The sequence below is a fragment of the Chelonoidis abingdonii genome, chromosome 11 (assembly GCF_003597395.2).
Source record: "Chelonoidis abingdonii isolate Lonesome George chromosome 11, CheloAbing_2.0, whole genome shotgun sequence".
NCBI classification, from domain to species: Eukaryota; Metazoa; Chordata; order Testudines; family Testudinidae; genus Chelonoidis; species Chelonoidis abingdonii.
Window position 1 is genome coordinate 18,307,410 of NC_133779.1, and position 70,623 is coordinate 18,378,032.

The 70,623-nt window shown below is 52.0% G+C and overlaps 4 protein-coding genes and 1 pseudogene across 4 annotated transcripts; 3 read left to right on the forward strand and 2 right to left on the reverse strand.

The window, feature by feature from the left end:
* Positions 1–7,540: 7,540 nt before the first annotated feature.
* Positions 7,541–9,293, forward strand: LOC116818921 (syntaxin-binding protein 2 pseudogene; annotated as a pseudogene).
* An 8,153-nt stretch (positions 9,294–17,446) lies between these two features.
* On the forward strand, positions 17,447–18,379 carry LOC116818884 (olfactory receptor 5C1-like). Its single transcript, XM_032770159.1, has one exon. It carries the CDS (start codon positions 17,447–17,449, stop codon positions 18,377–18,379), a length of 933 nt encoding a protein of 310 aa, XP_032626050.1.
* Positions 18,380–31,076: 12,697 nt separating this feature from the next.
* On the reverse strand, positions 31,077–32,009 carry LOC116818920 (olfactory receptor 5C1-like). The gene has a single exon (XM_032770201.1). The coding sequence runs from the start codon at positions 32,007–32,009 to the stop codon at positions 31,077–31,079; it is 933 nt and encodes a 310-aa protein (XP_032626092.1).
* Positions 32,010–40,822: 8,813 nt separating this feature from the next.
* LOC116818883 (olfactory receptor 1f45-like) lies at positions 40,823–41,761 on the reverse strand. Its single transcript, XM_032770158.1, has one exon. It carries the CDS (start codon positions 41,759–41,761, stop codon positions 40,823–40,825), a length of 939 nt encoding a protein of 312 aa, XP_032626049.1.
* Positions 41,762–56,352: 14,591 nt separating this feature from the next.
* On the forward strand, positions 56,353–58,664 carry LOC116818895 (lysozyme C-like). Its single transcript, XM_032770176.1, has 4 exons — positions 56,353–56,509; positions 57,010–57,171; positions 57,447–57,525; positions 58,604–58,664. Exons 1-4 carry the CDS (start codon positions 56,353–56,355, stop codon positions 58,662–58,664), a joined length of 459 nt encoding a protein of 152 aa, XP_032626067.1.
* Positions 58,665–70,623: the final 11,959 nt, after the last annotated feature.

The following is a 70,623-nucleotide window of genomic DNA, read 5'->3' on the forward strand; positions in this document are numbered from 1 at the left end:
AGTGTAGACATTCCCTAAGGAACTGGTTGAAACCAACCTGGCCCAATAAGGCACCTTCACTGGTGGTTCTCAACTTGTGGTCTGCAGACCCCATTGGTTCACAGGCCACGTCTAAGATTCGCAAAGGGGTCTCCATCTCCATTTGACATATTTCAAGTGTCCGCATATTAAAAAAGGTTGAAGAATCCCTGGGTTAGACAGACGCCTGCTCCGACTCATGGATCAACGCTTGCTGTGGCGGAGCTAAGACAAGACCCCCCAGCCTGAGGACATGGGGCTGGAAGGTGCGTGGCCGTGAGGCCGTGGGGAAGAGTGAGATCTCATCCTTTGCGGTCTGGGACATGGACGGGCTCCCCCCAAGAGACTGTCTCAAAGCTGGTCCCGATCCTGGTGGGAAGCTCACACACTGGTTCAGACGCATAAGCACGGTGAGACATATTACAGGTTATACCTACAGCATCATGGATTAATATTGACAGTTGCATCCCTGACCATCTTGGCTAATAACCATCACTGGACCTATCCTCCATGAACGTCTCTCATTCTGTTTTGAGCCCGGTTCTAGGCTCGGTTTCCACAACATCCCCCAGCGGTGAGTTCCACAGGTTAACTGTGCCTCCACAGAGTCAAAACCACAGGGACAAGGGACATCACTGTGGGCAGGAGCTAGTCCTGGCTGTGAATAACAACAAAAGTTTGCGGTCAGTGTCACAGAATGTCGGGAAAGGCTCCAGTCCCTGAGGAAAACCCCTTGGCGAGGGAGCTTTTGTGAATGGGCCGGCTGAGTCCACAAGAACCAGGATCCAACCGCTTGAGGTTCGGGGGAAGGGGGAAGCAGACTGTATTAGCTAGGGCAGTGTGGAAGTGGAGAAAGGGAGAAAGGGAATTTGGATGCAGACACCTTATTTTTCAATAGAATAGAGCAAGGGTCAAGCTACTTCTAATTCTAGTAACGTGATACTTTAAGGCAGGGCCTGGGCGCGTGAGAAAACTGTAAGAGATGTTGGTTGACCATGTGTTAGATAAGAATGGGACGCAGATGGTAGCAGGAACTATTGAGAAAAGTAAGACATCAGGAAGGAACATGTATAAACAAGATGTGGTTGTTGATCATTATTGTAGCCAACAAAAGGTATAAATGTTTGCCCTAATCGTTTATCTGGCGGAGACCTGCCTGGGACAGGGGAATCCCTGTCCGTGCGCAGTCTCCCCCTTGCAGTTGCTTGAGAATAAACTGTCTCTGACACGTTGCAAACAACCTAACAGCGAAGACTGCGTTTTCTTCCACAATTTGGTGCCGTGACTCGGATGGCAACGTCCAGCTGAGACAGCGATGATGGCTATGGACCGTTCCTCTTTGAACCCCAAGGCACCAATCAAGAGGTATGAGACCTTTGAAATCTCTACTGGGGTGTCAGAGGAGGACTTTCAGTGGGGCCGTCTGTCCCTTTGGGGCTTACGCCATCCGAACTTACTGATTTTGCAACAAGATCAGAAGAGAGTGGTGCTGAGGAATTTGTTGCTTCCCTCAATTAAGGTTAGTTAATGCAGTTCTGAGGAATAGTTTTGCCACCCTCAGTGAGGTTAATGCACTGGTGCTGAGTGGTTTTTTGCCGCCTCAAATAACGGAACAGTTATATTAAGTCTGGACATAAAGAATTGAGATTATTGTTAAAAGGAAATGCCTCTAGATATGGAGAATGAATGTGTGTGTAGGAATGAATGCAGGGTGGGTATGAGCCACTGACCAGGTCTAAGACTTAAGCTGACTCCAGCTGCCCCAGGGCTACCCCATGTGGGAGCTCTGAAAGCAAGGGGAGGTCAGCCGAACCCCATGACTCAGCAGAGAATTTTCCCTTGCTCATGAGCCGCTGACCAGGTCCAGGCTTAAGCTGCGAGGCGGTGAAACCCGTGACCCAGTGGACCCTTTCCCCAGGGTGTGTGTGGAAATCTTCCCTTATGAGCTGCTGAGTGGACATGAGATGATCCGCTGAGAGGAGAGGATACTCCCCTGTGTGGTTGGAATATAGGTGGGGGACAGTCTAAAATCCCCCCACACACACCTCCGAAGGGATCCCCTGCGTACTACGTGTACGGGCATTATGGTTCTAGGACCTGCAGGTATTTAGAAAATTGGAATTTTTACCTATGTGATAATCCATCTAAACAATTCCCACTAGACAGTACCTTCGATCTGGATAAAATCATATACCTCAGAGGAACCTTTACGTCACCAAAAGTCTGTGACAAACAGCGGGAGCAATTTGTCTATTGGTGGGAGGAAGCTACAAAGAGACTCCATGAGTCCCGAGTGCGGAGTTTGAAGGACTCCCAGGAAAAATTAAAGACTCAAGTGCAGGATTAAAACACAAAATGTAAAGCATCCGGCTGCCTCCCTACCCAAACCACTTCATCAACCCCCTCGGCTCCTTTATATCCCCAGTTAGTTAAGGCTGGAGGGAGGAGGGAAAGGAATGGGTTAATTTGAAAAGTCAGCTTGGCCTAGAGATAAAGAGGAAGCTGCTCTGCCTACTAGGTCAAGAATTAGCACAGTCTGTCTTGCTCTCCATACCAAGCACCAAAAAACCCAGCCGGCTGTGGAAAAATATAGACAGAGGCAAACCAAAGGCAACACAAGTGGCAGGACTGAGATTACATTTGCAGAGGTGGGCCGCCCAGTGAGACCCAACAGTCGGCCTTTGCGACCCTGGAGCTGGTGTGCGTTGGGCACGCTGAAGAAGCCACAGGCAGCCGGCCTGGACTGGGATACTGAGCAAAGGTCTCTGAAAGGGAAGCCCCAAGAGACCCCAGGGCGGAAAAACCCAAGAGCGGAAGCAAGTTGGAGATTTTTTTGCAGCATGCGTCTGGACAACCTGTGCACAGGATAACCTCCTGTCCATCCCCTTCTCTCTCTCTCTCCCTCTGTCTCTCCTACCCCCAGGCCTGGCCAGCCCAGGCAGCATGTTTGTGAGTATGAAAAAAAAAAAGGTTGCAGGTGAGTCCACCTCAGGTCACAGCAGGACCAGGCAATGAGAGGAGTTGGAGAAAAGGGACGAGATGTGTACCTGCCAGCTAGAGAAAACGGAACAGTTAAAACGCCAGTGGGCCGTGCGTTCTGTGCAGGTGGTAAGCCTCATGGGGGAGGACTGAGAATGTTTAAGAACAGGACCAGGAGAGGTGGGGGTTAGTTGAGAAGACCACCCTCCTTGCTAAATTGGTAGTGGAACAAAGCCTGTGCCCATGGAAAGGGACGGTGCAGCAAGGCCCAGATAGGCAGGCAGAGAAGGAAAAAACGGAAACCCGATTGGAAGCCCTGAGGGGCCTGGTGGCAGGACTAAGGGAAAGCAGTAAGTGTAGGCATAGGGAATTTAAACCCCTGGAACAATAATTGGAATGGTAAAATCTGAGTTGATTGGGGTGCTGGTTTGGGAAAACAAGCAAGTGATTTAAGGATAATAAAAGTAAGACATTAACTCTGTCATTGCTGGAGGGAATTATCAGTTGGAGTTTGTAAAAACGCTAAAAAGAAAAAGAATTCTTGGTTTCTTTGCAGCCATTCTGAAGGAAGAATGGGCTCTTTTCCAAAGAAATGTCTGTACATAAATCCAGGCAAATAGACTATTTAATTAAAATCATTTGGCTATGAACATTTTTGTTGGATTAGAAAAAACATACGGGGTGTCTATGGGAATTTAACCACCCGAAATGTATGAAAGGAATGTCAAGGAAAAGAACGTGTGTGGTGTATATTGTAAAAGGGGTGAGGAAAACACAAATATGCAATGCTACTTAAGAAAAATCCTATTGGGCTCCAAGGGGCTACAATAGGTGGTGTTTTCCTTTTCAGATTACTGTGTTTTTGAAAACAGGAGTTAAAGGTAACAGGTGATCAGAACGCTGGTAAAAGTTAATTGTGTCCCTTTTAAGTAAAAGTTTTTAACCTGCGAATGGCTCTGGATCTAAAAACAAGCAGGAAAGCATCTGTGTGCTAATACAAATGACCTGATTGATAAGGTAGAAGCCACTGAAACCTGGCCTGCTTATGAAACAAACACAGAAAAATATGGGGGTAATTCCTCCATTTTGCCTGCAATCAGCAAAGGTATTTGTATAAGAAAGAAATATTTTAAACAATGACTGATGGCCCCAGAAAATCTTTTAGAAAATTAGAGAAAGCTAATGCCAGCTAAAAAGCAATTCAACATACCATGCATTTACTGGCACAATAGAAATTGTGTTCTGTGTCCTATGTCCTTGTGGTGTTTCGTCTTGTGGCTGGAATTGTTGTGTTTAATTTTCTACAGGACACCCTAGTTCAAAACCAAATGGAAGGGTTAGAGCTAAATGCAGATACTTGTTTTATCCAACTGGGAATACAAAGTGCTTTGGATACTATCAGGAAATGCTAAGGTTTTAATATATGTGACAGAGGCTGCGCCAAAAGCTGAGAAATGTTCTTGGGGTGCTGCTGGGTGCACTTTCCATCCTGATCACCTTTGGCGCTCCCCGGACGGCCGCCTGGTTGCGCCTCAGGTGCTCTTGACCTATTTTGAGCAAAGGGGGGATGATTGCTGCAGTTAACAAGATTGGTATGCAGTTAATTTCAATGTGTGTAGTAGCTGGTGTTTTCCATCTCTGTAGTCTTAGATCTGCTGTTTTCCTTCCTGCTCGCCTTGCTATTTTGAAGGTCTGTGCAGCTGGATTTCTTTCAGACACGTTCAAGCCCCCATCTTTCTCAGCTGTCAGCCAAGTCTTGGCTACGAGCAGTGTCCTTGGGTGGGAGCCAGCGTCTTATCTTCAGGCTGTTTGCTAGCTGAGGGTGGTGAATTCATTTGTTCTCTGCTCCTTTCTTCTTCTTCTCTTCCCCCCCTTGGTCTCTCGTACTTGCAAAGGAAACTTCCACTTTCCACTCACATACCTTTGAGCCTCCCCAAAATGCTTTGCGATGCTTGCAACATGAGGGAGGAGGGTCAGCAATATAATATTGGAATAATACTGCCAGCAACATAATATTGGAAAAGCAGTTAAATCTAGAAAAGCAGCACACCCCTTGGGGACCTTTTGTAAATATTCAGATTGATTTTATTCAAATGTCTAAATGTTGTAACTATGAGTATCTGTTAGTATTAGCTGATGTTTTTCAAGCTGGTTTGAAGCCTTCCTCTACAGAAGGGCAGACGCCAAGCCTGTTGTGAAAATGTTGCTTAAGAATTTCATTTCAAGGTTTGGCATACCTGTGAGTATCGACAGTGATCGTAGTAATCATTTTACTGGACAGATTGTAAAGGCGTTATGTTCAGCCTTGCAGATCCAACACAACCTCCACTGTCCCCACCACCCGCAGTCTGCTGGGACAGTGAAATGTCAGAATCATAGAATCATAGGCTTTAAGGTCAGAAGGGACCATTATGATCATCTAGTTTGACCTCCTGCACAGCGCAGGCCACAGAATCTCACCCACCCACTCCTGTTTCAAACCTGTGTCTGAGCCATTCAAGTCCTCAAATCATGGTTTAAAAATGTCGATGTGCAGAGAATCTTCCAGCAAGTGACCTGTGCCCCACGCTGCAGAGGAAGGCGAAACCCCCCAGCACCTCTGCCAATTTGCCCTGGAGGAAAATTCCTTCCCAACTGCAAATCTGGTGATCAGCTAAACCCTGAGCATGTGGGCAAGACTCACCAGCCAGACACTCAGGAAAGAATTCTCTGTAGGAACTCAGATCCCAACCCATCTAACATCCCATCACAAGTCATTGGGCATCTTTACCGCTAATAGTCAAAGACCAATCTCATCATACCGTCCCCTCCATAAGCTTATCAAGCTTAGTCTTAAAGCCAGATATGTCTTTTGCCCCCACTGCTCCCCTTGAAAGGCTGTTCCAGAACTTCACTCCTCTGATGGTTAGAAACCTTCATCTAATTTCAAGTCTAAACTTCCTGATGGCCAGTTTATATCCATTTGTTCTTGAGTCCACACTGGTACTGAGTTTAAATAATTCCTCTCCCTCCCTGGTATTTATCCCTCTGATATATTTATAGAGAGCAGTCATGCCCCCCTCAGCCTTTTGGTTAGGCTAAAGAAGCCAAGCTCTTTGAGTCTCCTTTCATAAGACAGGTTTTCCATTCCTCGGATCATCCTAGTAGCCCTTCTCTGCACCTGTTCCAGTTTGAATTCATCCTTCTTAAACTTGAGGAGACCAGTATTACACACAATATTCCAGATGCAGATCTCACCAGTGCCTTGTATAATGGTACTAACTCCTCCTTATCTATACTGGAAATACCTCACCTGATGCATCCCAAGACCGCTTTAGCTTTTTTCACGGCCATATGACATTGGGATTCTGAAAAACAAACTGGCCGAGATTTGTGCAGAAACAAACTTATAATGACCAAATGCCCTGCCATGAGCATTGATGAGCATGAGGGCCACTCCCAACCGAAAGACTGGATTTAGCCCACATGAGATCCTGAGAGGGCACCCGACGCAGCTACCGGCTTCGCCCCCACTGGCCCTTACCCATATGGACATTTATTTGATGGATGATACAATGCTTAATTACTGCCAGGCACTAATGAAATGTTAGGTCTCTTTATTCGCAGGTAAAAGAAGCACTACCCAAAGATCCTAAGTAACCCTGTCATTCGTTAGAACCAGGAGACTGGATCTACATAAAGGTCCATCAGCGAAAGACCGCTCTGGCTCCACGCTGGAAAGGCCCTTACCAAGTTCTGCTAACTACCAACATTGCTGTGAAGTACCAAGGACTAACTGCCTGGACCCATGCGTCTCACTGCAAGAAGGCCCCTCCACCTCAAGATGACTGTGACTGCTGATCAGCCTGTCCCTCCTTCTGGTACTTCTTTTCCTCCTTCTGGACAGCAGGAGAAAAGGACAAGGTGAAGGGCTGGTAACCTCGCCCTTGTTCACTAACAGAACCACCATACATTCATCATCTGCTGGAGGAGCCCAGTTATTACAGGGTGATGTGCTGGTAACTTCTCCCCTGTATGATGCTGAACCACGGCTGTTCCAGGAAAGAAGAAGAAGGCATGTTTGTTCCGCTGAAACTGCCAAAGTCCAGGGATTCTTGACTACAAAAGACATTAAGAATTGGCCCTGGTGGAAGAGACGGAGTATCTTAACCTGGCAGAGAGGAACTTGTGGGAACTGCGCTTGGGACTGTGGTATTGAGCAGTGGTTTGGGTCTATTCCGGGGACTGGGCTCTGTGCTTTTGGACATGTATAGCCGTCCCTAATTGGCTTTCAGATGATGAATACCAAAAGCGCCTTGCTGCCACGACCACTGCCCCCGCCATTATCCTCACTGCCACTCACCACTCCTCTAACACATCCTAATACAGACAATACCATAGACTCTGATGAAACCCAATGGCCAAGGCCTTTACCCCTTAGTGATCCCTATGGGATGGTGCCAATAGTGCAGCAGCAATTTGGAACATTTACAAAGGCCAACAACATGATGAGAAATTAGAGCAACTGGAAAAGGCCACTGGTTTTATTGCTGGAGCACAGTGAACCCAGTGATCCTCAGCAGTGTCATTCGCAGCATGAAGAAGGAAGGAGAATGGAAGGTGCTGATCATGGACCACCCTAGCATGCGCATCCGCTCATCATGCTGCACGATGTCTGACATTGTGGACAAAGGGATCACGCTCTTGGAAGATAATAATAAGCACCGGGAGACAATTCCCAGCCTGCAGGCCATCTACCTGCTCAGCCCTGTGGAGAAGTCGGTGCAGGCTCTGATCAGTGACTTCCAGGGCACCCCCACCTTCACCTACAAGGCGGCTCACATCTCCTTCATCAACACCTGTCCTGAGCCTCTGTTCAATGACCTGAGGAAGTCATGAATCACCAAGGCCATCAAAATCCTCAGGGAGATCAACGTGGCCTTCCTGCCCTACGAGAGCCTGGTGTACTCCCTGGACGGGCCATGGACCTTCCACAACTTGTTCAGCTCCTGCCGCTTCTTGGAAAAGAACAAACAGATGGAGATGCTGGCACAGCAGATTGCCACATTGTGTGTAACCCTGAAGGAGTATCCAGCCATCCGCTACAGGAAGGACCGTGAAGATAACTTCCAGCTGGCGCACGCTGTGCTGGCCAAACTCAAGGCATTCAAGGCATACGAGCCCAGCATGGGAATAATCCCCAGCAAAGCTCACTCCCAGCTGCTGATCGTGGACTGGAGCTTTGACCTGGTGTCCCACCTGCTGCATGAGCTCACCTACGAGGCCATGGCCTACGACCTGCTCAGCATTGAGAATGGCACCTACAAGTACGAGACGACGGGCATCAGCGACTCGCAGGAGAAAGAGGCACTGCTGGACGAAGATGACGAACGATCTGGGTGCAGCTACGCCACATGCACATCGCTGACATCTCCAAGAAGGTGACCGAGCTGCTGCGCACCTTCTGTGAGAGTAAGAGGCTGACCATGGACAAGGCCAACATCAAGGACCTGTCCCAGATCCTGAAGATGCCCCAGTACCAGAAAGAGTTGAACAAGTACTCCATGCACCTGAACCTGGCCGAGCACTGCATGTGGCACTTCAAACGGACAGTGGAGAAGCTGTGCAGCGTGGAGCAGGACCTGGTCATGGGGATGGACATGGGGATGGCGAGATGATCAAGGACCCCCTGAAGATCATTGTGCCTGTCCTGCTGTACCCCAGCATGCAGGCCTACAACAAGATCTGCATCACCCTGCTCCACATCTTCCTGAAGAATGGTATAGGCATGGGGAACCTCATCAGGCTGATCCAGTATGCCAACATCCAGCAGCCGGGCAGCATCATCCACAGCATGCAGTTCCTGGGCATCTCTCTCGTGCCTCGGAGCGGGCAGCTACGACCCGAGAGGAAGGTGCAGCTGGAGTCCACCTACCAGCTCTCCCGCTGGACCCCCATGCTCTAGGATGCCATGGAGGACATCGCTGAGGACAAACTGGACAAGAAGCTGTGGCCCTTTGTGTCGGATCCAGTCCCTACCACCAGCTCCCAGGCTGCTGTCAGTGCCCGCTTCAGGCATTGGCACAACAACAAGCCAGTGGCCAAGTACCAGATGGGGCCCATACCTCATCATCTATGTGCTGGGTGGAGTGTCAATGTCTGAGAAGTCTGCGTCCAAGTTCCCTTTATTCCTTTTCCCCTTCCACACTCCCCCCTTTTGTGCTTCCAGTGCAACTGCCAATCTTAAACCTCTATGTTCATCAAACCTTCTATTTCGATTCCAGATCAAATGGTTCAGCCTCATGGGTTTTGGTTAGATGCAACGACAATGCATGGTTAGGATGAACATAGAAGGTGTTGTTATTACATCCTTTACAACGATAACCTAACCCTAAACTGAACAGCAACACTAAAAGCATTAACATTTCCATTGTAATCATATGATGGAGTTGTTCGGTCACAAAACACAATACATAATAGTTACCAAGAGCGTTTTCTACCCATGCTGCTGAGAAATAGCTGTGAAAAAGGGAGCGTTATTTCCCATCGTTATTTACATCGACAGAGAGGGCTATTTCCTGCTATATCCTCGGGCGACTGTATGGAATTAAGTCAAATTCCTTTGGGGTCCTTTGCCTTCATTGCAAAGGTTCTGCATTACCGGGATCCAAGATGACAAGAGACCTTTCTAAGGGGGCAGGCAGGATATGACGCATTCTGGCCGGAAGCTGAAGCTAGACGAAATCAGCCTGGAAACAAAGGTGTCAATTTATAACCGAGAGCATAATTAATAACAGGCACAATCTACTGACGGGCATGGTGGATTCACCACCATGACAATTTTTCAACTGAGACAAGATGTTCTTCTAAAAGGTCTGCGCTAGACGACTGTCCCCCTTTCAGCAGTCTGATTTGTCTTGCCTAACCCCATGTTTTACCTCGCTTAAAAACGACTTGCTTCCGAAATCAGATGTAAACATGCAAAAGTGTCCCAGCCTGCAGTTACTGGGAAATGGCTGATTTACTCATTTGTACCATGGGATTATAAAATAAATTGATCGGAACAGAAAGATTGTACTTACATTTCAGTGGATAGTAGATAGAGCCGTATAAACAAGTCATTGCCCGATGAAATTTTAGTTTGTGCTGACTTTGATCGCTCTTTCTATGTAGCCTGTTGTAAATTGGGCGACTATCTAGATGAGTTGATGGACCCCCTGGAAGCCCTCAGCGTAGACCGGGGTACGTGAGAACTACTGCCCTAGAGGGTCACCATGAACCCTTCTTGTCTTTGCATCTATGAATTTATGAGAAAACACTTCAAAGGACCAGATGGACAATGCACCAGACAAGACTGGCCTCATGGCCAAGCAGCGTCGTGGGGACTCCCTAAGGGGACATGAATGCAAATTCCGGTTATGCAAAATAAAACCAACCCCGGCCTTTTGAAGCTCTTCCCCGCTGATTGATTCGTAGTTGTGCTAGTTTTGCTCCGCTTCTGTTGTGAGCTTGAAACATTTGAAGGACAGACCCCAGCCAGGGCCCTGGAGCCATCTCTGGAGCTTCTTAGCATGTGTTTTGTGGTTTTAAGACGTTTTCTCTGTCATGCGTTCACCTTACGACTAGAATCACAGAAATGTAGGACTAGAAGGGCCCTCGATCTATCCAGTCTCTTGAGACAGTAGTAAATATTATCTAGACAGGGGTTTGTCTAACCTGTTCTACCATCTCCTTTGGTCATTTCTTCCCATGCTTCGCTACCCTGACTGTTCAAAAGTGTTTAACCTAAATCGTCCTTGCTGCAATTCAGTAAAGGAGTTGTTAATAGTCCCTGCAAAGAAAGAACAAACCCCTGAGAATTCAAAGATGTTGTTTCATGATTTTGGCCTAAAATTTTAGGGTTTTGCCAACCCCACACTGGAAATGTGTTGGGCTTTTTCAAGGGGAAGCCAGGGATTTTCCGTAAATATGGAACAGTTCCCATTCTATTGTAAAAATAAATACTTTTCCACCTGCGAAGGGTGGTGGGTATCCCATCTGGTGGGAAGTTTCTGACTTGTGCTGGAGGAAATTTTTTGAGGACAGGTTGGTTTGGAGGAGGCAAATCAGGGCCCTTTGTTGGCCATTGGAAATTTATCATGAACAATGGTGCTTCTCTGTGAGTTGAAAGATGGGATTTGGTATAGAAATGGGTCAGAACAAAGTCCATCTGGTTAAGAATCCATTCCTGACCTGGGCCAGTGCCACATGCTGCGGAGGCAGGTATAAGAACCTGCGGGAGCAGGTGAGGATCTGCCCCCATGAAAATTCCCTCCTGACCACTCATAACAAGAGGTTCCATACAGCCCTGAAGCATGAGGTTTAATATCCCTTCCACAACCTTTAGTTAGTCTGAGTGAATCTACCTCTGGATGCTCCTTTTCCCTATGGAAATGTCCAGTCCCTTTCTGAATCTTGTTAGGAGTTAGCCTCAGCATCATCCTGTGACAATGAGTTCCACAGTCACTGAGGGCATCAGTATGTCTTTTGAATTTCCCACTGTAATTTCCGGGGCTGTCCCCTTGTTCCTGTGCCATGTGACAGGGAAGAAAGAATCCCCCAGGATCTTTTCTCTGTCCTATTTTCGTTGTGTCATGCTCCCTCTTATGCTTTATGCAACCCTGATCTTTCTAGTCTCTCTTCACAGGAGAGTTTTTCTAGAGCCTGAACTGTCCCCGAGCCCCTGCTCATTCTGCCTTTCCTGTGTGGTGCTGATGGGGCTCAGGACTGCATGCAGGATCCAGATACGGGCAAGGGGCTGCGAGCGTGTTTCCAAACTGGTACCTAGTCCTTTCTTCACCGGCTCTTCAATGAACTAAGCAGACCAGACCCCACTAGCCTCTAAGAGAGGTTTTCCAGATGTCCTGTGTAGCTTTATCACCAATCCTGTAGTCTCTAGTGCTTTTCTTTCGGCCCTCCTGAGTCACAGACTCCAGTCCCTGCTATCACGGCCACTATGTCTAGCTTCAACTCCCAGCCACTGGATCGGGTTAGACCGTTCTCTGCTGGAGCCCGTTATTAAATATTTGTTCCCCACGGTGATACTTCAATATTGGGATCAAGTCACTCTTTAACTTTCTCTTTGTTCAACTAAATAGCTTGTGATCCTTGAATCTCTCACTATCAGGCAGGTTTTCCAAATGGAAGGTTATTTCAGAACCTCCCTTCCATCTGGCCTTGGACTCTATGAATCCCCTTTTCATCCCTTCATGGGCCTTTTGGAGAACAGAATGACCTGCATTTCCCTTGGCATGCCTGTAACACTTGGAGCTCAGTATTATAACAATGACTAGAATCAAATCTCATGCTTCAAGGCTTCAGTCGGTCATCTGCTGCGGTCAGGAAGGAATGCTTTCCCCTAGTGAGGTCTAGATGAAATTACTAGAAGATGGATGTACAACTGGTCACAAGACTGTAATCAAAGAGTAGTTATCACAGTTCAGGGTAAAACCTGGAGGTCATATCTAGTGGGGTCCTTCAGGGATCAGCCCTGGGTCTGGGACTAGTCAATATTGTGTCCTGTTCTGGGCACTGCACTTCAGGACAGATGTGGTCAAACTGGAGAGAATCCAGAGGCGAGCGAGAGGAAGGAGGAAAGGTTTCGAAAACCTGACCTAGGAGGAATGGTTAAAAACACAGGACATGTTTAGTCCTGAGAAAAGAAGAACAATCTCCACATTTGTTCCGGGCTGTTATACGAGGCCGGGGAATCAGTTGTTCTCCGTGTTTGCTGAAGGCAGGACAAGAAGTAAAGGGTTTGATCTGCAGCCAGGGAGGTTTATGTTAGAGGTTAGGAAAAACTTTCTAACTCTGAGGATAGTTAAACTCCAGAACCGGCTTCCAAGGGCAGTTGTAGGATCTCTGGTCATTGGCGGTTTCTAAGAAGAGGTTGGAGAAACACCTGCTCTAGGTTTATTTGGTCCTACCACGGCACCGGGGGCTGGACTTGATGAGGTCTCGAGGTCCTTTCCAGCCCGACGTTTCTATGATTATATATTTTTAGTCTCTTTTTTCCCCTGCCTTCCGCTGAAGCACTGGAGATCAGCCACTGCCGGTTGGGGCTTGGAGTTGGTCCAGAGAATCCTCTGTCTAGATGCCTGGCTCTTGGGACAGGGGGCACCAGCTCCCATCCAGTCCAAAATCCAACAGCCATTTCTGGAGATAATGAGGGGTGTTCTCAGTCTGTCAGCGACAATATGAGACCCTAATGGCCAGTGGCCCCATCCTATCTCTGCACTTCACAGCCCCTTAAACACTTGGCCCCTTGGAGGGGGGCTCTGGATGGGACATGGCCCGTCCCCACCTTCTCCTAACCCTTTGGGATGGGATGGGCTCCTCCCCACATCGCTGGGGGGGAGTCCCCCTGGAATTGGACCCAGTGATCTGAGGTTGCACCCCAACCTCCGTGCAGCATAATCGGGAGGCGCTTAATGGCTCCAAGCATCTCGCAGAGTTCTGGACTCTCACCCGGGGGCGAATCTCCAAACTCTGTCCCCTGGACAATGCCTGGCTTGGAGAGATCGTGGGACAAACGTCCTGTTAATTATCACAAACTCCCACCACAGCTCGTGGGGGCTTCAGGGGGCAGAATTGGTGGGGGGCTTGAAACAGTAGAATTCTTGGAGGGAACAATTGATGGGGTGCTGGAGGGGGCAGAATTAATGGGGGCCAGGCTTCATTTTGGGGCTGGGAGACAGAACAAACTGCTGGGCAGGGGAATGAGCCTCTGTGGGGGCAATGCCCCCCCCCCTTCCGTTCCGAGCACTTCCAGCACCGGGATGTTCTCGTCAGGGTGCCCAGGGTCACAAGCCACTTCCTTGCCCCTCTGTCTCTGCAAGAGCGAGCGTGGCTGGAAATCAGTTCCCTGCCACGCTGGCCTGTCTGCCTCACTGGCAACCCCCCAGAGACACCACCAGCCTTGCGGGTGACCCTCCGCCCCCGGCATCCCCAGAGTCTTCCTCAGTCTGTGTCCTGTCCTGCTCCAGCCTGTTTGCTCAGCTGAGCCTTGCGCCCAACTCCAACACCCCAGTGCACAGCCGAGTTCTAGCAAATCCAGCGCTGAGCACGGCAACGAAGAGCCGAGATTTAAGTGATGCTGAGCTAGAGAAAAAGGCACCAAACTGCGCTTTTCTAGTGATGGACATGGCATTGTCGCACTGGGCTACTTTGTCGAGTGTTTAAGTGGTGGTGTCAGAGATGTCTCCATCCCACCTTGTCTATCTTTGCCGATTGTTGTAGGTAGCGTTGTTGGAGCCACATCAGTCTCACCTTCTTTATCTTTGCTGATTGTATACAGCAGAATTGGAGCCATGTCAGCCTCACTTTGTCTACGTTTTCCAGTTGTTGTATGAAGTGTTGTTGGAGTCGCATCAGTCCCCCATTGTCTATCTTTGCCGATTGTTGTACATAGTGTAATTGGAGCCATGTCAGTCCCACCTTGTCTCTCTATCTTACTCCAATCAATTTTCTGCCTTACATCGAGTTCCCGGCAAGCCCAGCCCTCCAGGTTGGGGGGCTGGACAGGCCCGGAGAGTGCTGGCCCCTACATCCATCAAGGAGGGGACACTTAAAGGGTCATTTTGCTCCTTGTGTATCCCCCCAAAGTCCATTGTCTCTGCCTCAAGAGCCAGGAAGGATTCCTGCAGGCTAGATAATGTCTCCGCGGCCTGCTCCCCATTTCACTTGAGGGCTGTGAATGTACGTTTCTTTCTCTCTGCTGGGCGTCCAGCCGATCGGCCGGGTAAATCCACACTCCATGTCTAGGGCAGGCTGGGTTTCCACTACCTCCTCACACGTGCACAAGGCAATGGGGCTCAATGCAGCTGTTATTGGGGCCCCTCTGAGACTGGAGAAATAATCCCCTAAATGACAGCCCAGCTTGGGGAGGGTGGTGGGGTGTAGGGGTCAGAGCTGAGGGGGCTGGGAGCCAGGACTCCTGGGTTCTCGACAGTTCTTAGTAGGGTGACCAGATGTCCTGATTTTATAGGGACAGTCCAGATTTTTGGGTCTTTTTCTTATATAGGCTCCTATTACCCCCCACCCCCCGTCCCGATTTTTCACATTTACTGTCTGGTCACCCTAGTTCTCAGGGAGGGGAGGGGGGCTAATGGTTAGAGCGGAGGGGGCTGGGAGCCAGGACTCCTGAGTTCTCTCCCAGCTCTGGGAGGGAAGAGGGGGCTAATGGTTAGAGCAGGGGGGGCTGGGAGCCAGGACTCCTGAGTCCTCTCCCTGGCTCTTGGAGGAGAGAGGCGTGGATGAGAATGAGGAGTTGGGAGCTGGGGGAGCTGGAGCCAGGACTCCTGGATTCTTTCCTCAGTCCTCTGAAGGGATTGGGGTCTAACAAAACCCAGGCGCCCAGGCATGGAAGTGCCAGGGATGGCCTGTCCCTCACATCACACTGGGTGCAAAGGGCCCAGCACTCGGTGCCACGCAGGGACTGGCAGCAGGGCAGAAGATCTGAGGCTGGCCCTACTCTGAAGCGGGTTACTGGGAGCACTCTATGTTGTGTGTGTGTGTATGTGTGTGGAGCTGTGGCCCAGCAGCCCCCCCGCCCCACACACCAATTTCCTGTGCAATTAGCCACCTGCGTCTGAATCCGTGCGGGCAGGAGGCGGGGGGTGATGAGCTCCCAGCCCCTCTGTCTGTGGGGCCCGGCTGGCATGGTGGGGATTGACTCAGGCAGGCGCCCTGGGAATCGGTGCCAGGGGAGGACTTGTGGATGCCAGGGAAAGGGGTCATAAAAGCCCCGGCGCCGCCTGGGTGGAAAGCAGAGGGCACCGACACTGACAGAGACGCAGACCCTGCCGCTGCCCAGGTAGGGCAGATGCCATGGGGCAGGGACTGGACATGGGGCCTTTCCTGGGTAGGGACACCCCCCTCTGCACTGACCTGCATCACCTCCTCCCTGACTGACACCATCTCTGGTCAGGGGGCTGTCCAGCCACAGTCAGTGGGAACCAGGACACCTGGGTTTTGTCCCTGGCTCCGGGAGGGGAGTGGGATCTTGTGGGTTAGAGCAGGAGGCTGGGAGCCAGGAATCCTGGGTTCTCAGGGGCGAATCCTTCCATGCTTTGCCCATAAAGGGCTCCCATCCCATCCCATCCCATTCCCTCTATCTCTCAGCGGGAGGCAATTTCCTTCCTTCTCTTCAGCTGTCCCCCTTTCTAATATCTGCCCTTCTCAGAGGATCCCCCCATCTGGTTACCCCATCCCCCTTGGTACATCTCAGCCAGAGCCTCTCCTGCTAGTTCTTCCCTCCTTTCCCAGACCTGGGGCCCCTCCCCAAACTCCTGTCCCCCGGCCATGTGCCCAGTTCCATCTGGGATGGAGGGTCCAGTGTTAAGGGCCAGAAGGGGGGATCCCCAAAGCTGTCTGGACCATACCCCCTCTTTGCTCCGAATATGCAACCCCGATCATTACACCCAGCCCTTAGGCTCTCAGCCATCAACCCTGACCAGGTGTCCCCATCCCATCTTTATGAGGATGTTTGTTATGGTCCCGGTAGGAGGCTGCAGATGAAATTGCAGTGGGGACAATGACATTGAGCACTGCCAAGATCAGGGTGCCCCTTGTGCCAGGCACTGCCCAGACCCCAGCCAAGATCAGGGTGCCCCTTGTGCCAGGCACTGCCCAGACCCCAGCCAAGATCAGGGTGCCCCTTGTGCCAGGCACTGCCCAGACCCCAGCCAAGATCAGGGTGCCCCTTGTGCCAGGCACTGCCCAGACCCCAGCCAAGATCAGGGTGCCCCTTGTGCCAGGCACTGCCCAGACCCCAGCCAAGATCAGGGTGCCCCTTGTGCCAGGCACTGCCCAGACCCCAGCCAAGATCAGGGCCCCGTCTTGCCAGGTGCTGCCAGACACATAAAGAGAGACTGGCTCTGCCCTCAAGAGCTCCCAGTCTGAATACACCAGGGGAAGCAGAGCCCTAGAGCTGGGCATAACCCAGCTGGTCAGTAGCTGAGCTGCGAAGAGAACCCAGGAGTCCTGAGTGCCCATCCTGCTGTCTGCCCACATCACAATGCCACGCTGCCTCCGGGTCCCTCTAGCTCATCTCCCTGCCCCAGGCATCGCTCCCCCACCAGCTTAGTAGCTCCTGCAGATTTAGATCACTGCCTCCTCTTTCCAAAAGGAACTCCGCGAACCCTACTTTCCTCACCAACGCCTTTCACCTGATAACGTCTCTGAAGATGTGTTTGGATGTTGGCTTATTCTTTGCTTCATAGCCTAAATTGTTATGTGATGTTATGTGCGGCCGTTCCCCAGCTGCCCCAACCCAGAGGTGGCTGCATCTCTCTGCCAGACCAGCCCTCCCCAAACACCAAATCCTTGACACTAGAAGAGGGCAGTGCCAGCCCCAGCCTGGGCCGAGGGCACTGGCAGAGGGGCAGGCTCTCACCCACGCTCTCTCCCCACAGATCTGTGCCCCCACCCCATGGAGAGGCCAAACCAGACAGGAGTGACCAACTTCCTCCTTGTGGGCTTCCCCTCCTGCCAAGACCTAAGTCTGCTCCTCTTCTCACTCGCGCTGCCCGTCTTCCTGCTGGGCCTGGTGGGGAACCTGGGCCTGGCGGTTCTGATCCGGGCCAAGCGCTCCCTCCACACCCCCATGTACTACTTCCTCAGCCACTTGGCACTGCTGGACCTCTGCTCCTGCTGTGCTGTGGGCCCTGTCATGCTGTGGGGCCTGCTGGCGGGCCGGGCTGCCCTCCCCGGCCCAGCCTGCGCCCTCCAGATGTTCCTCTTCGCCGCTGCCACGGACGCCGAGTGTTGCCTGCTGGCTGTCATGGCCTACGACCGCTACGCCGCCATCTGCCGCCCCCTGCACTACCAGGCCGCTGTGCCACCCCGCCTCTGCCGTGCGCTGGTGCTGGGCTCCTACGCGGCAGGGGCAGCCAGTGCGGCCGTGCACTCCAGCCTGGCCTTCTGCCTCCCCTTCTGCTGCAGCCGCGCCATCAACAGCTTCTTCTGTGACATCCCGTCCGTGCTGGAGCTGACCTGCGCCGACACCAGCCTCAGCCAGGCCCTGCTGCTGGCCATCTGTGGAGCCATCCAGAGCTTTACCCTGCTGGCCATCCTGGCCTCCTACAGGCTCATCCTCGGGGCCGTGGGGCAGGCGGGCTTGCGCCAGGCTGCTTCCACCTGCGGCTCCCACCTGGCAGCTGTAACTGTGCTCTACGGGACCCTCATCTTCATGTACCTGCGGCCCGAAGGCAGCTACGCTCCCCAAGCTGACAAGATGGCCGCTGTCTTGTATACCGTGGTCATCCCCACCCTCAACCCTGCCATCTACAGCCTGCGCAACGCCGATGTCAAGGGGACCCTGGCCAGGTGGCTCCTCGGCGGGCGCCGCATCTGGGGGGGCTGAGGAACAGGGGTGGCTCCAGGAACCAGCACGCCAAGCCCGTGTTTGGGGTGGCAAGCCACGGGGGGCGCTCTGCCGGTCGCCATAAGGTGCTGCGGCTTCGGCGGACCTCCCGCAGGCTGTTGCCAAATTCGTGGGACCGGGGACCTCTCACAGGCAAGTTGCTGAAGGCAGCCTGTTTGCCGTGCTTGGGGCGGCAAAATGCCTAGAGCCGCCTCTGCTGAGGAAGGGGCTGGAGGAGGGGTGGCAAAGGGAAGGGGAGATGGGGCAAGATGGCTGCTTAAGGTCTGCAACGGCATTGGTGTAGTGTTTCAGGGCAGACGCAACCTTCTCCGATGGGTGAACGAGGGTATGCACCTCCCAAGGAGGCGGTCACTAGGTCTTAAGGAGCAATTCTTCCACCGATCCAGTGCTGTGCACACATCTCTCCTGGGTATGGCTTTTTCACACCCTGGAGCGACATTGCTGGGTCAACCAACTTCTTAGTGTAGCCCAGGTCTAAGTTAGGGTGATCAGATGTCCCAATTTTATAGGAACTGTCCCAATTTTTGGGTCTTTTTCTTATATAGGCGCCTATTACCCCCCACTCTGTCCCGATTTTTCACATTTGCTGTCTGGTTACCCTAGTGTAAGCAGAGTCAGGATGAGCTCTACCCTGACGTCTGGGGGAAAGAATTTCAGAGAGTGTATTTGCATAGGCACACCTACCCCATCCCAGGCTGCTGAGCTGTGGGACTGCTTTGTGACAGAAATTGACTCAACCTCAGTTGGGTGTGTACTTGCTAGACAAGGGACATGGGTTCCAAACCCAGTGAATTGAGAGAGGGTGGGGACAGGTATCTGTGCCTGGTGTGCAGTCTCCTTGTGGAGCCAGAAGCACCATTTCCACTACTCCTCTCTCCACTGTGGAATGTCAGAGTTGATTTTTTATTCCCTTAAGAATCTAGATACAGGTTACTGTGCGAACTCACTTTGGGTAATGGTCACTAGCACTGGGCTCCCTACTATGAGTGAGATCACTAGAGTTGAAATCACTAAAGAGCTGGAATTACTGAACTGAGAGGACTGAGTACTGTGCTAACTAATGGGGGACTGAAGCTATACTGTGGAACAGAGCAGCTGGCAGAGTGGTGTGGACAGTTTGTGGGGATGGCTGGAGCGGCCCACGGAGCGAGCGGAGCCGAGCAGTTTGCAGGGACAGCTGGAGCAGTCACGGAACAGCTGGTGGACAGAGCTGCTGGTAGAGCGGAGCAGTTTGTGAGGACGGCTGGAGGAGCAGAGCGGAGTGGCTGGTAAAGGCGGAACAGTTTGTGGAGAAGGCGGAAGCAGAACTCATGGAGAGGCAGGGCAGTTGGCCACGTTCTACTCAGGCTGAGGGGAGGGATGTCGCAGATAGACTCTCAAACTTTGGGGCTGCACTGACCCAGGACAGAGACTTTGGATTGTGGGACTTTTGGGATGGGTGTGATTGGGGGTCTGACTCAAGAGCCCAGGGAAAAGGACACGGCCCAATTTCCTGGGGTGGGTCTTTGCTCACAGTTTGGTCTATGAACTCTAGTTAAGGTGTTTTCCCAATTTAATGCTTGTTGTTTATCACATGTAATTAAACCTTTTCTACTACACTGAGACTCTGTGCTTATGAGAGGGGAAGTATTGCCTCTTCGAGGCACTTAGGGGTGTGTGTAAGATTTTCCCAGGTCACTGGGTGGGGGCTCGAGCTGGTTTGGCATTGTGTTATTGAAACGAAACCCCTGGATACTGAACCCGGCCCTTGTTGCTGCCAACTCAGAGGAGCAGAAGGGTTACACTAGTTTAAGTACATAAGAACATAACAATGGCCAGACTGGGTCAGACCAAAGGTCCATCTAGCCCAGTATCCTGTTTTCCAACAGTGATCCATGCCAGGTGCCCCAGAGGGAATTAACAGAACAGGGAATCATCAAGTGATCCATCCCCTGTCACCCATTCCCAGCTTCTAGCAATCAGAGACTTGGGACACCATCCCTGCCCAGCCTGGCTATGGTGGACCTATCCTCCATGGACCAATCTAGTTCCTTTTTCAACCCTGTTATAGTCTTGACCCTTGCAAAATCCTCAGGCAAAGAGTCCTGCAGCCAGTGGCCCTGTCCTGTCTCTGCATTTCACCCCCCTTAAACGCTCGGTCCCTAGAAGGGGGCTCTGGATGGGACATGGCCCATCCTCGCCTTCTCCTAAATGACTCCAAGCATCTCACAGAGCTCTGGGCTGTTAGAGGGCTTACTTCCAGGGTCCTTCTCGCATGAACAGAGACCAACAATAGCAGAAGTCCGAAGATGCAAACAATTCGATGTTTATTGGGGTGAACTTCCAGCAAGCATGACTCCAGTTTCCTTCCTCAGTGTCCCCCTTCCCAGCTCTGACACCACAGAGCCTGGCCTGTGTCCCTGTTTCTACCCACCTCCTTAGCAAAACATGATTCCACGCTCCCACCCCCATTCCCTGTTCCCATTCCCCCCCTTACTTCCTGATCGACTGCAGATTATATAGTAAAACTTGCATTCTGCTTAGCCATATCTTAACCAATCATTTTACTGAAATTTAACTAACCAATCCTAACATATTGTAACAGGATTATCTAACCAATTATATCTCAACATCTTAATTGGTTTACACCCAACAAAATTGCAGACAGAAACAATCACAGAACCAGACAGAGATTATACAGACAAGCAATAGGGAAGTGAAAAGAACAAGGAGTACTTGTAGCACCTTAGAGACTAATAAATTTATCTGGGCATAAGCTTTCATGGGCTAAAGCCCACTTCATCAGATGCATGCAGCAGAAAATACAGTAGGAAGATATATACATATATGAAAAAATGGGTGTTCCCTACCAACTCTAATGAGACTAATTGATGAAGGTGGGCTATTATCAGCAGGAGAAAAAAACTTTTGTAGTGATAATCATGATGGCCCATTTCCAACAGTTAACAAGAAGGTGTGAGTAACAGTAGAGGGACAAATGAACATGGGGAAATGGTTTAATTTGTATCGTGACTCATCCACTCCCAGTCTTTATTCAAGCTTAATTTAATGGTGTCCATTTTGCAAATTAATTCCAGTTCTGCAATGGAGACTACAGTGCTAGAACAACAAAGAAATGAGGATTTCACACCCCTGCTATGGAAAAGTGAGTCCTTGCCAGGCAGGATGCTATTAAACTACATTTTCTTTAAATCTTCTAGGCTCTTCCCTTTCTCTGGAGGTGATGGACATTATCAGGCCAGGACTGTATTCCTAACGGCCCCATAGCACCTTATTTCAGTGTGACTAGTGGAATGTAAGGATGGGACCATACGTTTTCCAGCTTATGGCTACCTCTGCTGCTTAGCCAAAGGCCTCAGACTGTCACAGTGAGAAAAGGCCCTATTCAAGCAGACGGTGATTTTGATTCTTTCTTTTATACCTCTATAACTAGCTAAATGATAAACATATACCTACATTCTTACAGTATAGCCTATCTATGTCCTAACACTCTGGGCTCGCACACAGGGCTGAATCTCTGAACTTGGACCCTTGGGCAATGCCCAACTTGGAGATATCATGGGACAAACATCCTGTTAATTACCACAAACTGCCACCGCAACTCATCAGCCGCTCCGCCTCCACCCCCGGCTTCCATCCCTGAGGGCACCAGTGCCTAACGATGCCCAGAGCGGTGTGGCTTCATTATCAGTAATGAACACACCAGGGGATGAGTTGGAGACGGGAACACAGGGAGACCCAGGTGGGGACGGTTGTACCTGTGCCGTGTATTCCTATGTAATTGGCCCTGGTGCGACCACAGTCTGTAAGTACCAACATGGGGGATAAATATTTAATAACAGGCTTTTCAGTTTAGCAGAGGAAGGTCTAACCCTATTCAATGGTTGGACGCTGAAGCTAGACACATTCACACAGGAAATAAAATGTACAACTGAACCAACCCATAGATCCCAGACCCTAAGACAGCCCTGGATTCTTTGGAGTTGGGAGAGTTTCGAGATCATCCATCGATTCCACACTTGGACCATCTACTGGGACCCCCCGTCACAGGCCAGAGAAAGGCCCCAAGACAATTCCAGAAAGGGACGGTTCTGACCCATCTCACCTCACTTACTGCACCCTCCAGGCCCAACACCCAGAGCCCTTCCTACATCCAGCCGAGAGCTGCGGGGTGAACTAAAGTTTCTCTCTTAGAAAGAGACTTCCAGTCTCGATGCAATGGACTACAAGTGATGAAGAAGTCACCACACCCTTCAGCAGGCTGTTCCTATGGTTAACCCCCCTCCTTCTTAAATATTGGCAAATTATTACCCAAGAGACAGTCAGAAAGGGGGAGTTTCTTTCTAAGAAAAACTCTCCAGCTAAAGAGACAGGGAACAAGGGATGTTGTTAAAATGAAAACTTTACTTAAGTAACTCTAAAGAACCTCTCGATGCCAACTACCAAGAGTTCACTGTTAACTCCCAAGAGGCCTGTCAAACTCTTTACACCTACACTCTGCTTTAATAGCATTTATCCTTCAATAATGTCATGTGAGAGCTTCAGTAAAAGCTGGGCTAATGGTGGTCATACCAGCATATCTACATACAGAGGCCATGTAAAAAGTGAAATGCCTATAATGAAAAACAGTCTGAAACACGAAAGAGTGGACAAACATGTCTGGTCTGCCTCGGTCTCTAGCCGACCGGGAGCCTCTGTGTCTTGCTAGATTTGAACTCCAGGGGTGGGATTTATCTCCTGGGTGGATTCGCTGATAGGGGATAAGCTTCAAGCGTGGACTGAAGCCTTTCCCACACTCAGCACATTGATAGGGTCTCTCTCGTGCATGGACTCTCTGATGGATGATAGGGGGTAGCCTTATCTATAATCATGGGTTACTTTAACTCAGTGGTTCTCAAACTTATTTGATCGGGTCCCCCCTTCTTTGTGTCTGTAGTCATTTACCCACTTCCCCCAAGTATATATATCACTACCCAGCTCTGAAGACAGAGCGGAGAACAGCAGCTGCTGGCCAGGTGCCCAGCTCTAAAGGCAGCACCGCCGCCAGCAGCAGCGTAGAAGTAAAGGAGGCCGTGTGAAAAGTTATATTTGTCAGTATCACTTTTTACAGCAGACTTAGTGCCCAATGGCCACCTTTACTTCTGTGCTGTTGCTGCCACCCTGGGGCTGACAGCCAAGTGATGGGGGAGGGGGACGGGAAGAAGAGCCCAAGCCCGGGCTGCCTCCCAGTAGGGAGGAGAAGGAGACCCCAAGCCTAAGCCACCTCCTGGTGAAGGATTGGCTGGAGAAGGGGAGCCCAAGCCCTGGTGGTGGGGCTCCAGCTGTTGCCTTTATCCTGCCTCTTGGGTGTGCATGGCCCTTCTGCATGATCTCCAGCCACTCGGGGCTGACAGCCAGAGCTCTTCAAATAAAAAAAAAGCCATACAGCTCACGCCTCCCTTGCCAGACTCCTGCACCTTCCTTGGTAGGCCCCTCCCAAAGTTTGAGAACTGTTGCTTTAACTAATCACCCACCCCTGAGTGAGAGTTTGCACCTAGTTTAATCTGTGAGTGTACAATAGAGAGAGTTTCGATAGTCCACAGCAGTATTTCTGTAATCAAGAGTTTTATCAGCCAACCAAACCACAACACGCACACTGCAGTGGAGCATCTTGCCTTTGCATCCTGCATGCCATTCCTTGCAGAAATGCCTAAAGTGTCTCATCCTCCTCATCTTCATCCTCACCATCAGCGGGCGTCATCCTGGTGTCTCCCAAGGCACGCAGGCCGAAACACCACTGCTATACTGTGCTCACTGGAGTTTGCACATATTTATGAAGGTTTTGACCCCTTTTACTTTTTTGAGCTTCCCCACCCCACAACTTGTGGGCTGCTCCATTTTTCATAGGCTACTAATTGGTTCGTTCCTCTTATACTCACTGATCTTTATGTCAGTCAGTCACCATAACAACTTGTGCTTTGCAGATTGCTGCCGGCCCTCTGAGTCTGCAAAAATCCCCAAAATACTCTAACTATCTTTAACGGGTACATTGCAATAAAGTTTCCTAAATATCAGCAGATGAACCCTTATGCAGTATTCTACCTTATGACATCCTGTGATCTAAAGTCATTGCTATCTTGTGACAGCTTATGAGACAGGGTCACTTATTGGCCGTGCTCGATTTGTAATGAAAGAGGTACCGGGGCTCAAGCAATGTTTTTACATTAATAACTGATGCAGCAAGTGCAGAGGCACCGGGGCTCAGCTCTGGCAAGCCCTGGCACATATTAAGCCCTGCTTATTGGGTAGTGGCTTATGTCACAACTCTAGGCTTGAAGACTTGTTTCTCTAAGCTAAATATCTTACAAACCTAAGACGTGTAGGCCCTATGTTATGGCATGAATTAATACTTGTATTTCACCTCTATGCCCTAAATACACCTGATGTCTTTTATCCTTGGCTATCAAGGTCTGACATCTCCCACATTCAGGGGATTGTTGGGGTCTCTCTTCAGGAGGACAGGTCCATCATTGACTATTAGCCAAGATAGTTAGGGATGCAAGCCCATGCTCCAGGTGTCCCTAAACCTCTGACTGCCAGAAGCTGGGACTGGATGACAAGGAATGGATTACTTGATAATTTCCCTCTTCTGTTCATTCCTTCTGGCATCTGGCACTGGCCATTGTCAGAAGACAGAAAACTAGGCTAGACGGACCATTGGTCTGACCAGGTGCAGTGGAAATTCTCTAAAAGTGTGAGGCCACTGGTGACTGAACTGTCACTCTGCCCCTGCACCACCCCTTCTACCTAAGGCCCCGCCCCTTCTCCCCAAGGCTCGCCCTGATGCCACCCATTGCCCCCAAGGAGCCACCCTCACACCACTTTTTCCCCAAGGCCCCACCCTCACATTGCTCCTTCCCCTGAGAACCCACTCCGTGCCACCTCTTCTCCCTCAAACCCTGCCCCCTGCTCACTCTTCTTTGCCCCCTCTTCCCCCATTGCTTGCCCTTACCTAGGATAAAAAGTGATGGGGCCATGGCTCCCAGGTCTCCCCTGTCCCAGTGCCCCAAGGTCTGAACCAGTATGGTCTTCCTTATGTTCTTATGTTCCTCTGTGCACCCTCTGATGGGTGATGAAGTCTGACCTCTCCCAGGATCCTCTCCCACACTCATCACATTGATGGGGTCTCCTGTGTGGATTCTCAGGTGCTTAGTGGGCGTTGAATTCCCACCAAATCTTTTCCCACATTCACGACGCTCAGGGGCGTGCCCCTGAGTTGATTCTCTGATGGATACTAAGCTTTGAGCTCCCATTGTCTCCTTTCCCACATTCAGGACATCTATAGGGTTTCTCTCCTGGTGGATCCTTTGGTATGTAATCAAGTCTGAGCTCCAGTCAAACCTTTTCCCACATTTAGGACACTGACAGGGTCTTTCTCCTTCTCCTGGCTGATCCCTCTGCTGTTTCTGGGCTCTGATTTAAGCTTTTCTGACCCTTTGTGCTGAGGCCAGGTTTAAGTCAGATCAGTGGTTTGAGCATTGGCCTTTTAAACCCGGGGTTTTGAGCTCAGTCCTTGAGGGAGCCACTTAGGGATCTGGGTCAAAATCAGTACTTGGTCCTGCTAGTGAAGGCAGAAGGCTGGACTCCATTACCTTTCAGGGTCCCTTCCAGTTCGATGAGATAGGTAAGTCACAGGAGGATTTTGAGGATTTCTCACTCTTCTGTTTTGGAGAGTAGATTTACTTCCACTCCTTTTTGGGGGTCCACTCTGCTGCCTTTCTGAGCTGGGCTGTCTCTTGCTGTCTCTCCTTCCATCTAAACTATGGAAAACTAGGGTAGACCTTGGCAGTATGGTAACAAACCAGGTATTGGCTTGGCTAACCAAGTAAGCCAGTTCCTGTCTGGAGAGGATGGTACAAAAATACCCAGAGTTCTCAAGTAAATATGTATACAAATTCCCAAGATATTGTACAGGAATATACTGAGCCCTCGTAAGATAAGGATGGGATGGCAGGATAATGGATGAAGATGGTTAATTTTGAACTAGTAGATACAAGGTATAAGGGAGGTAACGAATAACATCTGGAGTATAATGCGTAACTTGTTTGTACTGATGTATAAAAGGAGAAGACATCTTTGTAGCAGCCAAGGGGATAGCATCCTGTTATGTTGACCAAGCCTTTACTTTGTCACGGACACACATATGTTAGTATCCCTGTGCCAGCGCATTGGACAGGCTAGAACTGTACTTTGCTGACAATAAACCCTGGCCGAGCACCTTTGCCACCAACCCGAGCCTGTTGTTTCTTATAATAATATAATAATTGGAGATATACCAATCTCCTAGAACTGGAAGGGACCTTGAAATGTCATCGAGTCCAGCCCCTGCCTTAACTAGCAGGACCAAGTACTGACCAAGTATTCTTTAGAAATAACATTGAGGTCTGCTGAACCAGCACATGGCACTCTCTGCTAATCCAGGTAAAACCGGAGCTCCGAGAATAGCAGCACTGGCAGCACCACAAACGCTCCATAGCATGAACCACACTTGTCTTTATGGAATGTCATCTTGTTGATTTCAGACCTGTTCTCCAATTTGGTGAGGTTGTTTTGAAACCTAATCTTGTCCTTGGAAGTGCTTGCAACCCCTCCCAACTTAGTGTCAGCTGCACATTTTATAAGCATCCGCTCCAGTCCATTATCCAAGTCATTAATGAACATATTGGATAGGTCTGAACTGAGGACTGATCCCACTACAGACTATGAGCCTCCAATGAGATGCGGTCATGAAAAAGGCTAATGCAGTCCTAATGCGTCAGGCAAGATAATTCTAGTAGAGACAAGGGAGTGTTAGTACCATTATGCAAGGCACTGGTAAAACCCCCTGGAATACTGTGTGCAGTGCTGGGCTCCCATGTTCATGAAAGATGAACTCAAACTGAAATAGGTGCAGAGAAGGGCTACTAGGATGATCTGAGGAATGGAAGACCTACCCTACGAGAGGAGACTCAAAGAGTATGGCTTGTTTAGCCTAACCAAACGGAGGTTGGGGGGAGATGTGATTGCTCTCTATAAATACATCAGATAGATAAATACCAGGGAGGGAAAGTTGAAGGAATATTCCCCTGGGCCAGATTGGCAGGGATCCTGAGGGTTTTTGCCTTCCTCTGCAGTGTTGGTCATGGGTCACTTGCAGGTTTAAACTAGTGTAAATGGTGGATTCTCTGTAACTTGAAGTCTTTAAATCCTGATTTGAGTATGTCAGTGACTCAGCCAGAGGTTAGGGGTCTATTACAAGAGTGGATGTGTCACAGAGTAGGTCGGAGTCAGGGCCCTGCACCCCTACTTCCTGCGATTCACCGTGACTCTCAAATGGCAGGTAAAATGGAAGGTTTATTGGATGACAGGAACACAATCCCAAACAGAGCTTGTAGGTACAACCAGGATCCCTCAGTCAAGTACTTCTGGGGGTCAGAGAGCTTAGACCCCAATCCTGGGGTTCCCTCCATTTTCCCAGGCAGCTCCAAACTGAAACCACCTCCAGCAGCCTCCCTCTGCCTCCTCCTCCAGCCTTTGTCCAGTTTCCTGGGCAAAAGGTGTCCCCTGGCCCCAACCCCCATCCTGGGTTCAGGTTACATGCTCAGGTATTAAAAGGTATCGTCCCTCAAGTGAAGTCACACTCTGGTAGCCCATCATCAATGCAGAAAGTCCCAACAAAACACCTCTTGCAACACGCCCCAGTCAATCTGCCCCACTCTCTACTCCGTCACAGGGTGAGGTTCTGTGGCCTGCAAAGTGCAGGAGGTCAGACTAGATGGTCATGATGGTTCCTTCTGACCTTAAAGTCTATGACTCTTGATATGCCCTCCCAGTTTGACAGCGAACCATTGATGACTATGTTGCCGGCACAAAGTGCCCGAGGGGGCAACAGCAGGGGGGTCCATTGCCCGGTGTGCACCACGCCAGTAAACACACTAGGGTAGAGAAGCAAACACAAGTTTATTTGAGCGCAAATAAGGTGCGAGGGAGAATGCAATCTCAAATCCTGCACACTTAAAACAAGCAGTTTCTTCCTTTTATATCCCAGTTGTTTACTACAAAACTTTTTCTTGCTGACTAACTGATCTTTCACTCCCCCCTCCTTTCCCATCCAGCTGCAGTATCTTTTCTCACTCAATCTTTTTGTCTTCCCCCTCCCTCTCCCCTTTCTGCTGCAGAGACATGTATGCTGTATCTAAGAGTGGCCTTGAAACTTGCTTCAATTTAGCTCCAGTGTATTACAGCAGGGAACTGGCTATTACAATCAGAAAACTAACTGCTGACATTACATTTTACAGCTATTAACACATTAGGTTACACTAGGTTACACAAAGTGTTAAACATGGAGGAACAATGGTTCATTGAGGCCTGAGCAGGAGGGCTTTATCGACATTCGTGGTCTTCCATTTTCCCGAGTTACCTAGATTTATGCCTAGTGACACCAACAACTATGCTTTGAGTACGGTCTTTCAACCAGCTGTGCTCCAGCCTTATACTTTTGTCTGACCCACATGTCCTGGGGGACTGTGTCAAAAGCCTTATAAGGCTTATATGTCCCAGGCAATTTGGTTTCTCGGTGCGGCGATGAGGACGGCGCCATGAGAAAGGAGCCATCTTGCATGACTGAATCGGTGAATGAATGAGCCTTTAAATGGCTGCTCCTGAGGGTGCACTTGTGCCCCATTGCCCTGTTGAAAGGGATTTCCAGTGATTGTGTCCGAATCCTCTCTCCAGTGATCATGGACCTTCCAAAGTGGCAGTTATGGCAGATGGCCAGACCCCTCCCACCAGGCAGAATGAGTCCTTCCAAAGTGGCAGTTATGGCAGTTGGCTAGACCCCTTCCCACAGGCAGAATGGGACCTTCCAAAGTGGCAGTTATGGCAGTTGGCTAGACCCCTTCCCACAGGCAGAATGGGACCTTCCAAAGTGGCAGTTGTGGCAGTTGGCCAGACCCCTCCCCACAGGCAAAATGGGACCATTCAAGGTGGCAGTTATGGCAGTTGGCCAGACCCCTTCCCACAGGCAGAATGGGACCTTCCAAAGTGGCAGTTATGGCAGTTGGCCAGACCCCGCCCCCTAGGCAGAATGGGACCTTCCAAAGTGGCAGTTATGGCCATTGGCTAGATCCCTCCCCACCAATGACAATGGGACCTTCCAAAGGGGCAGTTATGGAAGTTTGCCAGACCCATCCCCATCAATGACAAAGGAACCTTCCAAAGGGGCAGTTATGGCAGTTGGCTAGACCCCTCCTCACCAATGAGAATGGAACCTTCCAAAATGGCAGTTATGGCAGTTGGCCAGGTACCTCCCCAGCCACTGGATTGGGTTAGACCTTCCTCCGCTAGACTGAAGAGCCTGTTATAGAATATTTATGCCCCATGTTGGGCTTGAGTCATCTCTTCACCTGCTCTTTGTTTGGCTAAACAGATTGAGCTCCTGGTGTCTCTCACTACACGGCCGGGTTTCTAAATGGGAAGACTTGTTTTTGGGGGAGTATAGTTGCATATATAAGACAAAGCCCCTGATATCGGGACAGTCCTGCTGTTATAGGGACGTCAGCTCAGCCTAACTAGGACTACGGTCTCCCCAGCGCCAAATACAGAGGCACTAGAACCAAGCTCCAATCTAGTCAAGAATTCCTTGTTTATCTAACAAAGGAATACACAGCATAGGCACACCCACCCCCATTCGGGTCCCCCGTGCTCCCATGTCCAACTCATCCCCTGCGTCTTCATTACTGATAATGAATCCACGCTGCTGTGCACATCATTAGGCACTGGTGCCCTCGGGGATGGGAGCTGGGGGTGGAGGAGGAGTGGCTGATGAGTTGCAGTGGAGTTTGTGGTAATTAACAGGACGTTTGTCTCTAAACTGGCATTGTCCAGGTGATGGAGTTCAGAGATTTGTCCCCTGGTGCGAGCACAGAGCTCGGTGAGATGCTCGGGGTCATTAAGACCCCCTGACTATGGTCTATAGAGGTTGGGCTGCAACCCTAGATTGCTGTGTCCAAGTCTAGAGGGATTCCCTCTCCCCCAGCAATGTCTGCAGGAGACCATCTGATTCCAAAGGGTGAGGAGAAGGTGTAGACAGACTCTGTCCCATTCAAAGCCGGCTCCTAGGGGCCAAGCATGTAAGGGGCTGTGAAATGCGGAGACAGGATAGGGCCACTAGCCATTAGGGTTTCACGTTGTCACCCTGGTGTCACACAGGGACTGGGGGGCAGTGTTTGGATTCATATAAACTTCCCTGTTAGTTTCCAGTGTCCGAATGAGGACAGGATATGGTCTACAGAAAAAATGGTCATGGCTAGAGCAGGGAACCAGAAGGGCTGTGGGTTAGATTTTGATCATTTTACTCAGGCCGGGGCTATGCTAAGAAGTTGGTCGCCCCAACGACGTCACTCCAGAGTGTGAAAAATCCGCATCCCGGAGTGAAGTAGCTAAACCCAGCTAACCCCCGTGTGCACAGAACTGGGTCGGTGGAAGAATTGCTCCGTAAGACCTAGCGACTGCCTCCTTGGGAGGTGCATTACCCTCCCTCACCCATCGGAGTAGGTTGCGTCAGCACTGAAGCACTACACTAATGCCATGAAAGACCTTAAGCAGCCATCTTGCTCCATCTCCCCTTTCCTTGGCCACTCCTTCTCCAGCCCCTTCCTCAGTTTACCCTGATGCGGCGCCTGCCCAGGAGCCGCCTGCCCAGGGCCCCCTTGACGTCGGCATTGCGCAGGCTGTAGATGGCAGGGTTGAGGGTGGGGATGACCACAGTGTAGAAGGCAGCGGCCATCTTGTCAGCCTGTGCGGCGTAGTGGCCTTCAGGCCGCAGGTACATGAAGATGATGGTCCCGTAGAGCACAGCTACAGCTGCCAGGTGGGAGCTGCAGGTGGAGGCAGCCTGGCGCAAGCCCGCCCGCCCCACGGCCCTGAGGATGAGCCCGTAGGAGGCCAGGATGGCCAGCAGGGTAAAGCTCTGGATGGCTCCGCAGATGGCCAGCAGCAGGACCTGGTTGAGGCTGGTGTCGGCACAGGCCAGCTCCAGCACGGACGGGATGATGCAGAAGAAGTGGTCGAGGGTGTGGCCGTGGCAGAAGGGGAGGCGGAAGGCCAGGCTGGAGTGCACAGCCGCACTGGCTGCCCCTGCCGCGTAGGAGCCCAGCACCAGCGCACGGCAGAGGTGGGGTGGCACAGCGGCCTGGTAGTGCAGCGGGAGGCAGATGGCGGCATAGCGGTCGTAGGCCATGACAGCCAGCAGGCAACACTCGGCGTCCCCCGCGGTGGCGAAGAGGAACATCTGGAGGGCGCAGGCTGGGCCGGGGAGGGCAGCCCGGCCGGCCAGCAGGCCCCACAGCATGACAGGGCCCACGGCACAGCAGGAGCAGAGGTCCAGCAGCGCCAAGTGGCTGAGGAAGTAGTACATGGGGGTGTGGAGGGAGCGCTCAACCCAGATCAGAACCGCCAGGCCCAGGTTCCCCACTAGGCCCAGCAGGAAGACGGGCAGCGCGAGTGAGAAGAGGAGCAGACTTAGGTCTCGGTGGGAGGGGAAGCCCACGAGAAGGAAGTTGGTCACTGCTGTCTGGTTTGGCCCGGCCATGGGGGGCACGGATCTCTGGGGAGAGCGCGTGGGTGAGAGCCTGCCCCTCTGCCAGTGCCCTCGGCCCAGGATGGGGCTGACACTGCCCTCTCCTAGTGTCAAGGAATTGGTGTTTGGGGAGGGCTGGTCTGGCAGAGAGATGCAGCCACTTCTGGGTTGGGGCAGCTGGGGAATAGCCACACATAACGCCACATAACAATTTAGGCTACAAAGCAAAGAATAAGCCAACATCCAAACATATCTTTAGGGATGTCAGGGCCATCCAGAGCATTCAGGGGGCCTGGGGAAAAGCAATTTCGGGGGCCCCTTCCATAAAAAAAAATTGCAATATTATAGAATACTATATTCTCATGGTGGCTCCTGCGGGGCCCAGGACCTGGGGCAAATTGCCCCACTTGCCCCCCGTCTGGGCGGCCCTGAGGGACGTTATCAGGTGAAAGGTGTTGTGAGGAAAGGGGGTTCATGGAGTTCCCTTTGGAAAGAGGAGGCAGTGATTTAAATCTGCAGGAGCTACTGAGCTGGAGGGGGAGTGATGCCTCGGGCAGGGAGATGAGATAGAGGGACCCGGAAGCAGCGTGGCAATGTAATGTGGGCAGACAGCAGGACAGGCACGACAGGGGGCCCTGATCTCGGTCAGGGTCTGGGCAGCACCCGGCACAACAGGGGGCCATGATCTCGGTCGGGATCTGGGCAGCACCTGGCACAACAGGGGGCCCTGATCTCAGTCGGGGTCTGCGCAGTGCCCGGCACAACGGGGGCCCTGATCTCAGTCGGGATCTGGGCAGCACCCGGCATGGTGGAGCCCTGATCTCGGTCGGGGTCTGTGCAATGCCCAGCACAACAGGGGGCCCTGATCTCGGTCAGGGTCTGGCCAGCGCCTGGCACAACAGGGGGCCCTGATCTCGGTCGGGGTCTGTTCAGCGCCTGGCACGACAGGGGGCCCTGATCTCGGTGGGGGCTGGACAGCGCCCGGCACGACAGGGGGCCCTGATCTGGGTCGGGGTCTGTGCAGCGCCCGGCATGACAGGGGTCCCTGATCTCGGTCGGGGTCTGGGCAGCGCCCGGCACGACAGGGGGCCCTGATCTCGGTCGGGGTCTGTGCAGCACCCGGCACAACAGGGGGCCATGATCTCGGTTGGGATCTGGGCAGCACCTGGCACGATGGAGCCCTGATCTCAGTCGGGGTCTGCACAGTGCCCGGCACAACAGGGGGCCCTGACCTCAGTCGGGGTCTGCGCAGTGCCCAGCACAACGGGGGCCCTGATCTCAGTCGGGATCTGGGCAGCACCCGGTACGATGGAGCCCTGATCTCGGTCGGGGTCTGTGCAACGCCCAGCACAACAGGGGGCCCTGATCTCGGTCGGGGTCTGTTCAGCGCCCGGCACGACAGGGGGCCCTGATCTCGGTCGGGATCTGGGCAGCGCCCGGCACGACAGGGGGCCCTGATCTGGGTTGGGGTCTGTGCAGTGCGCGGCACGACAGGGGGCCCTGATCTGGCTCGGGGTCTGGGCAGCGCCCAGCACGACAGGGAGCCCTGATCTGGGTCGGGGTCTGGGCAGCGCCCGGCACGACAGGGGGCCCTGATCTCGGTCGGGGTCTGTGCAGCGCCCGGCACGACAGGGGGCCCTGATCTCGGTCGGGGTCTGGGCAGCACCTGGCATGACGGAGCCCTGATCTGAACAGTGCTTAGCGCAACACATGCCCCCACCCCCGAGTCATCTGCAGCCTCCTAGTGGTACCATAATACACATCCCCCCGCCCAAAGTGTGGTGGGACGGGGTTGGTGGCTGACAGCCCCAAGGCCTGAATGTGATCGGGAATGCACAGTCAGAGCAGAGGGGAGAGGGGACAGTCCAGACAGCTTTGGGCAGCCCACCCTCCTGCCCTGAACACTGATCCTTCCATCCCAGACTGAACTGGACCCACAGGCCACGGGAGAGGGGTTCAGAGAAGAGCCCCAGGCCCGGCAGAGGAGAGAAGGACTAACACAGGGAGGCCGAGGCTGAGAGGTACTGAGGAGGGTGGAGTAATCGCTAAGGGCATCCCCCGAGCAGGGCAGGGATTAGACAGAGAATGAAAGAAAATTCCCACCTACTGAGAGATAAAGGGACTGAGAGCCCTTTATGGGCAAAGCGTGGAGGGATTCACCACTGAGAACCCAGGAGTCCTGGCTCCCAGCCCCCCCTGCTCTAATCACTAGACCCCACTCACCTCCCAGGACCAGGGAGAGAACCCAGGCGTCCTGGTTCCCACTGACAGTGGCTGGACAGCCCCCTGACCAGAGATGGTCTCAGCCAGGGAGGAGGTGATGGGGGTCAGTGCAAAGGGGGTGTCCCTACCCAGGAAAGGCCCCGTGTCTGGTCCCTGCCCCATGGCACCCGCCTTACCTGGGCAGCGGCAGGGTCTGCGTCTCTGTCAGTGCCGGTGCCCACTGCTTTCCACTTGGGCGCCGCTGGGGCTTTTATGGCCCCTTTCCCTGGCATCCACAAGTCCTCCCCTGGCACCGACTCCCAGGGCTCCTGCCTGAGTCAATCCCCACCGTGCCAGCCGGGTCCTGCAGATGGAGGGGCTGGGAGCTCATCACCCCCCGTTCCTGCCTGCACGGATTCAGACGCAGGCGGCTAATTGCACAGGAAGTCTCAGGCCTGCAGCGGGGGGTGGAGAGTGGGCTGCTTGGCCACAGGAAGCTCCCCCCTCTCCCCCGAGTGCTCCCAGTAACCCACGTTAGAGCAGAACCAGCCTCGGATCTTCTGGCCTGCTACCAAGAGAGGCCGGCCCCCGGGTGGCACCGAGGGCTGGGCCCTTTGCACCCAGTGTGATGTGACGGTGACACTATCCTATGTGCTTCCAAGGCTGGGCACCTGTGCTTTTTGAGACCTCACTCCGCTTCCAGAACCGGGGAGAGAACCCAGGAGTCCTGGCTCCCAGCTCCCCTCCCTCCCCCGCTCTAACCACTAAATCCCCCTCCCCTCCCGGAGCTGGGGAGAGAAGCCAGAAGTCCTGGCTCCCAGGCTCCCTGCTCTGACCACTAGACCCCACTCCCCTCCCGTGGCTGGGCTTTCACCTTAGGGTGTGAATTCTCTAGTCTTGGAAGGGGCCCCATTGCCTTGTGCATGTGTGTGTGGGGATAATACCTAGTGGTTAGTCCAGGAGGAGATGGGGGAATGAGGACTCCTGGGTTCTATCCCCAGCTCTGGGGGCTAGTGGATTAGAGCAGGGGGGGGCGGGGGGACTGGGAACCAGGACTCCTGAGTTCTCTCTGCACCTCTTGGCCAGGAGTGGTGTCTGCGCGGGGGGGCGGCAGGGAACTGATTTCCAGCCACACTTGCTCTTGCGGAGGCAGAGGGGTGATGCAGCAGCTTATGTCCCTGGGCACCCTAAAGGGAATGTCCTGGTGCTGAAAGCAGTAGGAAGAGAAGTGGGAGGCTCCCGTCACCCCCACAGCAGCCCATCCTCCTGCCCAGAAATTTGCTCTGCTTTTGAGCCCCAAACTCAAATCTGCCCCCCACAATTCTGCCCCCTCCAGCATCCCATCAGTTGTGCCCCCCAACAATTCTGCTGTTCCAAGCCCCCAACGCAATCCAGACCCCCTCAGCCTCCCATGAATTCTGCCCCCTGCAGCCCCCACCAGCTGGGGGTGGAGGCGGAGTGGCTGACGGGCTGCGGTGGAAGTTTGTGGTAATTAACAGGACGTTTGTCCCATGATCTCTCCAAGCAGGGCATTGTCCAGGGGACGGAGTTCGGAGATTCTCCCCCAGGTGCGAGCCCAGAGCTCTGCGAGATGCTTGGAGTTGATAAGCACCTCCCAATTATGGCGCACAGAGTTGGGATGCCCATGCCACCCCACATCCCTGTGTCCAAAAGATGTGGAGGAGACCAGCCGATTTCAAAGGGTTAGAAGAAGGCTGCGTCCCGTCCAGAGCCCCTCTACTGCAAGCTGAGCATTTAAGGGGCCTTGAAGTGTGGAGACGGGATGGGGCCACTGGCACACGAGGTCCAGGAGTGGCTGTTGGATTTTGGACTGGATGGGAGCTGGTGCCCCCAGTACAGGGAAGGTCCATGTCTCATTCCTTGCCCACCGGAGCCGGCCAGTGCACTGCCGTGATGCCAAATTAGAGCCGGTGCTCCCTAAAGGGAAAAGGCCCACTTATCCCATTTGCTCTTCCCCAGAAATAACCACTCATTACAGTCATATTGCTGCCTATACAAAAACATCGGCATTTAGTTAAAAAGCTTCTAAGCCCAGTTATGTTTTCAAACTGGTGCAAAAGGATGAGGTCGAAGCATTTTAAATTTTTTAATCTTGTTATTTAAGTTGCAGGAAATTACAGGAGAGGTTGGCGAATCATCGCTTCGTGACCGTTGACATTGTGGCTCAAAAAGATAACACCTGCTATCCGTGACCTTGGATTGAGTGCTGTAGCTATCTTTAGAAATCTCACATTGGTACCTTCTTTGCATTTTGTCAGATTTGCAGTGAAAAATATTCTTAAAATGAACAACATGTGATGGGTCATCATCCAAGACAGCTATAACATGAAATAGATGGCAGAATGCAGGTAAAACAGAGCAGGGGACATGGAATTCAACCCAAGGAGTTCGGTCACAAATTTAATAAATGCATTATTTTTTTTAACAAGCATCATCAGCATGGAAACATATCCTCTGGCATGGTGGTCAAAGCATGAAGAGATATACCAATGTTTAGCATATCTGGCATGTAAATATCTTGCAATGCCGGCTACTAAAGTGCCGTGTGAATGCCTATTCTCACCTTCAGGTGACATTATAAATAAGAATCAGGTGACATTATCTCCCATAAATGGAAATAAACTGATTTGTCTGAGTGATTGGCTGAACGAGAAGTAGGACTGAATGGCTTTGTAGGCTCTAAAGTTTTATGTCGTTTTGTTTTTGAGTGTAGTTATGTAACCAAAACAAATCTACATTCTTAAGTTACACAGTCATGATAAAGAGATTGCACTGCAGTACTTGTATAAGATGAATTGAAAGATACCATTTATGTTGTCATTTTTACAATGCAAATATTTGTAATGAAATAATATAAAGTGAGCACTGTGCACTTTGTATTCTGTGTTGTAACTGTAATCAATAGATTTGAAAATGTAGAAAAACATCCAAAAATATTTAATAATTTCAATAGGTATTCTATTGCTTAACAGTGCAAATAAAACTGTGATTATTCACGAGTCATTTTTTTAATCGCGATTAATATTTTTTTAGTTAATCGCGTGAGTTAACTGTGATTAATCAACAGCCTTGTCCATAAGCTCAACAGAAATGCTGTTACACACTGCAAATCGCTTCTGAGTGTGGTGGGAGAAGTGGAATCCCTCTTCGAGTGCTTCACGGCAGACCCTGCCTTGGCTTAGGAATCCTTCACCCTAGATGTTCACGTCTGGGCCAGACACATGTGGCCTTGGGTCAGATCCACCGGGGGCTGGCACAGCCTGAGCTGTCACACTTAGCATCTGTGACGCACCTTCGGGACCCCCGCCCCGGCTACCTCTCCATGCTTCTACATGGAGAATGTCTTGCTTGTACATAGCAGGTAGGTTCCCCCTACCCTGCAAAAAGATTCAGTCTGTTGCAGGGTGGCCTGGCTTTACAAAAACCAGATCCAAACCTTCACGAAAACTCCCACTTCTGCCAGGGTCTGTGCTAAGTGAATGCCTTTCCCCACACGGGTCATCCCAAAAACAGTCTTGTCTCGATCTGTAGCCAGGGCAAGTGCCCACCCATTGTACTGGTACTTTTGATGGTTTAAATTGTTTGCAGCAGTCTCTGATGGTCAGAGCCACCCCATCCATAGGACGGTTCGGGGTGGTTGCCCCATAACCAGCATTTTGGGGGGTCCCAAGCTTAAGGGGTATGCGAGGCCAGGGCGGCAGAGTGACCACCCTGCTCCACTCCCAGTGTCTCTTGGGAAAGGGGGTGAAGGGGTGGAATGGTGGCAGGGTGTGGTAAGGGCGGGAAGATGTGAGGTGGAGGCTTGGGGGAATGGGTGACGTGGGGGCAGGGCCTGGGGTGGGGGTGGGATTGTCCTGGGCCCCGCACCTCACTAGGGATGGACCTGCCGATGGTTTCCGCTTGTTAGGGTAGTGATGGAGCAAGGCTAGACAACTTGCATTATGCCCCCCCGGCCATCCAGGAAAAACAAGACAACTCTGTCCTGCTTGAATGGGCTGTCACCAGGACGCATGAATCCTGGGACTCATTTTCACACACAGTCTATAAAGTGGGGTAACACCTTGACACCCCGATATTCACCGCTGTCATGTCATTAGGAGATGTTTTGTACATGATAGGTCTTGTGAGGTATCATTCTAAAAGTCTGGATCTATGAGACATCCATGTCTCATTGGACTGGACGTGTTATCGTTGTATGGGAAGTTATGGAGGCTGGCTGTGGATGTGTTACCGAAGCAGCTTTTCAGGCACACCAGTAAAAAAGCCAAACAATGGCTTATTGAGGAAATGTACACAAGCACTAGGATAACCCCAAGAGCTGTGTTCAGTGGAAACCTTTCAGAGATAACTCTACACAATGGGAACTGTTTGACTCAGGTCTCAGCAAAATAGGAGGACCAGACAGCAGGGGGTGGGGAGTAATAGGAACCTATATGATAAACAGATCCGAAAATCGGGACTGTCCCTATAAAATCAGGACATCTGGTCACCCTACAGCAAAAGAGCTTTCCAACAAGGGGAAAGAAGAGATAAAGGGGGGACAATGATATTGGGGGGGAAGGGAGAGAACCTCATTCTCCCTGCAACAACATACCTGGAAACACCTGAGGGACAGAGACTGAACTATGAGAAGTGACAGTCCCAGGCAAGAGAGATGTCTAGCCTGAGTATGAAAACCTGGGAAATGCGAGCTGCAAAGCCGAGCCAGGTTGTGCCTTAAGAATCTGCCTGCCTGTTTATCACTTGGGGTGAGAATTTGCTAATATATAGCTTATGTCTTTAGCGTGGTAAGTTTACTTTGCGAGTTTTGTTTGTTTACTAAAGCGATCTGCTTTGTTCCATTTGCTATCTCTTATAACCACTGAAAAATCTACCTTTTGTAGTTCGTAAACTTCTTTCTTGTTTATACCATAACCTAGTTTGTGCGATTAGAAACTGGGAGGGGCAAAGAGCTGAGTCTTCCCAGAGCTGATCTGAGAGTCTGTGTCTTTCTGTAGCTGGGCATGGCCCTTTCTGTGTGCTTGGTTGGAAGAGGCTTGTGGAGCCCACCAAGAGAAGGTAAATGGGGCCCATGCTGGTGGAACAGGCGGACTCAGAGGTATCCCAGTACAACAGGTGGCATGCCGAAGAGGGGCAATCAGTCACAAGTGGACTTTCAGTAGAGTTACTTTATTACTTAAATATTACCCGGACACACATCTCCCAGTCGTGATAAGTCATGAGCTTTCTGTAGATACCTCACAGGGTCCTCTTTATGGCTAAAGATCCCGTAAGATGGATGGTTGGTGGAGTGAGTTTGTCTGGACTGAGCTGCAAAGACCTGGGGACCCTTCACCAAGGCGCCTCTGTCACGGCTTCTTGCCCAGTGGCTAAGCCACCAACAGGGCTTTATGAGGTTGTACCAGATCCTGCAGTTCTACTCAAAGGTCCTAGGCATGATTTCTTCCCAGGGGCTGTGGCTTTTTCATGGATTCTCAGGCCACTGTCATCATCTACTCTGACCAGGCCAGAGAACGGCCCCCACATAATTCCCATCTCCACTCGATGTGCAGCAACAGTCCAAAAAGCAGAATCTTGGGAGTCATTAGGAAAAGGACACATAATAAGACAGAAAATATCATAGTGCCCTGATATAAATCCACTGTACGCCCTCACCTTGAATACTGTGTGCAGATCTGGTCGCCCCATCTCAAAGAAGATAGATTGCCCTGGAAAAAATTCAGAAAAGGGCAACAAAAATGGGTTAGGGACATGGAACAGCTTCCACATGGGGACAAATGAAGAAGACTGGGATTTTTCAGCTTGGAAAAGAGACCACTAAGGGGGGGATATGAAAGAGGTCTATAAAATCATGACCAGTGTGGAGAAAGTAAATAAGGAAGTGTTATTTACTCCTCATAACACAACAACTAAGAGTCACCCGATTAAATGAGTAGGCAGCAGGTTTAAAACAAACAAAAAGAAGTATTTTTTTTCACACAACGCACAGTCACCCTGCGGAACTCCTTGCCACATGATGTTGTGAAGGTCAAGACTGTAACAGGGTTAAAAGAAGAACGAGATAAGTTTATGAAAGATAGGTCCATCAATGGCTATTAGCCGGGATGGGCAGGGATGGTGTCCCTAGCCTCTGTTTGTCAGAAGTTGGGAACAGGCAACAGGAGATGGATACGATGATTCCTGCTCTGTTCATTCCCTCTGGGGCACCTGCCATTGGCCACTGTTAGCAGACAAGACACTGAGATAGATCGACCTTTGGTCTGACCCAATATGGCCACACTTATGTTCACAATTTTGACTTGTTGGGCCCATTTTTACTATCTAAATTAATACAACAGGCCTTGTGGCTGATCCAGTCTGGCCATGCCCTTGAGAACATCCCTTAATTTACCCCTTTTTCTATGGAAAGACCTGGGTTGTGTATACGTGTGTGTGTGCGTGTGTAGGTGGGTGTGACCCTGTATATGTGTTAGTTCCACCAGCCTCATGTCTGAGGAGAAAAGAACCCAGGTATCCTGGTGGATCTAAGGGGGAAAGGTTCCCTGGACACATCTTGATTGAAAAGTTCATACCCAGTGCACTGACGGAGCCACACACTGGTCTCACACACCCCGAGCCAGGATCTTCCTCCTTGCCCTCCTCAGGGCCACAGCCACATCCTTGCTCCTCAGGCTGTAGATGAGGGGGTTCAGGGCTGGTGCCACCGCTGTATAGAAGATGGCCACCTGCCGGTCACGCTCCTGGGAATAGCTGGAGGCTGGGCGGAAATAGAGCCAGGTCACAGTGCCATAAAAGAGAATCACCACTGTCAGGTGGGAGCCGCAGGTGGAGAGGGCCTTGAGCAGGCCGTGGGAGGAGCGCAGGCGGCCCACAGTGACCCCGATGCAGGCATAGGAGGCCAGGATGAAGACAAAAGGGGCCAGCACCACCAGGACACCTTCTGTGAAGGCGGCCAACTCGTTGGAGAAGGGGCGGGTGCAGGAAAGGTGCAGCAGGGGCGGCAGATCGCAGAAGAAGTGCTGCAAGCGGCGGCTGCAGTAGCGCAGCCGGGCAGCCATGACTGTGTGCAGCAGGGAGTGGGGGATCACCACGGCCCAGGAGATGGCGGCCATCTTGAGGCACAGGGGCCGTGTCACCACGGTGGCATAGTGCAGCGGGTTGCAGATGGCCACATATCGGTCATAGGCCATGGCAGCCAGCAGGTAGCCCTCCATGTTGCCCACAGCCATGAAGATGAAGAGCTGGGCCATGCAGCTGGCAAAGGGGACAGCCCGGTGCTGGGTCAGGACGTGCACCAGTGCCTGGGGAAGGGTGATGGAGGCAAAGCTCACATCCACCACAGCCAGCTGGCTGAGGAGGAAGTACATGGGGCTGCGGAGCCGGGGGTCAGCCCACACTGCCCCAAGCAGCAGAGAGTTGCCGGCTAGGTTCACCAGATATGTGGTCAGGAGCCCTGCGAAGATCAGTGGCTGCAGGTCCAGACGTTCGGACAGACCCAGAAGCACAAACTCAGAGACGGATGTCCAGTTGGTGTCGTCCATGGCAAGGGACCTCACTGGAATCTGAGTGGGGAGGAGAACGGAGTCACCAGTGATTTAATGTGCTGACGAATTGTGCCAGCCCTCTTTGGATAATGGTTTAACAGCTCAATCTTGTTTTAAAGTTGTTCCACGTTGGAGATTCCAACCCAACCCTCACTAATTTCTGCTCATGGTTACTGACCCTCACTTTAAAAAATTTACACCTTATGTCTTGTTTGAATTTGTCTAGCTTTGACTTCCAGACACTGGCACTCAGTGTTCCTTTGTCTACCAGTCTGATGCACCATGACACTGGCAAAACAAGCGCCTGCCCTTGCCAAGACAGCAGGAAAAAGCTAAGGACTAACAAACTCATACTGGAGGCCAAAGCAATTCACCTGTATGGTAGTTTTGCTCATGAGAATGTATTTGGTGTTTCGACTCTATGTAACGCTTGTAAATTGCTGCTGGTATTAGTCTCGCTTACAATGTTGGTATTCCAAGCTATAAGAAAATATGTATGTTTTGCTTTATAGAAAATGTTTACTCTGAGCTTGGGACCCCTCCCCCCCACCCATCCAGAAGGACTATCCAGATCAGATGGGCAAGCAAGGATCATTGCAATGCAATGGATTGGTTAATGGCCCTGTCACACCTTTGAAATGCTATGTGCAAGTAGGTTCATCCTGTGGTCTCAGAAGCTGAATGAAGGAAATAAAACAAAGTCATTTTGAAGGGATAGATCTCTCTACAAGTCGGTCAGTCACAGGATTTCAATGACAACTCATTGATGCGTATGTATTTGCTCACTTTAACCTGTGAACAACTCTCTTCTTTCTTTTTCCTAGTTATAAACCTATATTCCAGGGTGGTTACGGGCATTGTCTTTGGTGACTGGAAGCAACCTGAATGTGGCAGGATTTTTGGTGGAAGTGGCCACTGATCACTACAGACATAGGCGCCAACTCTGTGGGTGCTCTGGGGCTGGAGCACTTACAGGGAAAAATTGGTGAGTGCTCTGCACCCACCAGCAGCTCCCCACCCACAGCTCGCCTCCACTGCCTCTCCTGAGTGTGCCATCCCTGCTTCTCCTCCCAGCGCTTGCTGCTGCAAAACAGCTGTTTTGCAGCATAAAAAGCTATGGGAGGGAAGGAGGAGGAGCGGGAATGTGGCGCACTTAGGGGAAGAGGCAGGGAAGAGACGGGGCCAGAGTGGGGACTTTTTCCTAACCTCTAACCTAAACCTCCCTTGCTGCAGATTATGTGGACATGGAGAACAATGGAGTCCCGTCCTTATTATAACAGCCCGTAATGAATGCAAAGACTGTTCTTCGTTTCTCAGGACTAAACATGCCCTGTGTTTTTAACCTCCTCTCCTAGGTCAGTTTTCTAAACTTTTCCTCATTCATGTTGCTCTCCTCTGGACTCTCTCCAGTTCGACCACATCTGTCTGGAAGTGTGGTGCCCAGAACAGGACACAATACTCCACCTGAGACCTCCCCAGTGCCAAGTAGGGCGGGACAGTTACATCCTATGTCTGATATCCAACGCTCCTGTTAATACGCCCCAGAATATTAGGCTTTTTTCACAGCTGTTTCACTTTGTTGGCTCACCTTTGACTTTCCCCGCCCCCTAAGGGAAGTACTTCACACTTGTCATTTTCTCAGTGACACCTTGTTGAATTCAGACCAATTCTCTGATTTGTTGAGGTGGCTTTGAATTCGCATCGTGGCCTCCAAAGTGCTTGCAACCCCTCCGAGCTTGGGATCAGCTGTACATTTCATAAGTGCGCCCTCCACTCCATTATCCAAGTCACTAATGAAAATATTGACTAGTCCCAGACCCTGGACTGACCCCTGCAAACCCAGCTAGATACGTCTTCCCAGTTTGACTGAGAACCATGAAAACTATTCTTTGAGGACAGTCTTTAGGCCAGTTGTATACCCACTTTGTAGTAATTTCATCTAGACTACACTGGGGGGGGGGGGGGAATAACTTCCTGACCACTTCAGATGACCAACTGAAGCCCTGAAGCATGAGCTTGCATTCTAGTCATTGTTATAATACCAAGCTCCAAGTGTTACAGGCATGCCGAGGGAAATGCAGGTAATTCTGTTCTCTGCAATGCCCATGAAGGGGTGAAAAGGGGATTCATAGAGTCCAAGGAGAGACAGGAGGGAGGTTCTGAAATAACCTTCCACTTGGAAAACAGCCTAATTGGTGTTAGCAGGCCCCAGAATTCAAGAAGGAGGTTGGTCAGTTGGAAAGGATTCAGAGAAGAGCCCCGGAAATGATTAATGGATTGGAAAACCTGCCTGACAGTGAGAGATGCAAGGAGCTCGAGCTCTTTAGCTAAACAAAGAGAAGGTTAAAGGGCGACTCGATCCCAGTCTAGAAGTACCACCACGCGGAACAATCATTTGAATAATGGGCTTTTTGATCTAGTAGAGAACAGTCTAACCCGATCCAGTGGCTGGGAGTTGAAGTTAGACACGGCGGCCGTGATAGCCTGGACTTGAGTCCATGACTCAGGAGGGGGCCTGTAGGAAAGCTCTGGATACCACAAGATTCGGGGTAAAGTTAATGAGAGGCACACCAGGCCGAGCACACTGCTGCATATTTCCAAGCATGCACAGCTGCTACACAGGATGTCCAGAAAACCTACCTGAGAGGGGCTCAGTCTCTTAGTTCATTGAAGAGCCGGCGAAGAGGGGACTTGGTACCAGTTTGGAAACACTCTCACAGCCCTTCGCCTGCATCTGGATCCTGCCTGCAGCCCTGGACCCCTCCCAGCACCACACGGGAAATGCAGAATGAGCAGGGGCTTGGGGACAGGTCAGGCTCTAGGAAAACTCTCCTGTGAAGAGAGACGAGAAAGATCAGGGCTGTGCAAAGCGTAAGGGGGAGCATGACACAATGAAAATGGGACCGAGAAAAGAGCCTGGCGGGTTCTGCCCTCCCTGTCACATGGCACAGGAACAAGGAGACAGCCCATGAACTTACAATGAGAAATTCAAAAGAGAAAAGGGAATTTTACACGGGTTGTGTGTGCAGATACCCACCTTCTGCTGCAGGTTTTTATTATACCTGCTCACACAGCTTGCGAGATTGGCCCGGGTCAGGGATGGATTCTGTATGAAAAGGGAATTATTCTGACCCAGTCTGGCTATTTCTACACCAGATCCCCCACCTTCAACTCACACCCAAGCACTATCATTCATGATATATCTTTGATGGCCAGCAAAAGGCTCTGATTTTGTCTGCTTCAACCCAACGTTTCCCTCAAAATATTTACACCTGCACAAGTCAGAAATTTCCCAGCAGATGGATTTCCCCTTCCCCTCAGTAGGTAGAAAACTATTAATTTTTTTCAATAAAATGGGAAATGTCCCACCTTTATGGAAAATTCCCAGCTTTCCCTTGAAATAGCCCAAAGTTTTTCTCAGTTTGGGACCAGCAAAACCCTAACATTTTAGGCTAAAATTGTGAAAAAATATCTTTGGATTTTCAGGTATTTGTCTTTCTTTCCAGGTGCTATTAACTGCAGATTTGCCCACATGTATAAATGAGCATGCAGCTGTAATGAAGCAAGCCCCTTTATTAAATTGCAGCAAGGGAGGTTTAGGTTAGATGTTATGAGACACTTTCTAACAGGGTAGCGAAGCCGTGGGAGAAATGACCCGGGGCATTTGGTGGAATCTCTGTCTTGGGACGTTTTTAAGCACAGGTTAGTCAAACCCCTGTCAAGGGGTCCAGATAATATTTAGTCCTGTCTCAAGAGAGTGGATAGATTGAGGGCTCTTCCAGTCCTACATTTCTGTGATTCAAGTCATAAGGTGACAGCAGGACAGAGAAAACACCGTAAAACAACAACACATTTGGCTAAGAAGCTTCCCAGAGATTGCCCCAGGGCCCTGGTTGGGGTCTGTCCTTCACACTTAGCAAGTTCATAACAGACCATGACCACCAACCTATCAGAAGGGTGTAGCTTCAGGGCTTGGCTTCAAAAGGCTGGGGTGGGTTTTATACTTAAGTGGAATTTATGTCTTGTTAGACGAAGGTTTCTAACCATTAGAGGAGTGAAGTTCTGGAACAGCCTTCCAAGGGGAGTAATGGGGCCAAAAGACATAGCTGGCTTTAAGACTAAGCTTGATAAGTTTATGGAAGGGATGGTATGATGAGATAGCCTAATTTTGACAATTAATTTGGCAACTGATCTTTGATTATCAGCTGGTAGATATGCCCAGTGGCCTGTGATGGGATGTTAGCTGGGTTGGGATCTGAGTTACTACAGAGAATTCTTTCCTGGGTGCTGGCTGGTGTGTCTTGCCCACATGCTCAGGGTCTAACTGATCGCCATATTTGGGGTAGGGAAGGAATTTTCCTCCAGGGCAGATTGGCAGAGGCCCTGGAGGGTTTTCGCCTTCCTCTGCAGCATGGGGCATGGGTCACTTGCTGGGAGGAATTCTCGTGCAGCTTTGAGGTCTTTCAAACCACAATTTGAGGACTCAATAACTCAGAATTAGGTAGGGGTTGTATATGAAGCGGATGGTGAGGATTGTGTGGCCGCATTGTTCAGGCAGGAGTTCAGACTAGATGATCTGAATGGTCCCTTCTGACCTTAAAGGCTATGAGTCTATGAGATCCCCCATGCAACCTCTTGACACTGCTTGGCCGATGTTTCTGTTCTTACCTCCCAGGACTACTGCACTGGGCAGCACAGTTATGAGGAGGGGTGACCAGCCGCTCTGTGGGGAAAGAGTGGTTCAGGGACTATTGTAGAAAAGCTGGACGACGAGCACAAGTCCATGGGGCCAGATGCACTGCATCCGAGGATGCTAAAGGAGTTGGGCAGATGTGATTGCAGAGCCACTGCCATTATCTTTGAAAACTCATGGCGTCGGGGGAGTCCCGAGATGACTGGAAAAAAGGCTATGTAGTTCCCATCTTTAAAAAAGGGAACTACAGGCCAGTCAGTCTCATCTCAGTCCCTGGAAAAATCATGGAGCAGTCCTCAAGGAATCAATTTTGAAGCACTTAGAGGAGAGGAATGTGATCAGGAACAATCAGGCATGGATTCACCAAGGGCAAGTCATGCCTGACTAATCTAATTGCCTTCTATGATGAGTACTGGCTCTGTGGATGAGGGGAAAGCATTGGATGGTATTCCTTGACTTTAGGCAAATCTTTGATATGGTCTCCCACAGTATTCTTGCCAGCAAGTTAAGAAGTATGGGCTGGATCAATGGACTATTAAGGTGGATAGAAAGCTGGCCAGTAATCGGGCTCAACGGGTAGTGATCATGGCCCATATCTAAGTTGGCAGCTGGTATCAAGTGGAGTGCCCCAAGGGTCGGTCCTGGGGGTTTTGTCAATGATCTGGAGGATGGCATGGATTGCACCCTCAGCAACTTTGCAGATGACACTAAACTGGGAGGTATAGAAATGACGCTGGAGTAGGTGGATAGGATACAGAGGGACTTAGACAAATTAGAGGATTGGGCTAAAATAAATCTGGTAAGGTTCAACAAGACAGTGGCAGAGTCCTGCACTTAGGCGGAAGATCCCATGCACTGCTACAGAGTAGGACCGAGTGGCTAGGCAGAAATTCTGCAAAAAAGGACCTGGGGATTACAGTGCAAAAGAAGCTGACATGATCAACAGTGTGCCCTTGTTGCCAAAAGGCTAACAGCATTTTTGGGCTGTATAAGTAGGAGCATTGCCAGCAGATCAAGGGCATGATCATTCCCTTTATTCAGCATTGGGACGGCTCATCTGGAGTACTGTGTCCAGTTTTGGGCCCCACACTACAAGAAGGCTGTGGAAAATTGGAAAGAGTCCAGCAGAGGAACAAAAATGATTAGGGGCTGGAGCACATGACTTATGAGAGAGGCTAAGAGAACTAAATTTAGCCATATGGAGTGGAAATCCATCAACCTCAACCTTATGCCCAAATAAATCTGTTAGGTATGGTGCCATCGGATTCCTTTCTGTTTTTGTGGATACAGGACTAACTTGGTTACCTCCTGATACTGAAGGAACTGGGATTATTTAGTCTGGCAGAAGAGAAGAATGAGAGGGGATCTGATAGTTGCTTTCAGCTACATGAAGTGGGTTTCAAAGAGGATGGATTCTAGACTGTTCTCAGTGATAGGAGTAAAGGTATCAAGTTGCAGTGGGGAGGTTTAGGTTGGATATTAGGTTGGGGTTAGGTTTAGGAAAAACTTTTTCACTAGGAGGGTAGTGAAGCACAGAATGGGTTACCTAGGGACCGGGTGGTGAATCTCCTTCCTTACAGGTTTTTAAGGTCAGGCTTGACAAAGCCCTGGCTGGAATGATTTAGTTGGGGATTGGTCCTGCTTTGAGCAGGGGGTTGGACTAGATGACCTCCTGAGGTCCCTTCCAACCCTGATACTCTATGATTCTATGATTCTATCTGATGCATCGCTTCATCTGGGCTTTTGAAGTGTTTTCTCATCGATGCATGGACGAGTGGGTTCGTGGCCACCTCTAGCGCAGTGGTTCGCAACCAGGGGGACATGCACCCCTGGGAGTACACAAAGGCCTTCCAGGGGGGTGCAGCAGCTCATCTAGATCTTTGCCTAGTTTTACAACAGGCTACAGAAAAGGTACTAGGGAACTCTGTCCGAACTAAAATTTTATACAGACAGTGACTTCTTTATGCTGCTCTCAGTGCTATACACTGAAATGCAATTACAGGATTTATATTTCAGTGGGTTTCTTTGATAATTAGATGGTGAAAATGAGAACATGAGCAATTTGGCACCATAGTGGCGGCTGACACGTCTGTATTTTTACGTCTGATTTCGGAAGCAAGTCATTTTTAAATGAGGGGAAACTTGGCAGGAGGCAAGACCAATCAGACTCCTGAAAGGGGTCCATTCATCTGGAAAGGCTGACAGCCACCTCTAGAGAACTTCCTTGATTTAATTTCTAGCTCGGATCTTTTCAAAAAACACCCCATCTCGGCTTAAAAATTGTCAGGGGTCGTGAATCCACAGCGCCCATCAGTAGATGGTGCCCGTTGTTAAATACACTCATGGTTATAAATTTACACTTTTGTTTACAGGCTGATTTTGTCTAGCTTCAGCCTCCAGCCATAACACGTCCCATCTCACCTGCCCCCGTAGAAAGGTGTCATGTCATCCCGGTCCCCAATAACACAGAACCTTTCCAATGAATGCAAAGGACCCCAAAGAGAATTCGACTGACTTCAATATGGTCACCCAAGGGTATTGTGGGAAATGGCCCCTTCTGTCCATGAAAAGTCTGGGAAAGATTTGATGAAAAGGCTCTAATTTTTCACGGCTCTTTTTCAGGGGTCTGGGTACTAAACACGTCCCCCCTCTGAGCTCTTGGTTTGAGCTGGTCATTACGCGGAGACGCGGCTCCCCAGGAAATCGATGCTCATGCTGAAGGTGTCCTGAGAGCCCCCATCCCCTCGTGCAAGGGGAAGGATGAAGATTGGAGACAGAGCTCCATTCAGCAAGCAAGGGTCTGCTGAGGAGGGACCCACCAGCACATGCGGTCCTTCCCCCGGCACCGTCAAAGCACTTGGCTAGACAGGGTGATGCAAGAGGGTGGAGATGGAGGGGCCAGGGCTGGGTGAGGGACTGCCTGAGGCAAATCTGAGTGGGGAACATCTTTCTGTTCAGAGCCTAGATACCAGGGGAAGAAAGGACTGATGGACGCAGAGGACATGGGGGCTTTTTTCCTCTGCTGTCCTGTTCCCCCATCTATCCCAGTCCCTGCCCCCCGGCTCCCACGCCCACTCCCCCATCCAGCCTGCATTGCAATCCCAAACTCTCCCCTGCCACCCCCACATCCCCGATATGCAGCCTCACCTCGGACAAGGATACCTGGCGCCTGCCTTCTCCCAACATCTGCAGAGGAATGGCCACCCATCCATAAAGATGAACTGCAGAAACTGGGCCCTGGGGGCAGCAGAGCCGGCATTAATTAGCCCCTGGGAGACAGTGACTGAGAAAACAGTCATTAATGCTCAACTGAGCTGCCCCCAAAGCTGGCAGGCTCAGGGGGACTCCTGTCATCTTAGGAGATCTCCCCACAGACCATCATAGGGCAGCCAGTCTCCAAGTCCTCTGAATAGCTCCCCTGTGCTATCTAGTCTCCGGAAACTGGCAACTCACAGAAATTCCACTTCCTCTCCCCCTAAAAGGTGCAGCGTGCCTCAGTTTGCCCATTTTCCCTTATCTCCCCCACCCCCAGCTCCTGGGCACCACCTGTGAGCACTTCTAATAAAACCAAAGATGGCTCATTTTAGAAAGAACAAGGATTTCCATGAGCCAGGAGAGAGAACAGTTACAAGACAAAACAAGAATCACACAACACAAGGCTAGCCTATACTGTGACTTCCCTAGCTAATAAGGTTGGTTTCCCCCTTCTCCCAAAGAGCAAACAGTTGTATTCTGGTTTTTGTGAGCCTGGCCAGCTCAGCATCAGTAGGCTGGGTCCACAAGACCCAGGATCCAAACAGTCATGAAAGCTAGCTCGCCAACGGGTTTTCCCCAGGGAATGGAGCCTTTCCCGACACTCTATGATAACGACCACAAAATTCTGTCATTCTTTTGTCATTATTCATAGCCAGGACTAGCTCCTGCCACGGTGTCCCTTGTCCCTGTGGTTTTGACTCTTTGGATGCACAGTGGAACTCACTGCTGGAGGATGTTGTGGAAGCCAAGAGAAGAACCGGACTCGAAACAGAACCAGAGACATTGGTGGAGGATAAATCCAGTGATGGCTATTAGGCAAGATGGTCAGAGATGCGACTGTCAATATAAATCCATGGTGCTGTAGGTATAACCTGTAATAAATCTCTCCATGCTTATGCATCTTAACAAGGTCTGAGCTTCCTGCCAAGATCAGCTTTGGGACAGTCTCTCAGGGGGGAGCCCTTTCATGTGCAGGACTGCAAAGGAGGGGGTGTCATTCTTCCTTTAGGGCAGGTCCCGCAGCTTCACCGCCTCGCACCTTCCAGCCCTGTGTCCTAAGACTGGGGAGACCTTGGCTATCTAGCCCAGTGGTTCTTTAACCTTTTTTTCTTTTGCAGACCCCCAAAAAATTTCAGATGGAGGTGCGGACCCCTTTGGAAATCTTAGACATAGTCATGGTCTAGGTGCCTTGTTGATCCAGATAGATTTCAACCAATTCCTTAGGGAATGTCTGCACTACAGAGAAAGCCACGGGCTCAAAGACAAGGGCAAACCTAACCTCTTTCTGTCTACACACAAATCGTCCTCAGTGCATTCATCCTTTTTTCAAGACTATGATACATTTTGTACCAAGTATGCCTTGTGCAATATCATTTGAAAACTCATAATCTGCTGAACATTAGTGGCCTCATAAAATATGTATAACAACACTGCATGTAAAGTTATAAGATTCCGCTGTATGACATTTCTGAGCCATGTTCCAAGTTTCAAAAAGAAGGCTCAAACCAGTTCCTCAAAGACAAAATGTAAACTGATGCCTCGGCCAGGCGTTCAAACAGGCCATTGCCTGGTTAAGTGGCCATTCTTTGGCAGAAAGCAATGTGTGAGTGGCAAAGTTATATCCTGGCAAAAAGAACATCTGGAAGTTCCTGTCTGCTGAACCCCAGCTGGGGATGATTGTCAAAGAGGAAAAGGATAAAACTGAGGAACAGAGGCCACAAATTCTCTCTCCCTTCATCTCTACTCACGGCATTGACTTAAAAGACGTTGGATTGGGGAGTGATCCTGGCTGAAAGATCCAGCCGGTAAGCCCACAAAAGAACATGTGATGAGAGAGAGAGATAGACCCTTTCACTTTAAGTTCATGTCGCTTGTTAAGTGAAGGGATTAGTTTGCTTTTTTACCATTTATGTCTTTGTAACCAACTCTGACTTTTATGCCCCTTTACTTGTAATCAATTTAACCTCTGTTGGTTTGGAGTTAAGAAACTGTTCTTGTTTCAGCGACACCTGTGTGGGTTTGGAGGAAGTGTCTGGGGGACTCCTTGTGCCGCTCGTTTTCTGTTAATGAAATGATGGGCTATGGACGAGCTCATGTTGTCCAAGAGGATGCTGGGCGGTGAACGCCGTACAGTGCTGGGGGGCTGGGAATTTGCCAGTGTCGCTCTGCAGGGTTATTCCTGGGTGGCTGGCAATAGAACCAGGGCGTGATTTACACATTGGAGGCTACGTGTGAACAGACCAGGAGCGGTGTCTCGCACAGCAAAGCGGTGTGAAGGGATCACCTGCTGGAGAACTGAGGGGACCCCACTGTCCCAGGAGCCAACGGGGGGTGAGTCAAGCCAGGAGCCAGGGTTCAAGCATTATCACTTTGTCATGTAGACACAGCCCTACTGGGGAGTCCACCAAAAACATCCCACGAGCCTGACTTCCTTTGTCCTCTGGTCCATTGAGTCTGGGAGACGGTCAAGTTTTGGGAGGGGGCTGGGAAACCTGGATCAAGGGTGGTTGGACACAGGCTGGCGTAATGAAACGTGGTTGTAGATTGGGACCCGACGTTCCACAATTCCTGGGCTTACCTATGAGTGTAGATGCTCAAGCCCTGGGTTAACAAACCCAGCATCTGGTCGCTCCAGTTCTACTCACCCTGCGCTAACCTTACCGTGTAAACAGACCCTGTCATGGCTTGGTTCAGTCCACCCACACAGCCGGGCGATGCAAACCCACGCCACCGGGTCTTCACCTGTCCTGAGAGCAAACTCAGTCCTGTCCCCTCCCGCGGACACACTGGGTAGCAAAGCACAAAAAGGGGGAAACTGAGGCACGCACGGGCAACCTACAAAAACCATTACCAAAATTCCCACTTCGTCACAATCTCACATGTTCCCCCCCACCACCTCCTTCTTGGTGATTAAACATCCTCCTGCCAGCCTTGGCATAGTGAGTTTGTCAGGTCTGTGAGGGACGGGTCTGTCTTGGGGTTCAGTTTGCTCTGTCTCAAGGACTTTTGGCCAAGGTGTGTTGAGCTAAGAACGCAGGGGGAAGCTCAGGCGTGGGTCTCGCGGGAGCAGACAGAGTTGGGGAAGGCAGCAAGGCCCTCCCCTGGGCTACACCCCTGCTTCCCGCTGTGATCCATCCCCAGTGTCTTAGTTACCAGTAACGGTTCCCTGCTGCTCTGGGAGTCGTTAGCAGCCGTGGCCCTTGGGGATGGGAGCTGGGGGCGGAGGAGGAGCAGCTGATGGCTTTCAGTGGGAGTTTGGGGTCATTAACAGGATGTTTGTCCCAAGCTAAGGGAAGCTGTTCCGAGATTCGCCTCCCTGACCCGGCTTGGGCGCAGAGATTGAGAGGGAGAGACTCATTGACCTAGACTCTGAGACACTCTGGGGCCCATCCCACCTCCATCTCTTGGCTTCTACAGGGAGTCGACCGCCCTCTCCCACCCCCCCAGGTGGCAGTGCAGCCCACAGGGGGCAGCGGGGGAAACTGAGGCACGCAAGTGCTTCGCACAAATATTACAGCCGATTCCCATGCCGGCCCATTGTTGCGCCTCCTTGTGGTGAGGGGTGGGGAGGGACACTCGCTCTGCCTCCTTGGGCAAACTGGAAAGGAACATGACGTGGGATAAATTCAGCCAGGGACTTAGGGTGGAAATTTTTCAACTCCCCGCCTCCAAGGGAATTAACCACCAAACAATTGCCCAAGAGGGGAACGGCTTCTCCAGCCTGGACCATTTTCCTGCCATCCTGGGAAGTTTTCCTAAAAGATCTGCCCAGGGAATTATTTGGGGGCAGGGTTCTGGGCTGTGGAGGCCAGATTGGCCGACCACCCAGGTTCCCAGCCGCCGTGGCGGCAGTGAAATGAGCTGTCTCTCCAAAAGGCAGGCTTTGATGTTGATGCTGTGGCATGTGCCACAATCTGGCATGGGTGGGGTAGGCATGGGGGTCCCCTCTGGCCTAGGAAACCTTTGAACCTAGGAAGCCTTTTCCAATCCATTCTCATGCTTCAGGGCATGGCCTGCAGAGTCAGGAAGGTCTCCCACTCCGACTCAGATGCTCAGTGAGCCAGATGCACTCTGGATTCCCCTCTACTCCAAAACTCTCCTTTAAATCATCAGAAACGGACTGGGAGCTTTGAGATGGTTCAGAAAGAGGTTGGTCAGTGGGCCCACTCCCGTGCTCAGCTCTGGCTCGCTCCATGTCAGTGAGGCAGGGATCGTGGTGGGTTTTTTGCTGTCCTCTGGCATCTGCTGGGACAATTGGGGCATCTGGACACCACCATTTACCAGATCAGCTCCTTTCTTCTTGGCATGAGTGGCGGCTGTGCCACACAGGAGATGGAGAAAGAGGCAGCCCGGTGATGGAAGAAGAGGACAGGGGACATTCTCACCTTCCAAGATCACAGTTTTCCTATCTGACTGGGCAGGCCTGGCTGGTTATCCAGAGCAGAAGACCAGCCTGCTCACTTCTGCCTGCCAAAGGAGCCATGCCAATCTCTCCCCACCTCAGTGTGGGGGTGGCATGGGGCGGCTCCCCATTGCCAGGGATGTGAGGCGGGAGGGCAGGGGTGGGAATCAACAACCCAGGGAGCCTCAGCTCAGTTCTGAATTGGGTTTCAGTCCAAAAAGGCTTTAAAAGGAAAGGAAATGTCATCTCCCCATTTTGCAGGAGAGACAGGAGGCGAAACAGAGCCGGGGAAAGACTTACCCAAGGTCATACAGAGCTGGCTCTGGCCTTGCCCCTACTCTAACCCACTAGCCCCCACTCCCCTCCCAAACCTTGGTCGTACATGGCGACACTAACAGGTTGCTTGGAGGTATGTCATCCCCTTGCAGAACAGGAAATTGAACAAAATCCAAACAGCTGGCAACCAGGCAATGCAAACAGGTTGTAAAAGGAGATGAGGAGCGTGTACATTTCAACCACTGTGGGGCTGGCAGACTTAAGGCATGTATGTTAATGGGGCATACTGGGGCTGTGCCAACAGAAGGCAGGGTTAAGGTGACAAAGGCAGCCTTAACTGTGCAGTTCCTAGATTTCAGAGATTTGCATTATGATCCACTCAGCTATTCTACAAGGGCACGACCGACCCCCAATCAACCCTGACTCTCTGCTAACATTGGGGTTTTGCCATCAGCTCTCCTACCTTGTCAAACAGGGAAAGACATGCTGTTGGCAGGAATTAGTGGTGTAGCAAATTATTCCTTACCCTTATGCAATTTATTGCTACTTCAGATTCTTTCTGGCAGCTGATTCTTGTTGGTTTGGTCACACACATGAGAGAAAGAGAGAGAGAAAAAGAGAGAGAGAGAGTGGCTTTTCTTAGCTTTTCTCATTAAAATAGCTAAACATACCGATACAAACAGGGCGAGAGCTCTTAGGCTCTGGCTATTGGCACAATCACCAGCACCTACTATTTATGGACAACAAAGATCACGAGCCAGTTGACCTTGCTACGGGAAACCGGCCATACCCAAATTCCAGAGCACATTTCCAGCTCTTTTCTGCCCTGTCTTCACACACCCCGCCCTTGAATTCAGGACCCTATTTTGAATATTTATATTCTCCCATTTGCCCTTCAGCAAACCCCAGCCCGCTGTAGACACAGGCTGTGCCGATGGAAGATGAAATCACCGTCCCACGTGATGGTGGCTTAGTCAATGGAAGCAGACGGCGGTCAAGCTAGCCACAGCTAAACTACATCGTTCAGGGGGGCAGTGGATTTTTTCATACCTCTCACCCATATCTACGTTTGAAGTGAAGACAAGGCATCAGTCCAAAAAGGCTTGCACTCAACGTATCCTTAAGTTAATTGAAGGGTGAGCTCATGGCTATCAAACTCAATGAGGGCTGTGATTCACCCGGTCATTACGCCCTCCCAGTTTAACAGCACCCAGCAGCAGATGGAAACTGGTTTCAGGGTGGAGAGGAGGCTGTTACTCAGGAACCCCTGGGTCCAATGACCCCAGATTTGGATCTCCAGTGTTGTCCTGCATCCCCTTGAGCCGCACCAAATTTAAAGCAAGTCAAGTAATGATTCAGCTTCTAGCGCGTGTGGAAACTCACTAGCTTGTTTCTGGCCCAGGTGCAGCCGCAGTGTTAAAGAGCAAGGGGACATTTTCTTTAATACCTTTCTCGGTATGGGTCCCCCAAAGATTCTGTGGGTGCCACACACTCCGTTGGCTAAAACTCAACACACCAAGGTCATTTTGATCTGCAGCACATCAGTCATTCATTTTCTCTCGCTCTGAGCAAAAAACAACACGCATAGAAACTTTTTGAAAAGCGGCTTTTTTGGGGGAGGCGATATCTCCGGCATTTGAGGCTCAAATGTTCCCAAACTGGGGTCACTAACCCTCCTCCACACCGTCCTGAGGAGCACCACATTTCAAAGGGCTCCACCGAAGCTGGTGGATTTCAGAGGCCTTGGGAACAGGCAGCCTTTAACCAGAAGTCCCTAACACAACCTGAATTACCATGCAGGAGGCAGCTGCTGGGAACAGACACGCCTGGGCTGCTGCCCCTGGACCCATTCCCGGCTGGGTGTGCTGGGTGGGGGCCTGGGCTCCCTGCCCCAGAGCTGGGATAAAAGGGGGGCCCCTGAGCTGCTGCTCTGACACCCAGCCAGATGTAGGCTCGGCTGCCATGAAGCCACTGCTGCTCCTTGGGCTCCCGCTTCTCCTCGTGCTTCTGGCCGTGAAGCCCCCCGGCTGCCAAGGCATCATCATTCCCCGGTGCCAGCTGGTGCGGATCCTCCGGCAGCACAGGCTGGAGGGCTTCGTCGGCAGAAAAGTGGCTGACTGTGAGTAGCTGCCCCCATCTACCCACCACTCCCAGGGCCGGCTCCCCCTAGGGCTCCCACATCCAGCTCCTCACAAAGAATTAAAGGGCTGACACTTGCTCCCAGCCAGGTCTTAGGCGGGACCCAGGGTGCAGTCCCCCTGCCCTGGGGGCCCCTCTGCTATACGGGAGATGGAGGCCACCCGGTGTGGCCCAGCAGCCAGGGGGTTCTCCCTCCCACACCCATTCGGAATCCCTTTTCCGTGGCAGGCATGTGGAGGGGGAGGAGACCCTAGATTTCCAACATGCCAGCTGCGTGCTCTAACCACTAGGCACAAGGTTGCCCCTGGCATCCGCATGCCCGGCCCAGTATAGAGCTGGGGAGGTGGATTGAGGGCAGGGGGCCCAGGGGAATTAGGCACCTCCAGAGTTAGGCAGCCGCTGAGCGGCGGGTTGAGGATCGAGCCCCCAGGGGGCCCACAGGAAGGGCCCCCGCCTCACCCTGACTCTCCCTGCACACAGGGGTCTGCCTGGCAAAGCACGAGAGCGGTTACAACACCAGGGCTATCAACCACAACCAGAACGGCAGCTCGGACTACGGGATCTTCCAGATCAACAGCAAGTACTGGTGCTACGACGGGCGGACACCGGGGGCCAGCAACGGCTGCCGCATCCACTGCCGCAGTAAGAGGGGCAGGGAAGTGGGGCAGGGACCCACCCGACATGGCCATGCCACCCCCCTCCACCTCTTGCTCTCCATCCATCCAGCCGTCTGTCCTCCCCTCTGGCCCCTCCACCATCCATCCACCCACCCCTCCATCCGTGTGTGTCCAGGCCTCACACCTCATGTCCCTCCATCTGTCCATCCATCCACCCACGGATCTACCCCCCACATCTCCCTCAGTCCCCACACCCTCCCCATGCCCCTGGCTCACCCCACCCCTCTCTCTGCCTCCCAGAGCTCCTGGATGACAATATCATGGATGACATCAAATGCGCTAAGCTCATCGCACAGCGGGCGCGTGGCCTCATGCCCTGGTGAGTTTCACTGGTACCGGGGTTGGGGGGGAGGAAGTGTAGGGTAGGAAGGGGAAATGGCCCAGGTGCTCCCAGGAGGGAAGCAGCAAGTGGAGAGAGCTGGGCGTAGAACCCAGGAGTCCTGGTTCCCCTGGTGTAACCACTAGACCCCACTCCCCTCTCAGAGCTGGGGAGAGAACCTAGGAGTCCTGGGTCCCAGCTCTGACCACTACAGCTCAATCACCTCCCAGGCCCCCTGACACTGATAGTGTGGGGTCCCATGCCACCCACCCCTCTCTGCTACACCTGCCCTCTCCATCTGTCACGGAGTCCCCGGGCGATGCTCTGGAACAGCTCCCCACAAAGCCAGGCAGGACTTTGGGGAGCCTCCTCTCCCTTGGAGCAGACTTGTTCAGGGCAAGAAGCTCACACGTCTTCACCTCCTGGGTCTCTCCTTGGAGCATTCAGCATCCTCTGCCCCTCCGTGGGCTTCCCACAGCGAGCCCACCCAGGCGGGGTCCTGGGGAAGCCACAGGGTTCTGCACCCCCACTTTGCAGTCAGACGTGACTCTCAGCCAGCAAAACAGAGGTTTATTCGATGACAGGAACAGGGTCTAAAACAGAGCTTGTAGATACAGCGAACCGGACCCCTCGGCCGGGTCCATTCTGGGGGGCAGTGAGCCAGACCCCTAGGTCTGCACTTCACTCCTCGTCCCCAGCCAGCTCCAGACTAACAACCCCCTCCAGCCCCTCCTATCTGCTCAGCCCCTTTCCCGGGCCACGGGGTCTCCTGATCTCTTTGTCTCCAACACCTTCAGCTGGCACCTTTGCAGGGGAGGGGCCCAGGCCATCAGTTGCCAGGAGACAGAGGGTCAGGCATTTAGGTGCACTGGCCCTTTGCTCTGCCAGATACTTCAGAACTGCCATGGGGACACTGAGGCACCAACACAGTATTCAGAGAAAACATTAAGAAGATTCCTAGTTCATCACACCACCGGGGCCAGATGCACCACCACGTCCAGCTGGTCACGGGCAGGGCCAGGGCACTGGCCCGCTGGCCCCTGCTTCCCATGACTCACTTTCTGCTCTTCTCTGGCAGGGTTGCGTGGAGAAAACGCTGCAGGGGGAAGGATTTGCGGCCGTACATCAGGGGATGCTAGAGCCCAGAGCCAGCTGCACCGACAGCTGGGGGTGGGGCATGGGATGGAGGGGTAGACAGAGGGGTGCAGATGGGGCTAAAGGGGTGTGGGGGGCTGGCTAGATATTGGGGGGACAGCTGAGTATAGAGATTAATGGCAGCTTGAGGGGGAAGGGGCCAGAGGGGCAGGGCAGGGGGCCAGGGAGCTGGCAAGGGGCTGGGCATGGCAGGGGAGCCGGCAGACCACAGCCAGCAAGACCACAGCCAGAGGACGGACGGCCATTGGCACAAGGGGGCTGAACAGCAAAGGCCTGGCAGTGGTTTCAGGCCCCACCGCAGAAGCCGCCCTAGAGGCCTGGTTGACTCCAGCCTGGTCTTGGCCCCACAGGGGCTGCACCCCCAAAGCGACCAGTTGTGGGGGGGCTGCGACCCCCCTCCCCTGTCCCCAATAAACACTAAACTGCTGCACCAAGAGCGAGGTGTCCTTGTTTGGTGGGCAGGGACCTCGTGTCTGGGGGAGGGGCATTTGAATCATTGTGTCGGGGCTAGGAGCCAGGATGCCTGGGTTCTCTCCCCAGCTCTGGGAGGGGAGTGGGGACTAGTGGTTAGAGCAGAGGGGCTGGGAGCCAGGATGCCTGGGTTCTCTTCCCAGCTCTGGGAGGGGAGGCGGGTCTAGTGATTTGAGCAGAGGGGCTGAAAGCCAGGATGCCTGGGTTCTCTTCCCAGCACTGGGAGGGGAGGTGGGTCTAGTGGTTAGAGCAGGGGAGCTGGGAGCCAGGACTCTTGGGTTCTCTCCCTGGCTCTGGGAGGGGAGCAGGGTCTAGTGGTTAGAGCGGGGTGGGGCTGGGAGCCAGGACTCCTGGGTTCTCTCCGCACCTCTTGGCCGGGAGTGGGTCTATAATCTCTGCCAGTCACACTGCAGATCAGAGAAGCGAGGAGGCTGATAATAACCAGGGACGCCCAGCCCAGCTCAGCCAGGGATAGCAGCAGTTTCATGGCACTGGTCCGCGCTCCGTGGGGCTGGGGGAACTAGCCCCGAAACAGGGTTAAAGGCCACATTCAGGAAAGCGCCTGGGAACCTTTCACAGCCCTAGAGGGCAGCCCCCCTGCTGAGGCCCTGCCAGAGATTCACAGGGTCTGGGCCATGCCCTGGCCTGTAATCGCTCTCCTGGGAGATGTCTTGTAAGGCCTCGTCTGTGACCTGGGGCTGCGCTGGTCCCGAAAATCCCTGCATGGGGCATGTCCAGGTTGGGTTCAGTGGGTCCGAGATGTGGGCTGGAAACAGGGTCTCACATGGAAACCCAGCCTGCCCTAGACATGGAGTGTGGATTTACCCGGCCGATCGGCTGGATGCCCGGCAGAGAGAAAGAAACGTACATTCACAGGGAGTGAAATGGGGAGCAGGCCAGGGGGACAATGCCCAGCCCACAGGAATCCTTCCCGGCTCTTGAAGCAGAGACAAGGGACTTGGGGAACATGTGGGGAACAAACTCCCCTGTGTGATGGATGTAGGGGCCGGCACCCTCTGGGCCTGTTGGGTCCCCTCACCTTGAGCACTGGAGATGCAGGGAACGTGACGTAAGACAGGGAACTGCTTGGGCAAAGAAAGAGACAGTGGGAATGACGCAGATCCAACAACACTGCCTACAATCGGCAAAGCAAAACAAAGAGGGACCAGCACGGCTCCCACAACACTGCGTTTGACAATCGGTAAAGCTGGAGAGGGTGGGATAGACGCAGCTACAATACTGCAGACAAGAATCGGCAAAGTCAGAGTCGGACTAACCTGGCTCCAACAGCAATCGGCAAAACTGGACAAGGTGAGACTGACGTAGCTCCGACACCACATACAACAATTGTCAAAGAGAGGTGGGGGAGGGACAGATGTGGCTACAACAATGCCGCAGAGCACCGTCCGACGATGCCGTGTCAGTCACTAGATAAGCCTGGTTCAGATCGGTTTGGCGGTGCCTTTTTCTCTGGCTCAGTATTACTTGGATCTCAGCTCTTCGATGAGGAAGGGAGCAAAGAGCGGGTGCCGAAGCTCTGGCTGGGACGAGAAACCCAACAGCACGAAGTCAGAAGACGCCAGAGACGTTCCTGCTGCTCTCCATGTGGTGTTTGGGGTCTGTGGTGGAGGAAAGGGTGAGAGCATTGAACAGAGCCCTGGCAACGAGCTGGAGAAGGGTCCTTATTGTTATGTAGGGCGTTGGAGACAGCATTCCTGGGATACGGCATCTATAGGCATCCCATCCCATCCCTCCCTCCACCCTTGTAGAATCTGGTGCATTGAGCTCCCTACCCATCCATCCTTCCATCGGCCCATTCACCCATCCTTCCATCCTTCCACCCCCCCACCCATCTATCCATCCATCCTTTCATCCTCCATCCATCCATCTCTCCATCCATCCACTCACCCATCCATCCATCCTTCCATCCTCCATCCATCCATCCTTTCATCCTCCATCCACTCATCTATCCATCCATCCTTCCACCCACACATTCATCCATCCATCCATCCACTCATCCTTCATCCATCCATCTACCTATCCATCCATCCACCCACTCACTCATCCTTCCACCCACCCACCCATCTATCCATCCATCCTTTCATCCTCCATCCATCCATCTCCCCATCTATCCTTCCATCTGCCCACTCACCCATCCATCCATTCATCCTTCCACCCACCTACCCATCCATCCATCTACCCATCCATCCTTCCATCCGCCCACTCACCCATCCATCCTTCCACCCACCTACCCATCTATCCATCCATCCTCCATCCATCCATCTCCCCATCCATCCTTCCATCCACCCACTCACCTGTCCATCCTTCCACTCACACATCCATCCATCCACCCATCCTCCATCCATCCACCCACTCATCCTTCCACCCACACATCCATCCATCCATCCATCCTTCCACTCACACATCCATCCAACCTTACTTTCATCCTCCATCCATCCATCTACCTATCCATCCATCCACCCCTCCATCCATCCACCCAGTCATCCTTCCATCCACAAATCCATCCTTCCACTCACACATCCATCCAACCTTCCTTTCATCCTACATCCACCCACCTACCCATCCACCCACTCACCCGTCCATCCAGCCAGCCAGCCAGCCAGCCTTCCACACATCCATCCATCCTTCCACCCACACATCCATCCATCCATCCACCTATCCCTCCCCTCTATCCATCCGTCCACCCATCCATCCTCAGCCACCTATCCATCCATCCTTCCATCCACCCCTCCTTCCACCCACCCAACCATCCTTCCTACCACCTGATGCCACCAGGGGATGGAGTCAGGACATGCCTGGTAAGTAACAGCTGCAGCCTTCCCCTACAACTGGGTCTCTTGCCCCTGCTGGGCCCAGGGCACTTACCAGGTACTGGGGAGTTGAGGTAGCCCAGATGGAGGAGAGACTCTGAGACACCTGCTCATGTGCCTCAGTTTCCCCTGCCTCCCCATAGCCTGGAGCAGGAGAGCTGCCCCCTGAGAGACAGGGCTGGGATTCACAACAGCCTGTGCCTGGGAAGCACTAGGTTGTTCACCGAAGCCTGTGGGGTAGGATCAGTCCCACAGGAGAAGAGGTAGGATGCAGTGACCTCACTGAGCTGTGGGAGGCACAGTAGAGAACACATGGCAGTTAAATAGTTTAATCACCCAGGGGCCTCTACTGGGTTTTCCTCCAGACGCACACGCACCCCCCACTACTAATAGCCCACGGCACCACAGCCAGCCATGGCCATGGCCAGGGATCTCAGAAGGGCAGGAGCCCCTGGCTGTGCAGGGTGAGGTGGCCGCCCAGGCCAGAGGCCAGCTGGTCATAGCTGTGCTCCGAAAGCACCAGGGGCAGCGTGCGGTAGATGAACTCCCCGTCGAAGAAGTATATGTAGAGGACGGCCGTGGCCACAAGGGAGCCAGTGAGGAGCTGCAGCCAGATGCAAAGGGAGGCCAGTGTCCTGTGGGGAAAGAGTGATCAGAGTGACTGCGGAACTCCCCATCACTGGATCTCAATGGGGCTCCAAACAGGAATTGGATATTGATGTGATGTTCCTGGGTTTTAAGGTCACAAGCGGCCATTCGGATCTCACCATGTATCCCTGGCTGGAGATCCCACCGCTACCCGCAGCTAGTTCTGTACCCAGCCCCATGACGTGTGGTCAAGCTGCAGCGTTGCTTTCAGACCGACACACCCAATGGGATGGAAACCTTGGATCAGAACCCCAGCGGGTGTCAATCTCTGGAGTCAGCAGCGTGACACCGCAGAGCCGGAGCTGGGGATCCAGTTCCAGAGCCGTGGAAGGTATCAAAACCCTCCTGACGCAGGGCAGGACCTGACCTCAAACCAATGGGAGTGAGGCAGCATGGGCCCCGATGGGTGGGTTATTCCAGCACCGCCCACTAGGGGGTGTCTTGCACCTCTGTTGGAGACGGGATACCGAGCTAGATGGGCTGATTCCTTTTAGCCATATCCCTGTGGACTTGCTAATTAATGGCTGCCAATGGGGAAAAAGCCCTGGCATAATTCCAGCAGGGAGTAAATACATTAAATAATTAATCAACAGTTAGGGAAATGATTGCACCAGTAATAAACCAAGAAATAAAAACAGCCATGGCTGGGACCTGCCCTGAATTGACTAAAGAAAGAAAGAAAGAAAGAGTGATGCAGTCCGGCCACTGTATCGTGCATTAACTGATGGCAAGAACCCAGGTGTCCTGACCCCCCGAGATGCGAACACTGCGCTCACCACAGCCAGTAGGTGATGCCGCGTCTCTTCGCCACCAGTCGAGTCTCCTGCAGAATAGCCCCCAGTGGGAAGATTTATTAGCATTTGTATTGCAGTAGGGCCTTGACCTCCGTGGAGATCCGGGCCCCCCATTGCATGCTGGGCACTGCAGAGAAATTGACCAAGATCGACGCCCCATTGCGCCAGGTGCTGCCCAGACCCCCACTGAGATCAGGGCCCCCCATCATGCCGGGCACTGCCCAGACCCAGAATGAGAGACAGTCCCTGCCCCTAAAAGCTCACAGTCTAAACAGACAAGACCAACAATGGAAGGTTTTTCTCTCTCCATTTACACAGTTGAGACCCAAGTTCCCAGCCTGGCCCAGGATGATCCATGATGTCGCTGGGCACAGCTCGGAATTGGCAGCCAGACCCAGATTCATGAACCACTAGGCTCCCAATTCCTCCCTGGGCTGAACCTGGCCTCTCTTCCCCTGGGAATGTGGTGCTTCATTGTGGGGCAGAATCTCTGCCAGCATCACAGCCCGGCTCTCACTGCCAAGCCCGGCTCACCGGCGTTTTGGGGGCCCCGTTCCTTACCAGCTTGGCTTCCACTATCTCGCACAGCAACGACCCGGAGAGATCCTCGCCCTGTTCTAGCTTCTGGCTGTGAAAAGCAAGAGGGAGACGTTGGAGGTCCGTGGCATCCGGTTCCCACTTGGATCTGGTCTTCAGAAGAGGTGAATGGATCGGGCTCAGTTGGAAATGTATTCCTCAAAGATCATGGGCAAAGACGAACACGGACAGGTCGGTGACGTGGTCCCCAATCCACCTGACGGCTACACTGCTGGGCTCCCGGTTAGACACTTACTCCAATGGCGGGATGGGTTGTCCTGTCTCTATCTAAACCCACCACTGGGAGAGGCTAAGCTTGGCTTAACTATGTCTCTTGAGACAAGACCAGATCTTTTTATTGGACCACCCCTGAGCGACCCAGCTGGGGCATCCCCACTTTGAGCTGGAGCCTATCCCGAAGACTGGAGTCACTACCAGAAAAAACTCTCTTTATATTTCATGCTTGGGCCAAAGATGATTCCTTCACCATAACAAATCTACGGGTAGCTTTCATTTTTGGGTATCTCAGCTCCCCTGCTCAACCAGCCGAAGGTCTCTAGGATTAAGTCCTTCTTCTAGAAAACGCATCGGACAATGAGTCATTCCTAATAAGCTAAAAACCTCTCTCAACGGGTCACTAGTTCATTCATTGCCGTAGACATTTGCGATAGCCAGGATCCCTCATCAAGCACACGGGGGCCCTTACTGAACATCTGTCCCGGGTCAATGGGGTCAGGTGAAAACAGGATACATATTCCATCATTTGGCCACATTTCAGCCAAGTCCAGTGTTCTGAAAGTGTCAGAGCCCAAAGCTAGAATTAAGAATGCAAAACACTTGGGTTCATGCAAAAAGGATCAAGGGGCATTTGAGATATTGACTCCAATGGAATAACATCCCATTGACCCAGGCTTGGATCTGCCCCATTGACTCCAATGGAGCCACATCCCATTGACCCCACTTGGGGGTCTGGCCCCATTGACTCTGAGAGAGCTACGGCCAATGGGGACCCTACCTGGGGGTCTGGCCCCCACCCTTTGACTTACAGCGCATTCTGCTGCTCCGAATCCTCCAGCTCTTCTTTCAGTTGGTTTATTTTGCTCTGAAGGACCTTAAAATACAAGGTCAGGAAGTAAGAACACAGAGTGTGACTGTGTCTCCTGCCCCACACTACGGCAGCCCCCTGGATGGTCCCAACTGGAGTAATCATCATAGGCCCCCTGCAATCAGAGGTCCCACCCCCCATGTGCACGGCCCCGGGTACCGTGCATCGAACTGGGCTGCTCCAGAGCATTACGGTCTGTACAGCAATAAAATCCAATACCTCCTGGATCTCCTGTTGCTCCCGAATCGTCTCTGTCAGCTCAGAGGAGCGGAGCTTTTCCTGAAAAAGAAGCCCAGGCAAATGTTTGGGGGTAGCCTGGTGACCAACTCAAAACAAGCTGGCATCAGGGGAGTGGCAAAGTAATGATATGCCATGGAGAACAATACTGCATGGAGGAACAATAACCCATGGAGAACAATACCCCATGGAGAACAATACACTGCGGAGAACAACGACCCATGGAGGAACGATACCCCATGGAGAACAATACCCCATGGAGAACAATACACTGTGGAGAACAATGACCCATGGAGGAACGATACCCCATGGAGAATGATGACCCATGAAGAACAATGACCCATGGAGAACAATACCTCATGGAGAACAATGACCAATGGAGGAACGATACCCCATGGAGAATAATGACCCATGGAGAACAATACATGGAAAACAATGAACCATGGAGAACAATACCCCATGGAGAACAATGAACCATGGAGAACAATACCCCGTGGAGAACAATGATCCATGGAGGAACGATACCCTATGGAGAACAATATCCCACAGAGGAAAAATACCCCATGGAGAACAATGCCCTGTGGAGAACAATACCCCATGGAGAACAATGACCCATGGAGGAACAATACCTCATTCAGGAACAATATCCCATGGAGGAATGTTACCCCATAGAGAACAATACCCCATGGAGGACTGATACTCTATGGAGAACAATACCCTGTGGAGGAACGTTACCCCATGTAGGAACAATACCCCTTAGAGAACAATGACCCATGGAGGAATGATACCACATGGAGGAATGATACCCCATGAAGAACAATATCTCGTGGAGGAATGATATCCCATAGAGAATGCTACTAACCGCAACACTCTTCAATGTCTATGTAAGTGATGTGCCTGAAACTATAGGGCAGAAGTTCGCATATGCCAATGATTTGACTCACGCAACTGAGGCCTGTAGCACTCAGGACCGTGAAGGGACCCTTACATCTGACCTTCAGCTCATGGAGGAGCACTTCCACAAATGGGGCCAAGATCAAATCCAAGCACATCGGGAGTCTCTACTTTCCACCTTGAGAACAGAACCACATGAAACACTCCGACTGTCAAGTTTTGGAGTGAAACAGGGCATTACAATCCAATACCAACCTATTGTGGGGTCGTTTTTGACCGCGTGCTTGCCCCTTCCATGACCACCTCAAGAAAGTAGCCTCCAAAGCAAAGACTCATGTCAACTTTACCCAAAAGGTAGAAGGAACAATGTCTGGCTCAACGGCCCCGGTGCTACGCACATCGGCCTTGACCTTGGTGTACACAGCTGCATAGATGTGGACATGGATTTATCCTCCCCAACTTATGGATGAGCAGCTGAATCAGACCATGAGAATTATCACAGGAACTTTAAAATCGATGCCTCTGCTGTGGCTTTCTGTATTAGCAACAAAATAACAAGCCAAAGACTACCCAGAACGTCCCATCTCGTAGGTTATAGACAACATAAACCAACCACTCCTGAAATGACAAAAGCCTCACTTCTCTGGCTCCAGCTAGGGAACAGCAAAACGTCTGGACCTCATCCCCCCGTTCCAAGCAAGCACATTATCACTGACCCGACAAGCTGCCCTCCCGGTTTCAACCCGCCACAACGCTTTTGGGGCACTACGTCCGAATAAACCAGGGGTTCTCAAACTGGGGGGCGGGACCCCCTCAGGGGGTCGTGAGGTTATTACATGGGGGTGTTGCAAGCTGTCAGCCTCCACCCCAAACCCCGCTTTGCCTCCAGCATTTATAAAGGTGTTAAATATATAAACAAGTGTTTTGAATGTAGAAGTGGGGTCGTACTCAGAGGCTTGCTACGTGGAAGGGGTCCCCAGTGCAACAGTTTGAGACCCACAGGAATAAATCATGGAAGACTCGGCTACTTGATGCTCAAGTGGAAAAACCAAAGGCGCGTCAGACCCGGAGCACCCCCGGCGTCGGCACCTGGGCTTCCTACCCGTTCCTCAGAGACAAAAGGAAAACTGACGCCTCAGCCAGCGAACGGACAATCACCTGGGCAAAGCAACCGTTCTTTGGCAGGAAGAAGCCTGTGAGCGAGAAATTTACATCTTGGCCTGTTTACCTTGGCCAGCTTCTTCCCCTGCACGTCTCTCTCTTCCTTGACTTGCTGCAAATCCGCCTAGTGACAGGGAGAGCGCTTTAAGAGAGGCAGGGCCAGGGGGCAGGGCGGCTGGGGGTTAGGGTCACACACGTTCTCGCCACAACGTGCCCCAGTTAATTACGCAGAACACGGGCATCTCCTGCTGGGTCAGCCCCACCTCCCCTCCCAAACCCACACCGGGGGCCCCATGCCTGGCAAACACCCATCACTGTGGGGGACGTCTTTCCTGCCGTGGGAGCAATCTCAGGGCAGTGATGCTGCATGGCGGGGGTCCAGCCTCCTGGTCAGTAATAGCCAGCGGTGTGGGATTTGTGCATGGAAGAGGGGAGCTCTGGGGTGCACTGAACACCAGCCTGGATAGAGAGAGCCAGGCAGGGTTGGTGTGGTGTGTAACAGGTGTGCCAAGAGGAGCCCGACTCAGCTCAAGGCCCCAACGTGCCATGCACTGCCCAGACCCTGACCCAGATCAGGGTCCCCTGTCATGCCAGGTGCTGCCCAGACCCCGACCCAGATCAGGGCCCCCTGTAGTGCCAGGCGCTGCACAGATCCCGACCCAGATCAGGGCCCCCTGTCGTGCCGGGCGCTGCCCAGACCCCGACCCGGATCAGGGTCCCCTGTCATGCCGGGCGCTGCCCAGACCCCGATCCAGATCAGGGTCCCCTGTCGTGCTGGGTGCTGCCAAGACACAAAGTGAATGAAATTGCCTGGCCCAAAGAACATGCCCGGGGTGCGAGAGGAAACCGAGTTACCGAGAGGAGCAGTGAGTTGCCCTGGGTCACACAGCAGGGCTGGAGAAGAGCTGAGAACAGAACCCAGGCCTCCGGCGTCCTGGTCTGGAGCTCCCACACCAAGAGGTCGCCCAGGGGTCTCCTGCTTTGCGTGGTTCCGGGGGAACAGAGACGCTGGGGGCCGCTCACCTTTAGCTGCTTCACGGCTTGCTGCAGCTCCAAGAGCTGCTGGTGGCTTCGGAAGTTCCCCTTGGTCAGGGTGAGATTCTGCAGGTGAAAACAGGCGGCGCTGTGAGAGCAAATGGGCCAATGGCCCCCGCCCCAGAGGGGCACACCAGCTTTCCCCTCCGCACCCGCCACAGCCCTACCTCCGTCGTCAGCTCTTGGATGGTGCCCCGCATCTCCTGCTTCTCCTCCTCCTGCAGGGACAGACTAAAGTGGCCACCTTCCTAATTGCTGGCAACTGGATCCCTGAGGTCCTGCCCCCTGCCCTGCCCCTTTCCCCAACCCCCCGCCTCTGCTCCACCTCTTCCTCTGAGGATCCACCCCTTCTCCGCCTTCCCCCCCAGCCCGTGGTAACCAGACTTTTATACCGGACTTTCCAGTTGAAAACTGGGCATCTAACAACCCTAAATAGTACCCGGACATAGAAGCCAAAACCAGATTGTCCAGGTAAAATCTGGACAGGTAGTAACCCTCAGATAAACAGAGCGGTCGGACACTTCTAGTTTTCCCACAACCCAGTTTGCCATCACAGAATGAGCTGAAGCAGGCCTACCAGCAGCTGTGTCACAGAGGGGGAAACTGAGGCACAGAGCGACTCACCTACAGTCACACAGTGTCTGGGATAGACCAGGGGGACTAAAAATGGCTCTTCCCAGCACCATGCTATCTCCCAAACATCACACCATTGGGAAACTCAGCTTGGCTGAAGCTGGTGGCAAAAGTGGGATTCCAGCAAGGAGATCAGAAGGGAGGCTGGCACGCTGGGCTAGATGGGGTGGGGTCAGGCCCTGGGGAAAGCAGGGTAAAAGAAGCCAACCAAGGTAGGAACTTCGAATTGGTCTCCCCTTCTCCTTACCAAACTCTCCTGCTGGCGTTTCAGGAGCTTTAATTCCTGCTGGACATACAGCAGGCTGGATTTGGTGGCGTTCAGCTCCTCCCAAGCCTCATCTGTCTCCACCGCAGCGACCGTGGCTCTCTGCAGCCTGAAGACCCCAAAAGAAGGAGAAAAGATTTCAGGCACAAACTGGGCGTGATCCAGAGATCCGCAGGCCTGATGGGACATTTTCACCCCACCTCCTATATCATACAGGCCAGAGAATTCCTAGGTGGGAGAAATGCATCCCATCCGGATTGAACATTGCCCGCGATGGAGGATCCACCATGACCCTGGGTCAATTGTCCCACTGGTTAATTACCCATCCCGATCATGCTGAACCGGCGACCCATCCCCCACATTAAATATCGCCCCCACCCCTCAACCTTTGTGCTGCCTGCAAAACTCAAGCAGCGGCAAGCTGATCTGTTCTCCCGGGTCATCGGCAAAGAGGTGCCATCGACAAAGAGGCTCCCTTCCCAAGCTGCACACCTGGTGCTCACCTGCCCACCTCCTCCTGCACCTCCGCTCGCTCCTGCTGCAGCTGGGCGTAGTCGGCCTCCAGCTGCAGCAGGGCTTCCACCAGCTCCTTGTTCTCCCCTCTCTGCCGCTCCAGCGCCAGTTTGAGGTCATCCGTGTCCATGGTTCCCTGGTGGTGACAAACCACAACGGGGGAGGCTAAAGTGGGCGAGCACGGGGTGACGGGCCATGGGGCAGAGGGATCCCAGAAGAAACCAGGAGAATGAAAGGAAACACCTGGTTACAGGTAAAATAACATCATAACACTCTTTCTAGAGTTGGGATTTCCAGGTCCCATAGCGTTTCGCTCCCCCTAAAGACCTTTTCCCCCCATTGTTTTACAATCTGCTGACCCATTCATGAGACCCGCACCCTGGCACACTTGTCTCCTGGGCGAAGGATGGCGGGTACATGCCCGGACCACTACATCTATTCACCCACACTCAGGACCGGGAACCCCGCACCCTGCTGGTTTTGGAATTCCAGCCAATATCATAGTGCCACTCCATAAATCCATGGTGCGCCCCACCATGAAATGCTGCCTGCGGTTCCGGGATGGGAAAAAGTTCAGAGAAGGGCAACAAAGGGCTTGGAATGGCTGTTGTACGAGCAGAGAGTAAACAGACAGGAATTAGAAAACACGGACTAGGCGGTGGGTCAGATACAGGGCTCTAAAATCATGACTGGTGCAGAGAAAGGGAAGAGGGAAACATTATTTACCCCCTTTGCATCATGCAAGCAGCCGGGGTCGCCCGTTGAAATAAATAGGTGGCA

Coding starts and splice junctions, on each gene's coding strand:
- LOC116818895 (XM_032770176.1), top strand. CDS start 56,353: ATGAAGCCACTGCTGCTCCTTGGGCTCCCGCTTCTCCTCGTGCTTCTG. Junction 56,510..57,009: donor CGGCAGAAAAGTGGCTGACT/GTGAGTAGCTGC, acceptor CCCTGCACACAG/GGGTCTGCCTGGCAAAGCAC. Junction 57,172..57,446: donor CTGCCGCATCCACTGCCGCA/GTAAGAGGGGCA, acceptor TCTGCCTCCCAG/AGCTCCTGGATGACAATATC.
- LOC116818884 (XM_032770159.1), top strand. CDS start 17,447: ATGGAGAGGCCAAACCAGACAGGAGTGACCAACTTCCTCCTTGTGGGC.
- LOC116818920 (XM_032770201.1), bottom strand. CDS start 32,009: ATGGCCGGGCCAAACCAGACAGCAGTGACCAACTTCCTTCTCGTGGGC.
- LOC116818883 (XM_032770158.1), bottom strand. CDS start 41,761: ATGGACGACACCAACTGGACATCCGTCTCTGAGTTTGTGCTTCTGGGT.